This window comes from Sminthopsis crassicaudata, chromosome 5 (assembly GCF_048593235.1).
Source record: "Sminthopsis crassicaudata isolate SCR6 chromosome 5, ASM4859323v1, whole genome shotgun sequence".
In the NCBI taxonomy this organism is placed as follows: domain Eukaryota; kingdom Metazoa; phylum Chordata; class Mammalia; order Dasyuromorphia; family Dasyuridae; genus Sminthopsis; species Sminthopsis crassicaudata.
This window is the reverse complement of record NC_133621.1, coordinates 17,418,214-17,490,302: the sequence shown is the minus strand read 5'-3', so window position 1 is coordinate 17,490,302 and position 72,089 is coordinate 17,418,214. Positions and strand designations below refer to the sequence as shown.

The following is a 72,089-nucleotide window of genomic DNA, read 5'->3' as shown; positions in this document are numbered from 1 at the left end:
TATTGGTTCTCTTCGCCATTGTTACTGTTGTTTGTAGTAATGAGATTCAATCTGTAATGTTATTTATATCAATTACGTATTCCAAAATTGTCTGCCATGTAGTAGATGTTTATTGACTGACTTCTTTATATTCCCGCAACCATCACTTTAGTTTGGGCTCTCGTCACTTGTAGCCTGGATTATTGCAATAATAGTCTCATAATTTGTCTCCCTGCCTCCCTCTGCTCTCTTCTTCCCCTAATCAATCTTCCACTCAGCAGCCAAAGTGACTCTTCGAAAGTATCGATCCGACCAAGTCTATTCAGTACATAACAGTAGCTCCCTATTACCGTCTGGACATTCAGACCATCACAGCTGGGCCTCTGGCTTTCTTTCCATTCTTCTTACACCTTGTTTATTCTTCATGAATTCTTCCATTCTTCTTGGCGCTCCCCTCCACACCCTCCACCATCCCACCACGCTGTCTTGTGGGTCACTGGTTGGTCCTCATGCTCAGCTCGCTTGCCTCAGCTCCCTTCAAGCCTCAGCTGGTGTACCACTTTCTCTCAGCCTTTCTCAGTTCCCTGCTTTCCCTCCCCAATCGCCAGTGCCTTCCTTCTGAGATTCCTCTCCATTTATACCATATCATAAATAATAATAACAATTTAGGGGCAGCTAAATGGCACAGGAGCTAGAGCACTGGCCCCAGGGGTCAGGAGAGCCTGACTTCGAATCCAGCCTCAGACACCCTCCATTTATTAGTGACCCTAGACGGGTCACTTAACCCCAATTGCCCCTCACTAAAATAATGATTATAATTAGCATCTATAAAGCACTTTAAGGCTTGTAAAGCATTTTACAAATATCTTCTTATTTTCTCTTCCTAACAACCCTGTGAAGGGAGTGGCCGATGGAGTTTATGGGACTTACCTAGGGTCACACAGCTAGTAAATGTCTGAATTTGGATGTAACTCATTTTTCTGGTGGAACACTCTATCTACTTCCATCTTTCATCTGAATATGTTTGTATGTGCATAGTTTTTGCATATTGTCTGTCCCTTTAGAAAGTGGGTTTCTCTGGGACATTAATACATTGTTGGTGGAGTTGTGAAAGAATCCAGCCATTCTGGTGAGCAATCTGGAATTATGCCCAAAAAGTTATCAAAATGTGCATACCCTTTGATCCAGTAGTGCCGCTATTGGGCTTATATCCCAAAGAAATACTGAGGAGGGGAAAGCGACCTGTATGTGCCAAAATGTTTGTGGCAGCTCTTTTTGTTGTAGCTAGAAACTGGAAGATGAATGGATGTCCATCCATTGGAGAATGGTTGGGTAAATTATGGTATATGAAGGTTATGGAATATTATTGCTCTGTAAGAAATGACCAGCAGGAGGAATACAGAGAGGCTTGGAGAGACTTACATCAACTGATGCTGAGTGAAATGAGCAGAACCAGAAGATCACTGTACACTTCAACAACAATACTGTATGAGGATGTATTCTGATGGAAGTGGAAATCTTCAACATAAAGAAGATCCAACTCACTTCCAGTTGATCAATGATGGACAGAAACGACTACACTCAGAGAAGGAACACTGGGAAGCGAATGTAAACTGTTAGCACTACTGTCTCTCTACCCAGGTTACTTATACCTTCGGAATCTAATACTTAACGTGCAACAAGAAAATGGTATTTACACACATATATTGTATCTAGGTTATACTGTAACACATTTAACATGTATGGGATTGCCTGTCATCAAGGGGAGGGTGTAGAGGGAGGGAGGGGATAATTTAGAAAAATGAATACAAGGGATACTATTATAAAAAATTACTCATGCATATATACTGTGAAAAAAATTATAAATAAATAAAATTAAAAAAAAAGAAAGTGGGTTTCTTGATGGAAAAGATTGTTTTTGCTTTTTATGGTACCTCTAATGCTTAGCACAGTATCAAGACAAGTTTGTACATTTATTTTTAAATTTAAATGATATTTTATTTTTCCAATTATATGCAAAGATAGTTTTCAACCTTCATTTTTTGTGAGATTTCAAATTCCAAAATTTTTTTCCCTCCCTTTTGTACCTCCCCCTTCCCAAACAGCAAACAATCTGATATAGGTTTTACATGCACAATCCTTTTAAGCATATTTCTAGATTAGTCATTCCACATGCATTTCTTAAATACCTACTATGTGGCAGTTGCAATAGTAAGTACTGGGACCATTTTTGGCACACAGCAAACCTTCAATAAGTGCTTATTGACTTATGTTGTTTCAAATTTTAGGGAAAAACCACCTGGTTTTTTCTTCATGAATTCTGAATTTTTTTGCTGTACCTTTGATACATTGTTCTAGAGAATATCCATGCCCTGTGGGACATTTGCCCTGTCCTGCGGACAGTATTATGCTTTAGAGAGAAAAGGCCCTCTGGCCTTTGTCTCAAGTCTCCCGTCCCATGATGTCAGAACCTTTGTTGGAGGCTTCTAACACCATCATCCAGAAGGCCCAAGTCCCCTCCCCAGTTCCTCCTTTGCCTGTTCCTACCTCCAGTTGCAACTTTTGACCTGAATAAGTTTTCTGTCTTTCCCAAACCCTCCTAAACCCACTTGGGGGTGTTTGTAATTGGTGGATAAATAGTGGAATTATCATCACCCCATTTTTCAGATGAGGAACTAAGGTTAAGGAACTTGCTCCTGGTTCCACAGTTACTAAGCATTTAAAGTGGATTCATACATAAAGTCTCTCTTTTTTTAAAGTAATGTTTTATTTTTCTCTAGTTACCTATAAAGACCATTTTTAACATTCTTTTAAAAAAAAATTGAGCTCCAAATTTTCTTTCTCTTACCCTTATCCCCCCTCCCTGAGATGGTAAGAAATTTAATTTAGATTATACATATTCAATCATGCAAAATTTATCTCCATATTAGTCATGTTGTGAAAGAAGATGCAGACCAAAAGGGAAAAAAAAACCACCACACAAAAAAGTGCAAAATAGAACGGCTTTGCCCCGCGTTCAGACTCCATCGGTTCTTTCTCTGGAGATGGATGGCTTCTTTCATTAGGAGTCCTTTGGGATTGCCTTGGACCACTGCATTGCTGAGAAGAGCTGAGTCATTCGCAGCTGATCATTGTACCATGTTACTGTCACCGGGCACAATGTTCCCCCAGTCTGCTCGCTTCGCTTCGAACACAAGGCGTCCCCATGACTGTACCCCAGAATAGAATGATAGAACAGAAGCCTAATTGGGAATCTTTTCCCACTGGGCTAGTGAGGCAAGGAAGGGGAAATGTGCGGGTAAATCGAGGGGGTCTGGCTTCTTTGATCCTTTGCCTTATCTCTCAGAGGGGGATTCCTACTGCCAGACACTTTTACCCCAGTGGTACCCACATGACAGAGAGAGCTCATTGGCCGATTTTTGTTGGAGAAGAGAATGTGACGGACTCCTTTTGCTATTTCCATGGCTCCTTAAGTTCTCCGTCCAGTTTTCCCATTCGTCCTAAATGACAGCGATTTCTGCAGGCTGGGCACCGAGCCTTCCCTGGGAGCCAAAGTGGGGAAAGATTCTGGCTGTTGTTCCTGGTGTAGATCAAATGGCCCATATGTTTGCCCCTAAGGCGGAATTTTTACTTTGAATGCTTAAACTTCAGTTTTCCTCTTTTGATAACAGCTCCGCAGACTGAACAGTGAGGAAGTGAAAGAGACAGCTGGGGATTTTTCTTTAGCTCATCCTGACATTCTCTCTGTTCCATCAATTGTACATCTCTGCCTGCAGTCTTTCTCTTCCTCCTTTGTTCTATCCTGTCAGAGCTGCATGGAGCCATAATATTTAGAGCTAACAAGGGCCTCCAGTCTGGCCCTTCATTTTTACAAATGAGGAAACTGAGGCACAGAAATGACTTTCATTCCTTCAACAGCCATTTGATAATTGACTGCTATCCTGTTGAGGCCCCATTACCCAGTCATCCAGGTTTGCGAACCTGAAGTCCTCCTTGACTGTTCAACATACCTAATCAATTGGGGAAAATACTCTAAAATGTCTGCCTTAGTTTCTCTTATTCGCCCCATCACTTGCCCTTGACACCTTGCACTTTTCATGGCTCTTCTTTCCTTACCGATCCACCCTTAACTCAACTACCCAAGGAATATTCCTACTGTTCACAGTACTCTCTGAGCTTTTGCTATAGGGATGGGGACAGGGTCACCTAGCACTGTGGTTCCTGCTCCTAGGTGGCAGCTACAGCGGAGTATCTAGCTGCCTGAGCTTGAACCTGGTCCTCGGGCTGCCTCTTCAGCCTAATCTTTCTTTGCCAGGTTATGGGTTGAAGAGAAGTCCTGAAGTGGACGTGTCTAATTTTGGAGGAAACTTCATGAGTTTAAGAAGTTAGAAATCTTGGAAAATAAAATACTCTCAGAAAAAAAGTCCACTGGTCATAGCTGGCAGGAAGCAAAACCGGTTTCTGTATCAGAGAAGTTGAGCAAGGAACAAAAAGGCTGAGCTTAAGCTTTTATATTGTTTGGACAGTGCAGAGCAGAGGTGAAATGTAACAATGGCCGTTGATCAGTTCTTCTAGCTGCTTTATATTTCAGTATTTAAGTCTCAACTTCCCGACTGAGTATAATACAATCAGAATGGGTTGTTTCTTTCTTTCTTTCTTTCTTTCTTTCTTTCTTTCTTTCTTTCTTTCTTTCTTTCTTTCTTTGTTTCTTTGTTTCTTTGTTTCTTTCTTTCTTTGTTTCTTTGTTTCTTTCTTTCTTTCTTTCTTTCTTTCTTTGTTAGTTTTCTTTTTCTTTTTCTTTTTTTATTAATTTTATAATTATAAATTTTTTTGACAGTACATATGCATTGATAATTTTTTTATAACATTATCCCTTGTATTCATTTTTCCAAAATTTCCCCTCCCTCCTTCTACTCCCTCCCCTAGATGACAGGCAATCCCATACATTTTACATGTGCTACAGTATAACGAAGATATATGTGTATAAATCCAATTTTCTTGTTGCACATTAAGTATTGGATTCTGGAAGTATAAGTCACCTGGGTAGATAGACAGTACTGCTAACAGTTTACACTCATTTCCCAGTGTTTCTTCTCTGGGTGTAGTTGTTTCTGTCCATCATTGATCAGCTGGAAGTGAGTTGGATCTTCTTTATGTTGAAGATTTCCACTTCCATAAGAATACATCTTTATACAGCATTGTTGTTGAAGTGTATAGTGATCTTCTGGTTCTGCTCAGAATGGGTTGTTTCTTAGTTTTTTAGAACTGTCAGTGTACACTAAGAATAGCAACAATTATAAGTTATTGAACATATATAAGTAGATACACATATATACACGTGCACATATGCATATATGTCCCTAACTCTATTGGGATGACTGCAATTACTCAGGGAAGCTTCACGAATATACTGGAAAGGAAACCGGTCTGAAATCAGGGGGATCAGGATTCCAGTTTCAGCTCTGTCAAGCCAGACATGGACTCTTAGTGAAGGTCTTTGGCTTCTGGATCATTCTCTTCAAACATTAAATGGTTGGATCTCACAGCTCGGCTTCCCCAGTTCAAACATTCTGGTTTAAGGTTCTCAATCTCTGATCTTGGGGTTTAGGTTCAGCCTGGATTTCCCCCAACTGAATAAGCATTAAAACACATGTTACTCATCAACATGAAATCAAGGACTTCAGGGAATATTCTTTTGGAGGGGAAAAGTTCCACGCAGTCCATTGGATTTCCGGGATCACATTCCTCCTCCTCCTCTGACTTCAAGATGAGATGGGCTGAATTCCTGGAGAGAGAACCATGTTGTTGGAAGTTCTAGTAAATCAGAGGCAGGCGGACAAAGAACAATCAATTTATTTATTAAGTGCTTACTCTGTGCCAGGTTGTACCACACGTTGGTGGCACAAATCAAACCATAAAGAAAGTCAGTCCCTGCCCTCAAGGAGCTTACATTCTAATAAGAGAAGACAGTACACCGAAGGGAGCTGGAAAGGGGGAAATAAGAACTGAATGGATATGGCAGAAGGAGGAGGGAATGGGAGTCTCAACTGCAGAGGGGGGGATACTATTGAAATCCATAAAGTCAGCAGCACAGATGGAAAAAGAATCAAGGTTGGTCAGCCTAGAATGCACTAGAGGAACTCACTAAAAAGTAAAGGAGGCAGGGGCAGCTACTTTGTACAGTAGATGGAGCACCAACCCCGAAGTCAGGAGGACCTGAGTTCAAATGTGACCTCAGACACTTAACACTTCCTAGCTGTGTGACCCTGGGCAAGTCACTTAACCCCAATTGTTTCAGAAAAAAAAGAAAGAAAAGGAAAAATAGAGTGTTAGACTCCTGAGGACAGGTCTGTCTGTTTTGTTTGTTTATTTATGTTTAGCACAGTCCTTGGCAGAAGGTGAATGCTTAATAAATGCTTTTTCATTCATTAACCTTCCTTTTCTTTCTGCTGATTACAACCTAAGATTATTAGAAATAAGGAGAATCAGGTTTGAATGCTGACTGGGGACTTTTTTGTACCAACTACAATAAGTTTGAGCTCGCTCTCCACAAGGACTTTGTGTATTTGCAGCGGGAAGAGTGAGCCCCTTGAAGCAAGGAGATATATTTGTGTTTCTGTCCTTGCTATATCTTAGTAAATATACTTTATTGGAAGCTAATTGGTATCAATTGGTTAATTGAGATTAGATGAAAGTTTATGAGAGCTAGGAACCCCAGCTCCTCCAGATGGCTCTTCTCAGGGCAGCAGTAGTCAGTCACCTTTGGGAACCCAACACGCCAGTGTGAGTGTGAATTGGAAGAGTGTTTTATACCCCAATCACTTTGTGTCTTAAGGTATATTATCCAATTATGCCTTCCATATAACAGGGGCTAGTGGTGGAGCCTCTGTGACCTGGAAAACCCACCTTAAAGTTTTGGGTTCTCCCTTTGTACCAAGAAGTCTGAATTTTTTTCTCTCATGGGGAATTTACCCTATCTTATTGTAAAAATTGGGTTAAGTATTTGGTCATAGATTATGTTACATCATACTATACATGTACTTTATGTATTTCTGAGTTTCTAAACTTTTTCTGTGTCATCTGCCGGCCTTCCCCTGTCATCTGCAGTTTCCACAAAACTCTCCCAAAATTCCCATTGAATTTCTTATGTCAATTTTCAGTATAATGAAACTGCAATGGGAAAATCATGATATGGAAGAGATCACTGTAAATGGCAATTATTGGGCCTGATTCATTCCGTTGCTATGGTGTCATTTCCCTGGATTTCATTTTCTTCATGTGGAAAATAGAGCTCTGACCACCCCCTCCTTTCTTAGGTTTTTTGGTAAGGAAAGCACCTTCGAATCTCGGATAGCTATGGAAATGTTGGTTAAACTGGTAAAGCCGCCAATTCTGGGGAGGAAGGTGGTGGGCTGGGAGTGAAGTCTAAGCAGACACCAGCCTGAGGAACAGACACCCAAACTGAGGGATGCCTGCTGCTGCCAGTGAGGCTGCCAAGACAACAAAGCTTGGGAAGCTTGTCACTGAAGGAAGCTTGAGGGGGCAGTGGGGGACGGGCAGGAAAAAGGAAAGAATGAGAGAGACCAAGAGAAAGAAAGAAAGGAAAGAAGGGAGGGAGATAGGGAAGGAGGGAAAAAGAGAGAAAAGTAGAAAAAAAAAAGAAAAAAGAGAGAATGAGAGAGGCCAAAAGAAAGAAGGGAAAGAAGTAAGAAAGGAAGGGATGAAGGGAGGAAGAGAGGGAGAAAGAAAGAAATAGGAAGGAAAGAAAAAAAGAAAGGATTATAGAGAGAGAAAATGGGACAAAGAAAGACTAAATGAGAGAGGTTGTGCTCAGCTATCATTGGCAGAAGGAAGATCCCTGTTCCAATTGCAGATCAAGGCAGACCAGGGCTATCTGTCAGGGGTTTGAGCCCATTGTAGACTTGGGAAGCTGGGATCCAGCCAGGCTTAAAGCTCCATCAGGCTTATTACAAGGACTTTCATGGTTTTTGTGTCTAGTTCTACTCATCTGTCCTCCCTCCTTCCCCAGAACTGGGCCTTGAAATAAACAGCCAGTTTCCTTTGCTACATAGGAAGGATTATTCACAAATGGTGGCAAAGGAATAGAATGTGATCCCTAAAACCAGCATTCATCAGGTGCCGTTAGGGAAGTCCGCGTGGAGGCTGTGTGGTGGAGGTTCCTACCCCGGCCTGGACACTGATGAGCTGTGTGACGCCCTCAGCGTATGGAACGTGGGGACAATAATCCTAGCACCTACTCGTGGCTCAGCTTTGGTACTGAAAAGGGGGCTTCCAATGCTTAAAGTAATAAGCCCATTTTAATTCACAGAAAAGAAGGCTTAAGGCTCCCTGGCTGGTCACAGAAGCCAGCATGACTTTCCAGCATGTGTTGTGGAAGTTTCTGAATGTTTTCCCCAAAGCACTGGGGTCCGGAGCCGTGGTAGCCTGAAGCCGGAGTTTTGGGGTTCAAAATACCAGAGAGGCTTTTTGGACTTTCCCGAATTTATGTCTGGGAGCCTTAGAGCCGAAAAACCTAGAACTGTGAATTCTCAGCCACCCCCCTCCCGCCCACCCTATCATCTGGGCAATATTTCCTTCAGAGCCTCTGCTCCAGCTGCTTTTCTTTACGGGAAAGCTCTTTATTTTATGATTTCGTTTTCCCTCTTGGATACAAACCACATCAATGCTTGGCCAAAGGACAACGTTTAAGAGAAGTCAAATGAGAAAAGTCATTTCATTATTTGTCATTTCCTTTGCTCGGAAATCCCAGCATCCAGAGAGGCTCCCTCACCAAAAGTTGGAGAGGCCGTGTGTATGTGATGCAACTTGGACTTTCCAGGTTTGGGAAAGTGGCTTTATTACTCAGTCAGCTAGCATTTAGTAAGCACCTACTATGCGCCAAGCATTGTGCTAAATCCTCCAGTCACAGAGTTCTGTTCTCAAGAATATTGCAACTATTATTATTCTCATTACCACCTCACTTTACTTCTTCTTTTCAACTTTTCGTGACCTCATTTGGGGTTTTCTTGGTAGAGATGCTGGAGTGCCTTGCCATTTCTTTCTCCAGCTCATTTTACCAGATGAGGAAACTGAGGCAAAGAGGATTAAGTGACTTGCCCAGGATCACACAACTAGTATGTATCTGAGACTTGAACTCAGGTTTTTCGGAGTCCAGGCCCCGAGCTACCTACTGGATCACCCAGCTGTTGTTTGGAAAAGGCTAGAAGACTGCTTCTAACTTGGTGTTATTATCAGAACTGATATCAGAAACACTAACAATGATAACTGACCTTTCTATAGCAATTTGAGGTTTGCAAAGCACTCTATACCCATTATTTCATTTGAGCCTCATAATAGTACTTTGAGGTAGGTCCTACACATGTTATCATTAACCCCATTTTACAGATGAGGAGAAGAGGATCAGATCAGTCAAAATATATGCTCAAGATCACACAGCCTACAATTATTTGAGGCAGAACCCACATATTTCCGATTCCACGTCCCCACGCAAAACTGGAGAGTGGAATTTTTCTTTTAATGTGCAGTCACAAAAGGCAAACGAGACACTTAAAACCAAAGGTCTCTGACTTCATCTCAAAACATTTATGAACAATAAGTGAATCTTCAAGATCTTTTCCAGTTTTCACATGCAGATTTCCCAACCCCAGCCTCCCGTTGGGCGTGGCTTTCCTACATTAATTATTTCCAATTTATCCTGCACAGAGCTTGTTTGCACAAAGTTGTGCATCCCAGAGAGCTGGGGCTGTGTTTTTACTTTTCTTTGTCTCTGCAGTGTTTAATTAACACAGTGCCTGGCACATAGTAGGTGCTTAACAAATGCTTATTAACTGCTAGTATAATTAAAGAATCAGAATTAAGTTTCTCCTGGCTATTGAATCTCTCTTTTAAATTGAGGATTAATACTTTCTAGGATTTTGTTTTTAGAAAGATTTTTTTTTTAAATCCAACCAAATAGACCAGTTTCAGGAGATGAGAGTTTTCCATTACCAGAAATCGTCAAGCTAAGACTGGAGGAATTATTGTTAGGTAGGTGGTAGAGGGGATTCTTGTTCAGGTTTAGTTTGGGCCAGCTGGCCTTATAGGTAATAATAATAATAATAATAATAATAATAATAATAATAGCTAACATTTACATAACACCTATTATGGGCCATGAATTGTTAGCTCACTTGTTCCTCACAACAACCCAAGGAGGTAGCTGCTGTTGCTATCCCCATTTTACAGATGAGGAAACTGAGGCAAACAAAGATTGAGTAACTTGCCTAGTAAGTATCTAAGGCTAGATTGGATATCAATTTTCCTGACTCAAGATCCAGCATTTTATTCATTGGGCCACCTAATTGCCTTAATTCTATTCGGAACTGAAATTCTGTGATTCCAGTTGATTAGGTAATCTCATGAGGCAGAGACTCCCAAGATTCCCAGGAACCATCATAAAGCTCCCCAAAGATATCTGACTGATGGGTCCTAGAATGGGAAGCCTATTTTCAGCTTGTTTATCTTTTCATCTCTCCCAGGCTCTGGTACAGTGAACATTGTACACATTGAATTACTTCGTTGAGTGGTTGGATTTTAAAAAAAGTTCCATTTAACGGTGGAACCTGATCTTGAGTCAAGGATCACCAGGAAAAGCTCTGGAAAAATCAGTATAATAATAAAGTTATTTTTATAAAGAGGAACATGCAAGTTCTGTTTCTAAGTGTATAATCTTCATTTTTTTATACAGTTTTTATTTACTAGATATATGCATGGGTAATTTTACAGCATTGACAACTGCCAAACCTTTTGTTCTAATTTTTCCCTATTTGTTCCCACAAAGAAACTGTTGATCGATGAACTATTTAAATTCATCCTTATTTTTTTAATCAATAAAAATTCTATTTTCTCTCCTTCCCATCTCTTCATCTTAGAGGAAAAAGAGAAAAAGAAAAATAGGCCTCTTGTGACAAATATGAATACTTAATCTACGTCCAAAAAGTTACGTCTGATTTTGTATATCGAGGCCATCCATCATCACCTCTCGGTCAGGAGGGGAATACCATTTTTTATAATCAGTCCTTTGAAATCATGGCTGGTTACTAGGACAATGAGAGTTTTTAAGTCATTCAAAGCTGTTTACTTTATGATGTTATAGTATAAATCATCCTCCTGGTTCTGCTCACTTTACTTTGCATCAGTTTATATGTCTCCCCGAGTTTCTCTTAAACCATCTCCTTTACCACTTCTTACAACACAACAGTATTCCATTATATTTATACATCATCATTTGCCTGGCCAGTCCCCAATTGTTTCCATTTCCTTGCATTCCCCTAAAAGAGCTGTTACGTTTTGGGTACATATAAGTCCTTTTCTTCTTTATTTGTTCTCAATGGGCGCATAGGCTTAGTAATAGTATTGCTAGCTGAAAAGATTAACACAATTTAGTAACTTGCGGGAGCATAGTTCCAATTGCTTTCCAGAATGGTTGGATCAATTCACGGCTCTGTTGATTAATGAATTGATGAATAAATTGATGTCAATCTAAAGGGAGTCTCTTGCAGGAATTTTTCCAGGAGGAAGAGCTCTCTAGGAGAAGTCTCTTGCAGAGAGATTTTCAAAAAAAGTCTTTTTTAGAAAGGTTTCTTTGATTTTCCAAAAAGAAATCGTACCCTGTCCAAATGATATCAAACTCTTGCTACTTCTCCTCACTCAGTACAGGGGAACTCCTGGGTCCTTTGGCATCTCTATAGCAAAGCATCTTGATGACAAAGATGACGACGCTAGATTTTTAGAGGGAGGAAGGATGAAGTTTCATTTAATGATTGGTTACCTATCTCTGATGTCAGTGAGAGAGAGCCAGATTTTGGTCAGTGAGCCTCCTCCCCTACCCCCAATATGAGGGGAAGGGAATTCTCAGAAATGGAGGATTTTAGAGAAGGAATAACATGTTTAGAACAGAAGCTCCCTCTGGTAAGTGACCTCCAAGGAATTCAGAGATTCTGGATTACTACACACATGCTAACATATTTTTGTTTGTTTGTTTGCTGACAGATTTTTAGGGAAACCAAGCAGAAAGATGTTGCTCGAGGACACCCAGGTAAAAGCCAGACATTTCTCTAGGGCCTCTGACTGACTTTTCTCTTCTTCTGCGGTTGCTTCCATTCCTTACTTTCAAGGCTATTTTCAAGAAAAGTCATTCCTTTATTTGTGGTGCTCCTCGCCTCCTAAATCTTTCAGGATGATTTATAGAGGGAATAAAGGAGAAAAAGGTCACACTTTATCGTAGGGAAAGATGCAAAGAGCCCTTACTTCATTTTCCAACTTGCTATACATACCGTGTTATTATTAGAACCGAAGGCAGGACAGACTAGAGAATTTCAGTAGAAAACTGGGGTACATTGTTTTTAAGAAAGTTAAGAATATTAGGATAAGATGAAAGAGTAGAATAGGAATTTTTAAAGTATTTTCAATCTTTAGAGCCATGTTTGCTATAATTTGAAATTAATAAACATTATTAATTGAATAAAAGGATTTATTAAATAATTTCTAATAATTTATATATAGAGATATTGGCATATACATGTATACTATATATATAAGTATTACTCCACTCATGTGGCCCTCACCCTAGTTCTGACTTCTATCATCTCTCACCTGATCTACTCTAAGAGCCTCCTACTTGTGTCCCTGCCTCTGATATCTCCCTGTTCCCAGAGTCTGGTGCTAAAAGTCACCCCAAGACAAAGGACTATGTTATTCTCCCGCGGAAAAACTCTCAGAGGTTCCCTATTGTCTCTAGGGCACAAAGAAAACTCTGTAGCGTGGAATCCAAAGCCCTTCTCAATTTGGTCCAAACCAAAGCAGCTCTATGTCACCTTGTTGCATTTATGGAACATTGAAATCCCCTGACACGTGGTTATTCTTGAAAGGACATGTTTTATTCTGTCGGCGGCTTGCTTATCCAAAAATCACCCCTGTGCCCAGAGCATGGAATCCTTCCCTATCTTCCAAGGTTGACCTCAGGGGTCTCTGCAAAGTTTTACCTTAGAGAGATAGTGGAGAGAATAATGGAAAGAATGCTGGGCTGGGACTCAGGAGAAAATCATTTCACGTCTCTGAGCCCCAGCTTCCTCATACCACAAAATGGGGATAATTGTATCCACTTTAAGGAAAACAGGAGAAAATGTATGGAAAGTGCTGGGTAAAGCCTGAAACATCTTGCCAATGCGGTCGACCCCCCCAGCTGGCCGAGGTCTGTCTCTCCTCCCAGTTTCCCCGGGCACTTGTCTGTTTCTCTCTGTGTGCCCGTTATATCTTGCTTTACATTTTCTGGAGCGGTCTGCGTGGCACACTGTCCTCACCCCACCCTAGAGGCAGTGAGACAGTTGGCTACAGAGCAGATGGACCCTAGTTCAAACTTGGCTCAGCCATTCACTGCCTCTGTGATTGGGCAAGTCACTGAGCATCTCAGGGGCTGGGAAACGAGGCTGGATCATGCCTTTGAGGTCCTTCCCAGCTCCAGATCTGGGGTTTTAGGGTCCCCCCAATACCAGGAGAGTGTGAGCTCCCTGACAGCAGGAAATGGATTTTTCTTTTCTTCTTTTTATCTCTTCTTCCCTTTCACCTAGCAGAGCATTTGGCACATAAAAAATATTCAATAAACAATGTTTGAATGGAGGTGACTTTATATTAAGGAAGATCAAGGCTATTTGGAGGAGAGGATAGTAGGACTCAGCTAGATTCTGATTCAGGAGGATCTATATTTAAATCCTCCTTCTGTTCACTTGCTAGCAATATGACCAATCACCCTCTCTGCCTCAGTTTTTTCATCTGTAAAATGGGGATGATTATGGCAAGTACCTGCCACGATTGTTGAAGATCAAATGAGCTCCTGTTGATAACGTTTTGCAATCCTTACAGCACTTTTTTCCTACATAATTTCCTAAGATAGATTCTCCTTTTCATGAGCCTTTTAAGATGATTTTACAGACTGGAGATTAAAAATAAAAACAAAAACCCCAAACAAATCCAGAGAGGGGTAGGTGGGAGACAAGGCCCTGAAATGATGCTTAATGAAAAAGGCTTTTTCCCTCTTGGCCTCTTGGGGCACGAGGGAAAACAGATTGCTCAGCAGTAGCTCTGGGCACTTTTTTGAGCCCCTGGCCAAGCCAGTGATGGGAGCAGAAGAACAGGTAAGGTGTCAGAACACACTTAATGGGTGGGAGCTCTTTCCATGCAGGCTGCAGTGGCTTCTTGATCCCCAAGCAAACAGGGCTTATAGGGCTATTCCCTAAATGGACCACAGCATCGCAGTTTCCCAAGATCCCAGAGAAAGCTGTGGCCAGAGGTCATTTCACTTCAGCTGCTGTGGACATTAGACAATTGAAAGTAGTCACCTTGTGACTGGCTGAGGGAGGGGACTGGGGACAGCCAAGCTCTCTCTTTCCTCCCTGCTAGACTAGGACCAATTCAAACTCAACCCATTGTCTTGGGAGTCGGGGAGGGCTTGGTGACTTTTGGATGATGGCTCCAAGGCATCTTCCCCTTCCTGACTCCCTGGTCAGAGGCAAAGGCAAAGATTAAGATGGGACTTAATACTTCCTCAATCACATACCAGCTATGTGATGGGGCAAGCCTCCCTTTGCTGTTTACAAAATAGGGTTAGCAATCTCTGCAGTAGCTCCCTTGCAGGCTTGTGAGGACTCCATTTATCATTGCATGGTTCCATGACAGGTCATGTGAGTCAGAGATGGAAGCAGCCTTTTAGGATTATCTAGTCCAACTCCCTCATTATCTGTATGCATGTGTGAATGTCTCCACTGGGAGAAGGCTATCCCCTTGAAATCAATCATGGCTCATTTTTGTCTTTAGTGCTGTAGGGCCTGGAGCCATGAGGGGCTCATGGTAGGCGCTGAATAAATGTTGATTGATTTTACAATTGAGGAAACTGAACCTGTGAGGAAGATCACACAGTAAGCAGGTCTGGGGCTCAAACTCCAGTTCTTGGGTTCCAAAATCCAGGAGTCTTTTCACTGGATCACATTACCTCTCCAAGATCTGCACATTTCTGGAGCATTTACTTGAGGAGCTGATAAAAGGATGATTCATATATAATATAATATAATATAATATAATATAATATAATATAATATAATATAATATAATATAATATAATATAATATAATATAATATAATATAATATAATATAATATAATATAATATAATATAATATAATATAATATAATATAATATAATATAATATAATATAATATAATATAATATAATATAATATAATATAATATAATAAAATATAATATAATATAATATAATATAATATAATATAATAAAATAAATATGATATGATATGATATAATAGAATAGAATAGAATAGAATAGAATAGAATAGAATACAATATAATATAATATAATATAACATTATATGATGATGATATGATATAATATATAATATAGTATAATATAATGTAATATAATATAATATAATATAAAACAATACAATATAATATAACATAATATAACATTATATGATGATGATATGATATAATATATAATATAGTATAATATAATGTAATATAATATCACAAAACATGAAATAATAGAGTCCTATTATAAGAACAGGTGATATGATCAGATGGCCATGGTTCTGTCCTGCCTGACCTGTGTTCATCTGCCATGTGGCAGGTGTCCCTCTTACCGCAGCGTGGGTCAGGAGGCAAGGACCGAAGAGCCCACCTGGAGTCCCTTGGTGGTCAGCGGTCTTTCCTCCTTCTTCAGATCATCTTGTATAGATTTCTCTGTCCACATGCTGCATCCTACTCCGTTCCAGTAGAGGGTGAGCTTCCAGGGCAGGGGCCACTGACCATTTCTGCCTTTGTATGCCCAGCGCCTAACACAGAGCCTTGTATGTACAAAGGGTTTGGCAAATGCTGTTGGATTCCATTAGATCAGAAGGAATCTAGATTGGAGGGAAACTCTAGGCTAACTCCTAACCTCTGCTCCCCCCCCACCTTGATGCCTTCCTCAGAGAATTAAATCAATTGGAACAGATGGCCCAAGGTCTTTCTCACTAATTGTAGGGAGGGAAGCCCACAGCCGCCATCTCTATTGCCATCCTCTCTAGAACACACTCTACAACTGGCCATTCAGACTCTGCTTGAAGATTTCTACTAGGGAAGAATCCAGTGCTTCCTGGGGCAACCCAGGCCGTCCCCGGAAGCCTTTCCCTCACAGAAGGCCAGATTTGTGTCTCTGAGACCCCTCCCCTTTGTTCCCAGTTTTTCCCTCTGGGGTCAAGCAGAACATGTGGAATCCCTTCCACACATACATGATCTTCAAATGCTGTAAGAGAGTTATCTGAGTTTTTCCTTCATCAGGAGAAGCGTCCCAGCTCCTTCACCCGACTGATGCTCTGGCATAAACTCAGGGCCTGTCAACATGTGAGTTAGCTTCCACTGGACATCCTTCCATTTAGCAATGCCCTTCATAAAATATAATGTCCCAACTGGCCACAAGATGCTAATCCTCCTTGCCTCAGGACAAGTGCAAAGACTTCTAGTAAGCCCAGGATCATGCAGTTAAGCAAACTTTACTGACCCCTGCAAAAAGGTAAAGCCCCTAGAAACAAATACTCGAAGCGTTACTTTTATGATGGCCAAAAAATGAAAACAGAATGGGTGCCAGTGACAAAGTAGAGAAGGACCAATGTGGTCTGACCCAGCCCATCACCTCCTTATTCCTAGTGCCCCTCCTGGTGCAGCCCAAGATCACCTTTGGCCAAGTCGCCTTTGATTCGAGCTGAGTTTATAGTCAAAACCCTAAAGTTATTTCAGAAAACTTTGCCAGCCTCCCTCCCATTGGTGCTTGTGAAGGTGATTTCTTAAACCCCGGCGTAAGGCTTTACATTTTCGCCTAATAAAATTCCTCTTACAGCTTCAGCTCTGGGCCTGTCAAGATCCTTGTGGATCTGCCAGCCAGAATTTAGCTCTCCCTCCCAGCTTTGTACCGTCTCCTAATTAAGCAAATTGGAGCAAAATTAATTCATGGAGGGTAGTGGCGAGGCCTCTCAGGCATTCACTGAATTTTTAAACCCTCTAATGGACTGATTTCAGCATTAAAGAGGGAGAAAGCTGCCAGCAGCTGCAGCAGAGTGATTCTGACATCATGTCAAGGCTGGACAAGCATTGTTTGTGTAAGAACAATAGGGGAGCTCTGGGAAGAGGGCAGGGGCAGCGCCTGGAACAATGCCCTCCAGTGTCTGGCGGGGCTTCAGCCTAGCTGGGTGTCTGGAAGCTCCTGTTGCTAGCACTTTTCCTGATAATAGAAGGCACATTCAGGATTTCTTTATTGTGAGCCAACAGCTCGGACAGTGTTAACTCCATCCCAGGGATCGGATAGAAAACTAGCTGCAGAATGATTGAGCATCACCAGCCAGGGGCAATGGGCTGGGGAGAGCACCGGACAGGTCTTAGTTCTGGAGCCATGTGACCACTTTCCTGTAGGATCCCAGTTTCCTGTAAAATGAGGGACCTGAATTCAGTGTCTCCTAAGGTCCCCACAACTGTGTTCCTGTAATATGATTAGATGGCAGCTCCACAGTATTGGAGATGTAGAAGCATGTGTACTGACCACAAATATTCCCTCCACATATATCCCTCCACGTATGTCCCTCCACATATGTCCTTCCATGTATGTCCTTCCATGTATGTCCCTCCACGTATGTCCCTCCACATTATGTCCCTCCACATATGTCCTTCCATGTATGTCCTTCCATGTATGTCCCTCCACGTATGTCCCTCCACATTATGTCCCTCCACGTATGTCCTTCCATGTATGTCTCTCCATGTATGTCCTTCCGTGTATGTCCCTCCACATATGTCCCTCTGTGTATATCCCTCCATGTATGTCCTTCCATGTATGTCCCCCCACATATGTCCCTCTATGCATGTCCCTCTATGCATGTCCCTCCATGTATGTCCTTCCATGTATGTCCCTCCACGTATGTCCCTCCACATTATGTCCCTCCACGTATGTCCTTCCATGTATGTCTCTCCATGTATGTCCTTCCGTGTATGTCCCTCCACATATGTCCCTCTGTGTATATCCCTCCATGTATGTCCTTCCATGTATGTCCCCCCACATATGTCCCTCTATGCATGTCCCTCTATGCATGTCCCTCCATGTATGTCCTTCCATGTATGTCCCTCCACATATGTCCCTCCACGTATATCCTTCCACATATGTCCCTCTATGCATGTCCCTCTATGCATGTCCCTCCATGTATGTCCTTCCATGTATGTCCCTCCACATATGTCCCTCCACGTATATCCTTCCACATATGTCCCTCTGTGTATGTCCCTCCACATATGTCCCTCTGTGTATATCCCTCCATGTATGTCCTTCCATGTATGTCCCTCCACATATGTCCCTCTATGCATGTCCCTCCATGTATGTCCTTCCATGTATGTCCCTCCACATATGTCCCTCCACGTATATCCTTCCACATATGTCCCTCTGTGTATGTCCCTCCACATATGTCCCTCTGTGTATATCCCTCCATGTATGTCCTTCCATGTATGTCCCTCCACATATGTCCCTCTATGCATGTCCCTCTATGCATGTCCCTCCATGTATGTCCTTCCATGTATGTCCCTCCACGTATGTCCCTCCACATTATGTCCCTCCACATATGTCCTTCCATGTATGTCCTTCCATGTATGTCCCTCCACGTATGTCCCTCCACATTATGTCCCTCCACGTATGTCCTTCCATGTATGTCTCTCCATGTATGTCCTTCCGTGTATGTCCCTCCACATATGTCCCTCTGTGTATATCCCTCCATGTATGTCCTTCCATGTATGTCCCCCCACATATGTCCCTCTATGCATGTCCCTCTATGCATGTCCCTCCATGTATGTCCTTCCATGTATGTCCCTCCACATATGTCCCTCCACGTATATCCTTCCACATATGTCCCTCTGTGTATGTCCCTCCACATATGTCCCTCTGTGTATATCCCTCCATGTATGTCCTTCCATGTATGTCCCTCCACATATGTCCCTCTATGCATGTCCCTCCATGTATGTCCTTCCATGTATGTCCCTCCACGTATGTCCCTCCACATTATGTCCCTCCACATATGTCCTTCCATGTATGTCCTTCCATGTATGTCCCTCCACGTATGTCCCTCCACATTATGTCCCTCCACGTATGTCCTTCCATGTATGTCTCTCCATGTATGTCCCTCTGTGTATGTCCCTCCACATATGTCCCTCTGTGTATATCCCTCCATGTATGTCCTTCCATGTATGTCCCTCCACATATGTCCCTCTATGCATGTCCCTCCATGTATGTCCTTCCATGTATGTCCCTCCACATATGTCCCTCCACGTATATCCTTCCACATATGTCCCTCTGTGTATGTCCCTCCACATATGTCCCTCTGTGTATATCCCTCCATGTATGTCCTTCCATGTATGTCCCTCCACATATGTCCCTCTATGCATGTCCCTCTATGCATGTCCCTCCATGTATGTCCTTCCATGTATGTCCCTCCACATATGTCCCTCCACGTATATCCTTCCACATATGTCCCTCTGTGTATGTCCCTCCACATATGTCCCTCTGTGTATATCCCTCCATGTATGTCCTTCCATGTATGTCCCTCCACATATGTCCCTCCATGTATGTTTCAGAGATACAGATGTATCTGTGGTATATGTCTCATGTTTATGGAGTGACGCCCATCGTCCACCTCCCATTTTCCACTCCACTGGGTCTTTATCGCCCCTTTAGTGTGAAATAATTTACCCCCTCCTTCTGCAGCCAGCATACTCCTCTTTCTCATCCCCTAATTTTTTAATGTCATTGCCTAAAATTCAGCTTATACTTGTACTCTCTATGTATATTCCTTCTAGTCGTACTATTAGTGATATATTTTTTAAGAATTATAAGTATCTACTCTGAATAACTTAAGGTAAAAAATGCTATTTATACCCAGAGAAAGAACTGATTGTGTCTGAATACAGATTGAAGCTGATCTTTTTTAAATTTTGTTTTTCTTGAGGTGGGTTTTTTGGGGGGAGGGGGAAGACTTTTTTTCTCCTTTCAACATGACTTTTTTCCCCCCTGAGGCAATAGGGGTTAAGTGACTTGCCCAGTGTCACACAACTAGGAAGTGTTAAGTGTCCACAGCCAGATTTGAACTCAGGTCCTCCTGTCTTCAGGGCTGATACTTCATTTATTCACTGTATCGTCTAGCTGCCCCCGTAACATGACTTTAATGGAAATGTTTTACATAGCTTTACATGTGTCTTCTCTGTGGGGAGGTGGAGGAAAGGAAGGAGGAAAGAAGAGAATTTGGAACTCAAAGTTTTAAAAACAAATGTTAAAAATTGTTTTCTATTTAACTGGAGAAAATTAAAATATCAAATAAATAGGAAAAAAAAGAATTACAAGTATTATCTATCTATCTATCGATCTATCTATCTATCTATCAAACAAGTATATTCTGTGTATGGATGTAAACAGTTTAGCTCTATTGAATCTCATGTTTTCCCTTTTTCCTTGTTTATGCTTCTTTTGGGTCTTGTTATTGAAGATTGATTTTTTGGTTTAATTCTGTTTTTTTCCTCATACACACCTGACCTCCCCTGAAAGCAGTTTTTAGTTGTAGCACCACCCTGAGCTTCCCTCCTCCTCCATTAAGGGCCTGATTATTTGACCTCTGCCTAATGACCAATCCCTTACCTCAGGATTACTTCCTTGTACGTCTGCCTAAAGATTTCTTTGGGGGCTAATTAAGTTCCATTTCTTCTTTTTGTAGTCACTTTAAATAAGAAAGCTCTATGGTTGGTAACTTTCTCATAAAAATTCTGTCTTTATTTGAAGATAAAAATTAAATCACCTTTTGATCATTTCTTTTTCCGATTCTCCCCTGAAATTACCTTGTATTTATTTTAAATTTTGTTTCTATTTTTCCCCTGTTAGAAGGCGATCTCCTTGAAGGCAAGAACCATTTCTTTTCTTTTCTTTTTTTTTTTTTCTTTTTTTCTTTTTCTTTTTTCTTTTCTTTTTCTTTTTTTTTTTTCTTTTTTTTTTTTTTTTTTTTTGTATCCCTGGTGTTTTATACAGTGTCTACACATAGTGTACACTTAATTCCAGTTGACTATTGATAAGCTCATCCTAGGGAAAGATCTGCCCTCCCTCAAATCAGTTAGAGAAGGGCAGAAGATAAAGGCTAAGCAATGAGTTCCTTCTTCCATCCTTCACCGATCTGGGTCTTCCCAGCTTCCTCTCCGCACTGTCTAGTATTCGCTGAGTGTCAAGTGAAAGGAAAGACCAGGGCCTTTTTTCTCACTCAATATCAATAATAATAAATGGAGACCATTGTCTTTTCCAGCAGCTACTAGGCTTGAGTTTCCAATATGGAGGTTTTTCCTCAGTTCCCTTCGGCTACAGTGACAGGCACCCCGGATTGCGGGATCCTAAGCTGCAGCAGCCCCTCCCCAGGGCTGCGGGCTCCTCTGCAGAAGCCCCCTCCCCTCCACCCCAGCTCCTCTGAGGGCAGGGTTTGAAAAGCTTCCTTTCTGGATCTGTGAAGCAAACTCTAGGGAAACTGACACCCGGGGATGGATCCGAGATGGGTGCCGGCCAGCTCCACAAGGTTTTTTCCCTTTACTTTTCAAGAAGACACGGGTCCTCAGAGGGCTGGCTATTTTCTAGTAGTGGGGCCGGTTTTGTGTCCAACAATATGAGTCTCCACACTTACTCACCCACTTGTCCCTTTTATGGGGCTGATGATCTCAGCAATGGAATTGGTACAAGAGTCGGCCATGATCAGAAGAGAAAACAGAGAGCTGGTGACTGCTTTTGACCAATAAGAATAATGGAATTCGGAGCTTAGGTCCAGAACTGGAGGGGGGGGGAGGACTGATGCCATCTGGTCCATTTTACAGATGAGGAAACCATTTCATTCATAAGGCTGGGCTTGTCACACCCACAGGAAGTGGGACAGCCAGTTGTCTGTCCTTGGACTCCAGGGCCATGCTGATACCGCTAGCCCACACTTCCTCACACGGCTGCCTCGGGTCTCTGAGGGTCACTTCCCCATGCTATCCCACTGCTGGACCACACCTCCTCACACAGCTCCCCTGGGTCTCTGAGGGTCACTCACTGGACTATCCCACTTGCTCCTCCCCACAATCCCACAGAGTATAGATGGATCACAGGCATTATCACCCCCATTTTTACAGATGAAGAAACAGGCTCAGAGAGGGAAGGGTGACTGGGAGGGGGGGAGAGATGGGTGCTGGGACTTCATATCCAGTTGGAGCCATGGCAGGACCAAACTCAGGTTTCCCCTGACTCCACATCCTCCCTTTCTGCTACACTCTGCTGTGGGTCTCGAGCTGTTTCATCTTAATTGTAATATTTTCCATCCTTCAGGCTTAGAGACCAAAGGACTGGGTTGAAGGCTAGCCTCTGACCCTGGGGGTGTGACCCTGGATAGCCCACGGCTCAGTGTTCTAAAAGAGAAAGTTACAGGCAAGGGCGGGAGGATAGAGGTTGCTCATCAGGGGGCTCCCTCTATCAGTGACATCACAGTCTAATCCCTATCCCCAATATCTGGCACATAGTAGGTACTTTATGAATACTTCTAGAATTGAATGGTTCCCTTCCACTAAGAGCTATAATTAAGGTAGAACAGCTGGTGCTGTTTCCCTCCAGCCCAACAGCCATATGCTACTTACTCAACAATGAACTCGTTGGATCATCCATTTAGAACTTCGAGGGAACAAGCCCATCTAGCTTGGTATTTGTCTCCCCTCCCTGAGAAGGGGCAGTAGCCCATGCCCTCTCCTGCCACAAGACTTTATGTCTTAAGGACTGGCAACTCCCCCCAGCCCCTTCCTCATCATGCCTCCAGTCTGCCAGCTTCGCAGCTACAACAAACCGGACCCTACCTCTCACCTACTCAGTTATTCCCCCTCAGACTTGGGAAGAGAGATGGCAGAGAGGGTCCTGTGATGGGGGAACGCCAGATGGGCCCTTCCGAGCAGCTCTCCCAGGGATCGGGGGGTAAAGTTCAAATGGACATGTGGCCACAGAAGTTATTTCTCCAGCTCCCTGAAGAGATGGGCAGGACAGCAGGGGTGGAATCCTCCACAATGTAGCCCCCAAAGGGTCTATGGATGCTCTGCCTGGGATCTCCACCTCCTGTGCCTCATCAGCTCCTGCCTGACTCATGTCAGAACCACAGTCAGGGAGAAAGGAGGAGGAGGTATCGTGTTGGTAGGTCCATGGCTCCCGGCCTTTGGCAACATGTGCTTGCCTTTGTGTCTGATTATATACAGACATGGCTTAAATGAAGGTAAGGTTTTAATTCTGAGATTCGAGCAAGATCTTACATGATCAAGTGTAGGAAAGCAAGTTCAGGCTGGCTGGGGAAAAGCTTGATGGAATTGGAGCACAGATTGAAGTGTGCTATTTTCACTTTCTTGTATGTGTGTGTGTTTTCCCCCCTTTTGGTCTGTTTCTTCTTTTACAGCGTGACTAATATGGAAATAGGTTTTACATGATTGCCCATATGTAACCTATATCAAATTGCTTACCATTTTAGAAGGGGGGAGGGAAAGGAGGGAAGGAGAAAGATTTGGAACTCAAAAAAGTTTTTTAATGGATGTTAAAAATTGTCTTTAAAAAAAGAAAATACATTTTAAAGGGAAAAAAAAAAAAAAAAAAAAAGGAAGTCCAGGATCCCTTTCAGGAAAGCACAGAGCACCAAGAAATAGACATTTTTACCAGCCTTGGAAGAAAAGTTCTCCAAGGTTGCCTCACTTTTTATCTCTGTATCCCTAGCACCTAGCACACTGTGTGGCACAAAATACGAGCTTAATAAATGCTTATTGATGGCTACAAATTAAAACTTCACCTAGTGAAAAAGAATAGTTTTTCACATCATAACTTTTGAGCAATGAAATACACAGTCTATGGATGAGATATTTGAGATAATATGTAATATTTGGCTTGTTTGATCCTTAGATTTGGGCTGAGACTAAAATGTAAATCTAGGTCAATTAGTCCAATCACCTAATTTTACAGAGAAAGAAACTGAGGCACAGAGAGGGGACATAATTTTTCTAGCTTATATATGCAGAGTCTAGGATTTGAAGTCAGCATCTTTGACTCTGTCTAGTGACCTTTCCATTATTTCTTATGGCTCAGTATGTCTAGCTCCTCTCCTTGATTTTTTTATGGATTAAGAAATGGTCTGGAATCCCTTGCCAGAGACCACCCAAAGGTCACGTCATAAACAGGAGAAGTAAAGCAAGCTCAGTGAGAACGACATGACCTTCTCATTTTATTTTTTTTTTTTGTACAGATGAGAAAACTGAGGTCACAAGGGCTTAATTCTGGAGATTTAGGTGCCAATGGGAGACCTGAATAGATGTGAACTCTAGAGGTGGGAACACAAGTCCAGAGTCGAAGAAAAGACCTTGAGCTCAGACACTTGGTATTCTGGTCCTGGGAAGCGCTAGAGAGCCAAGAGAATGAATAACGTCACAAAGGGAGAAAGTACACACACAACACACACACACACACACACACACCAGGACCAAGGACAGACATTCTTACTGTCTACCAAGGGAATGGGGGATGAGGAGGGGAGAAAAAAAGGAAGGCTGGGATCTGAGATTCTCTTGATTTCCCTGGCTCTCCCCTCACTTTCCAGTCCTTACCCACCACCCACAATGCAGCTGGGAGTACCCTCAAACCTCATGTGATCCTGCATCCTCAGGATATCTGGGGAGATGAGGGATAAATACTCTAAGCATTCTAAGAAGGAAGATGAGGAAAAGATTCCCCGATTCCATTTGTAACTTAATGTCTGTGAAATGGGAGCTCCCATTCACTCACCCTTATCATGGATCAGAGAAAGAGTCCGGCAATTTCAAGCAGGCAGATGATGAAATTCAGACACACACACACACACACACACACATGCTCAAGCATCTTTGGGGTCTCTTTCCTTGACAGACTGACCTTCTCACATCGTACCACAAATTTTCTTCTCCCTTGCAAGGAGTGAGGGATCCAGGTCTGATCTAGAAGATGGCCTAGAGGTCTGCTTGTGTGGGGAAGAGCGGCAAGTTTGGGATCAAACGCTTGCTGGGATTGATCCGTTTCTTTCTTTTTCCCTTTTTGGACTAGTCCTCGGCCTTTGTCGGTTTGGGCCGTTCTTTGTAAAGAACCCCCCTCTCTCAGAGCAGGTTGACCTCAGCACTGGAATTTACGGCCAGAGTTTTGTCTTGGGGCCTTGGGAGGCTGGGGGATTTGTCTGGGAGCACCCACAGTAGCCCCCCAGCCACTTTCTTACCTCATCTTCTCCAGGATTCACCCTTCCATTGTCATGGATTTTCGTTCCACTGCCAAAGATGGCAGCCCCTGCACACATTGACAAATGGTGGCTTCCTAGTCAAATCCTCCTTCTCCTGGAGAGGAGTCTCTCCTAGCCTGGTCAGGGCGATCCTCAGACCAGAGATGTATTGTCAATCTCTTGCCACATTTCTCATTTGCAATCCCTTGGACTTTGAGAAACTCCAGTGATCTCCATACTATGATGAACCATGGGAGAAAGGTTGTAGGGCTAAGAGAATCTCCACAGTGACTTTATGTGAACTCACAGAATTTCGGGTTGGACGGACCCTTTAGAGACCACATATCTAGGGTTGTGAGAAAGCTCAGAGGCCATTTAAGCCTTCATTTAATAAGACCAGGAAACGGAGATCCGGGTTACACAGCTCATGTTTGGGACAGGATTCGGACAGGTCTTCCTGATTCCAAATTTAACTCTGATACCGTCTGAACCAAGGTCTTCCTGCTCCCTCTCATTCTGCTTCAAGTAAAGAGAAATCACATTTTGGAGGAGACCAATTCATGGTGGTAATAATAATAATAATAATAATAATAATAGTTGTTGTTGTTGTTGAGCCATGTCCAATTCTGTGTGATTCCACATGAGGTTTTGGCAAAAATCCTGGTGTGGGTTACTCTTTCCTTCTCCGTGGGCTTAAGGTAAACCAGAGTCACCCACCTAGTGAGGGTCTAAGTGCAGATTTGAACTCAACTCTCCCTGATTGCAGCCCAGCACTCTACCACCTCTTAGCTACCTCCAATAAGATGATAATGATAATAATAGCTATCCAAGGTCTTAAGGTCTGCAAAGCATGTTAAAAACATTATGATACTTTTAATAAACCCATGTTTAGTCAAAGCTCTTTTTACCCATGAGGAAACAGGCTCAGAGGAGTTGGATGAGTTACACACAGTCACACAGCCAAGCAAGGATCTGCTGCAGCACATTTTCCACTATATCATCTTGGAGGAGAGGCAATGGCAATCCTGAAGAACCAATGGCAATGAGAGCAACTGAAGTGTGGAGCATCCATTCTCATGGTCCAGAGAGGAGGCTGTCCGGCAGAGCTGGGGTTCCAGCAATTTCTTTGGCCCTTCCCATGTCTCTTACTATAAGAAAAATATTGTCTGCAAATTTGGAAGTGAAAGTCAGGTTAAGATTTGGGAGCAGCTGCTGTGGCTCCCCAGCCTTGGATGAATGATCCAACAGCTGGTGAGTAATCCCCCCTGGGGCAGAAAGGCTGATCCAGCAGCCCCCTGAGAAGTGCTGAGCTAAGAGGTGGGAACCACACAGGGCCCAGTCACCCGGAGTAATTGATCCAAGCCTTAGAGAGCCAGGTGAGGCTCTTGGATAAGGTGCTCATTGTGTTAGCAGCCACTCATCTCAATAAACCTGTTAGCCCAGTTCCTCCAATAGCTTCCCAAGCTCCCCGGAGAGGTCAGGCAGGTCTGAAAAATACCTATCATTTATCTTCTAGGCTGGCCCGGCTGGTCCAAAGTGATTTGACTCCAGGCAAAGGGGAGAGAGGGATGGTGAGAAGTTGTCCCTGCCTGTTTTTATTACCCAGCCATAAGGAATCCACGCATGGCCAGTCATAGACAGTCTGGACTTTCTTCAGATGGAGCTCTTCCGGGGGAGCCCTGGGCCATTGCTGCCAGATGCTTATCGAAAAGAACCCAAGTTTTCATTTAAACCTACACACCCACACCCAGCCCCACTTCTACACACCTATGGGGACCCTACGGTCTTACAGTCACACAAACATAAATTGCTACCCTCCCAACCTCTTGAAATGACCTATATGTCATGTTCACTCAGTCTTTCTGTGAGACTTCAGCCATTTAAAAATTGTTATTTACCTGGTCCAGGCTTTATTTTACAGATAAGTAAAAATGGGGCCCAGACAGGTGAGATTACTTATTGGCTACAACCTGGATCTGAGCTTAGCCTGAGCTGCTTAACTTGGTGTTGTGGAAAGGGCCCTAAATTCTGAATCACAGTTCAGTTCTGCTATTTAACTTTTCCCCCCAAGTCAGTTTTTCAGTTTTTTCATCTTTAAATCAAGTATTACTCCTCCTCCTCCCCCTCTCTCTCCCTCTCTCTGTCTCTGTCTGTCTCTCTCTTTCTTTTTTTTTTCTCTCTCTCTCCTGGACTAGAGGAGAAACTTCTCTGTCTCTCAACCTCTCTCATACATTATTTCCTTCTTGATAAGAATAATAAATTCAACAAAGTTGAGAAGCTCCTGTCAGTTAATTCCCCCTATATTCATTTCCTTGCCTTCTCAATATATCCACAGCAGTATACTTTGCTGTCTATACCTTGGAACAACTAGGAACTATTTCTACCTCACTTCGGCATTCTTTCCATGATGCTACATCCCCTCTAAAACTTGGAGGCTTCCTGGGAACTTGCAACGTAAGTTGTTCTGAGATACCACTACACACTTCTCAGATTGGCTAGGATAATAGGAAAAGATAATGCTGAATGTTGGAAGGAATGTGGGAAAACTGGGACACTGATACATTGTTGGTGGAATTGTAAATACATCCAGCCATTCTGGAGAGCAATTTGGGACTATGCCCAAAAAGTTATCAAAATGTGCATATCCTTTGATCCAGCAGTGCTACTACTGGGCTTATATCCCAAAGAGATCTTAAAGAAGGGAAAGGGACCTGTATGTGCCAAAATGTTTGTGGCAGAAACTGGAAACTGAGTGGATGTCCATTAATTGGAGAATAGTTGAATAAATTGTGGTATATGAATGTTATGGAATATTATTTTTCTGTAAGAAATGACCAACAGGATGATTTCAGAAAGTCCTGGAGAGACTGACATGAACTGATGCTGAGTGAAATGAGCAGGACCAGGAGATCGTTGTATATTTCAACAACAATACTATGTGATGATCAGTTCTGATGGATGAGGCCATCTTCAACAATGAGATGAACCAAATCAGTTCTAACAGAGAGTAACAAACCAGCTACATGCAGAGAAAGAACTCTGGGAGATGATTATAAACCACTACATAGAATTCCCATTCCCTCTATTTTTGTCCACCTGCATTTTTGATTTCTTTCACAGGCTAATTGTACACTATTTCAAAGTCTAATTCTTCTTGTGCAACAAAACAACTGTTTGGACATGTATACATCTATTGTATTTAACATATACTTTAACATATTTAACATGTATTGGTCCAGCTGTCATCTAGGGGAGGGAGTGGAGAGAAGGAGGGGAAAAGTTGGAACAGGAGGTTTTATCAATGCTGAAAAATTACTCATGCATATATCTTGTAAATAAAAGCTATAATAATAAAAACAAAAACAAAAACAAAAATGAGTTGTTCCAAGTAGAGATTAAAGAATTTCCACTTTTAAAAAATGTCTTAATTATGGAATATGAAGAGTTAGGTCAAGTTCACTCAGCTACTTCCAACCTTGGGCACTGTTTCTGCCTTCATAAAGTGAATGGGTCACACTTCTTAGACGACCTCAAAAATCTAAATCTTATGGTTTTCACCTGAAAATTTGTGGACATTCTAGCAGGATTCTCTTAAAATTCAGACCAGGTCTCTTCCCAGAGGGCTCCTAAGCACATTTGTTGAGTTTGTGAAGGTTCCAGAACTCTTAAAGAACAATATCCAAGTTGAGGAGAAGAGCCTGGGAGAATTAATTTTCCCATGCCCTTGGAGATCCCCAAAGTAGTCTTGAAGTTTGGAATCTCATAAAAGTACAGGGTAAAAAGATAAATAAAGGGCGTAGTCCTATTTTAATACTAGGTGCTTAATAAATGATTACTCACCTTAATACCTTGGATTTTATAAAAATGCACACAAGTACATATTTATTTGCTAAATAAATAAGTCACATAGTATGGCTTGTACTATTCCAACTTATTTTTTTTATATTTAAAGAATGCTTTGTTTTCTTTTTTTAAGACTCTGTAATTCATATTTCTTTTAAAGGTTTGATGTGATTTCATTCACATGGAAAAGGGTCATCTCCAATAGTGACCCAGTAAGAATCTTGTTTATATCCTCCCAGAAATTAATTCAATAGTTTACATTGGTCTTTTAAGAATATTATGACTTAAATTTTGGAGGTCATGGGGAATTAATTTAAAGCAGTGATATTATTAGCTATACAAAAAGTCAGTTTTTAGGGAGAAGAAAGCTGGGGAGGGTCTCTTGGGGGTTGGGGTTAGGATTATTTTCACCCCAACTCATTATTCTTGCTAACTAGGTGCTAAGCTCAAGTTTTTCCACCTGTTGGAGTACCAGAACACTGCCAATGCCCTCTACCTTTTGGCACCAAAAGCAAAGTTACTTGTATCTTTTGTTATTGTTCGGTCCAACTCTCCACGAATCCATTTGGAGTTTATTGGCAAGGGTACTGGAATGGTTTGCTATTTCTTCAGCTCATTTAAAGATATTAAAGACATATACTGTAACTGAGACAAAAATGGTAAAATAGCTTGCCTCTCATGCAGGGTAAAGTGACTTGCCTTTCATGTCCCTGTGCAATTGATTTTTTGGTCCCAAGTATCAAACTTTACATTTATTTTCCTTGCAACTCAGATTAGACTTTATTAATATTATTTTACATATTTATATACTATTATTTGGCACCAATGATCACACTGGCACCAGATATTGGCAGTGAAAAAAGAAGAGACTAAATCTTCACCTGGTGCACGTGCTCCCATTTGTAGGTTTCCTGACAAGAGGTGGGGAGTCTGCAGCCTTCAGATACGCATCAGGAATGGCAGCTCTCCTTTAGATTAGTGCTTTCTAACTGTCTACTGAGCATTCGTCCCTGAAGGGAGTCACAAAGTGGAGGCTGGGGCCGAGAAGGGAGAGGAGGAATTGTAGCTGATGGTCTTTAAGGAGAAAAGCAAAGTGAACAGTATTTGGATATTCAATCCCAGAATCCTTTGTGTAGAGCTGAAATGAAACTCAGAGACTATGCAGGCTGATCCTTGCATTTCACAGATGACGAGACTGAGGTTCAGGGAGGTTAAGTCTAAGACTGTAGTCGTTAATTATCAAGAGATCCCCAGGTCTAGCTCAACTTCCTGACCCTGACATTCCTCCCCAGCCTCTATTCCATCTATTATCAGGATTCCACTTCTGGGATGCTATTGGGCAAGCCTTTGATGAAGCCTTGGGAAAAACAGGAACCACGTAGGTCTGGGGAACCTGAAAGGGGGCTGCAAGTCACCTGCAGGGCGTGTGGCCATTCCTTATGTTAGGCTGCCCTCTAGAGGCCACTAGTGAAAAATCACTGAAGAACCAGCTGTGAACGCCTTACAATCTGTGGGGAAAGCTTTGGGCCACCAAGGTCCAAGAAACTTTCTCTGCTAGAGTCACAATAAAAAGAGCAGCGGATGGAGGGCCAAGGCCTGAATTCGAATCCTGGCACGTAGGATGCTGGACAAGTTTCCTTCCTTCCTCAGTCTTAATCTCCCTCTTCCAGCTCCCGCTTGAGGATTCTGGGATTGGTTTCCCAAATACCGTTTGCTTTGCTTTTCTGAACAATCTGTTTTATTTATTCTTTTTTGAGGGGAAAGAAATAATAATGATGGGTAGTTCAACATGTGCTCCCCAGGGAGGACAGCTTGGTATAGTAGGGAAAGACACTGGTTCTGGGGTAAGAGGGCCTAGGTTCAGATTCTGACTTAATTTATAGACTATAAATGACCTTTGATGTATAATTTCTAGAATATAAAAGTACTTTGTAGCTTGAGCACCAAATAAAGCATGTAGGTGCCCCTACTTTGACCTGAAAGGACCTTACGATGTTAAAGAGACCATGAGATCAAAGATTTGGAGTTAGGAGGGAGCTTACAAATCATAGAGTCCACCTTCCTTATTTCACAGATGAAAAAACAGACTCAGAGAGGTTGTGAATTGCCCAGAGACACACAGTTAACAAATGGCAAAGGTAGGATTCGAGCCTAGGGCTTCACGACCCCAAGACCAGCGCTCTATCCCTATGCTGGATTTTAACTGGTACAAAGGCAGACACGCTAAGAAACTGAAGCCTGTAGTTAAATCCCTAAGCAAAAAAAAGAATAGGTTTTCCAATTTTATTACATCTTTCTTTCATTCGATATTTCTAGCTTGATGGCTAGGGGACCCTGCATAAGACTCAGTTTCCTCATCTATTAAGAGGGGGTGATTACATTTTCAGGTCCCTTCCAGCTCTGAATGTCCCTTCCTTTGAGATGAGGGGGCCTTTTACTTATTTCTTTACTTATTTCTGAGGGAGTGGGGAATGGAGGGAAGATTTGCTTAGACTTAAGAGAAAACCTGAGTCATCTTGCCTTGATCCTGCTTGTCATGCTTTCTCAGGAACTTCTCTTGCCCAATCAAACTCTAACAGCTCCCATTTCCAAAGATAAGGAAGAATTTTCCAACCAAACCCCAAAGTCGGGGAAGTAAAATGTGGGAACTTCCACTATCACTCTCTATCCCTGGACAAAAGGAGCTGTTTTCTGTCCTGATTGCCCATTCCTCCATAAAGCTCTGGGCACATAATTCAGGGAGCTCTTACACTAGCCAAAAAAGAACCAAGAAATCAGATTGTCTTGTTGCTAATAGCTTATTCATAATAAAGGCACAAATGGAGATAAAGGGCACTTAGTTCTCATCCATTACCTACCTTCACTTATGCACCATCTTGAGAACAAAGCTTAGCCTCCCTATAGCTCTCATGGACATGTGTGCGCGCGTGCATGTGTATGTGTTAGTGGGAATAGTAGCCGCCTCACCCCCAAAATGTGTTTTTGTGACTCAGGATCGTGATTGGGGATACTTGTTTTTGTTATTTAGTCATTCTTAATCACATTTCTTTGTGACCCTATCTGGGGTTTTCTTGGCAGAGATCCTGAAGTGCTTTGCCATTTTCCTTCTCCAGTTCATTTTACAGGGGAAGAAACTGAGGCACACAGGATTAAGGGACTTGCCCAAGGTCACACAGCTAGAAAGTGTCTGAGCCTGGATTTGAACTCAGAAAAGATGCCCCCTTGACTTCAAGCCGAGCACGCAATCCACTGCACCACATCGCTGCCCTCAGGGATACTTAATAAGAGTTAAGAGGAATTCTTTAACCCTAAATCAGATGACAGGCTGGGCCTGTGGACTTCAAATTGGTACCCGATATTGTCAGTGAAAAAGAAGAGACTAAATCTTAACTGGTGCATTGTGCTCACATTTGTAGGTTTCCTGACTAGGGTGGGGAGTCTGCAGCCTTCAGGTATGCATCAGGAGCGGCAGCTTTCCCTGTACAGGAGAGACTTTTAGCCAGTGCATCCCAGCAGGATCAAATATTTATGATATCTATCTATCTATCTATCTATCTATCTATCTATCTATCTATATGTATATATACACACTCCAACCCCACTTGTTTTATTTATAGATGAGGAAACTGCTCTCATAAAAAGTTTAAGTGACATGGCCCCAATCACTCAGATATTAAGTGGCAGAGCTGGGATTTGAGCCTAAATGCCCTGATGTCAAATCCGGGGTTCTCTCCTACCTCCTTGTAGCAGAATGATCCATCTGTCTAGAACAGCATTTAGCCCTGAAGAGGTTAGATGGATAAAGCCCAGTTTGTAGTAAACCCGGACTCGGCCACCACAAGTTCCTTGGAATAACAACCCAGCAAACACAATGTGTCGGTATAGGATGTGCAACAAACAGAATGATGTCACCGAGAGGGGAAATCAGCAGTTACATCCAGGCTACAAGTTAGCTTGAAGTGATACAAAGAGTCTCTTAAGAACTTTAGAACTGATTGTGTGACATGGGAGTCCCTGGCACAGGATCTCCAGCATCAGAGAAAATGCTGCGCTCTATGAGCAAAACAATTAGCTCAGAAAAAACATGAGACGAGCAGTTAGAGAAGCCCCCCAAACCTTCACAGGGACTATTGGTGGTAGAGCATTCTGAACCCATGTCAGTGTTCAGCCACGGTCGGACCCGCTCACGGTCAGACCTGCTGTAACTCGACTGTAACATGATGGTGTTATTTTGGTCTCTTCCAGAACAGAAGACACCAACAGGTGCTCGTCTGTCCCCTAGGAGCACCCTGCCTGACAAAATGAGTATGTGTCCCAGTCATACAGATTCCTGGCACGTGGCCCTCCCAACCCTCACCCTGATAACCCATATGTACACAGAGAAACCTGGCCACTTTCACTGGCTATGCTGTGAAGCCATGTTTTTTTTTTGCTTTTTTAAACTAATGAATCCTTTGACTACTGGTAAAAGGAAACACACGGCTGGGGGCTCATGAGCTAGGATTTTGAATGGGTGCTGCCTTCAAGGGCTTCAAAGCTGTGGTGACTTTTCTGGGAAAACCGGGATGTTATTTTTTTAAAGCCATTTTCCCATAAGAGGTAGCACATGCTAAGCTATTGGGAAGACTCCTTTTATGTACAAGTTGGACCTCATGGCCTCTGGGGTCCCATTCTGTGATGGTTCCACTTCCAAAAGGGCCTCACGTGAGGATGTGTCCAGATTCAGAAACACTTCTGGAACCACTTGTAGAGGCCCTGCTGATTTTGGCACCATCTTTGTAGATAAAAGTAGAAAACTGTATCAACACTGTTGTTTATAAAGTCCTTTAAGGCTTAAATTCAGGTTTTAAATTCATCCTATTTAATTCTCCAAACCACACAGCGGGGAAAGTCCCTTCAGGTCACATGGGTCGCCTTTTATAGCTTCCCTTGGTCATAATCTATGAAGCTACTTTGATTTGGAGAAAAAAACCAATATCATTAGTCAAAGTTTGAACCATAATTTCCAAATTCAAAGCTCTGCTTTAGTGTGAATCAGAGACTTAGTTCTCAGTTAATTGGCAAAATTACAACAACGTGAAGGAAAAGTAACACAGGGAAAGGGCATCTAGGCCCTATCATCCTGCATTTCCTGAATCTATGAAATGGGTAAAAGCAAAAAAGGGTCATTGGACCATGTTAAGGGAACCCTTAGCCCCTGAGTGCCAAGGTTAGCATTTGAAAAAAAAAAACCTTATTAGTGCCCAGGGAGAGGATATGTTGAGGCTGTTGTTCCATGATAATCCTTCTTAGTGGTAAAACAACTTTGGTATCCCACAAGCACCAAGTGCTAGGGAGGGGAATGAAAAATCCACTAGTCAGCAAAGTTCTGTAGACTCTAATAGAACTCTCTGGGGTCAGTGGTGACAGGGCTGGACATAATCCTCATGTTTGCAGTGGGGGAGTGGAGACTGGGGAGCAGGAAATCTCTGGACTGGGGCCCAGAGACAGAGGACAGTTGTTAATGCCTCTAACAAAGGGCGATGCTCTGGGCAAAAGCATTTTAAAGCTCCATAAAGACAGCAAGAGACAGATTCCTGAAAGGACAAATAAAAAAAGAAAAAAAAAGGCAGAGAAAACAAATGTAGCATATGGGAAACGCGGTCTTGCCTGAGGAAAAAGTGCCTTTGTCACGTCTGTTTCTCTCTGGGCTGGTAAATGCTGCATCCATAAATTCAGGTTGGCTAGCAAAGCCTTCTAGATTTTCTCTAGAATTTAAGACTGTTTTTTCTTCTTCTCCAGAAGGATGAAAGCAGAAAAGCTGCTTAAGAGCTTTTACCCACCTTGCTAACAGAATATCTCGGCAGAAATGGAAATATAGAAACACTTGGGGGGGAAAAAAATCAAAACACGCTGTTGTTTTTAAGAATAGACCGTCGGCCCTCCATCCTGTCTGCACACTCAAAAGCCCTTCTGAAGTGAGTGAACACTACTCCTGGGACACTGGCAGCCTCCTCTCTGCTGGAAGCATTTCACGGGTGATTTCGAGCATAGGAACAGCCTCAGAACCAAAATTAAAACAGAGGTGGAGGCGGCTTGCCATATTATTTAATAATCAGCCACAATAATAAAAACAGATACTCTTCCTTGGACCAAGGTGACTTGGGTCTCTGGCCAGAGATCCACACTAATGGGAAGACTCTGAGACATTTAACTTTCTAGCCAATGGAGTCAAACTAATAAAAATGGATCCCACTTGCCATAGATTGATTTAGTTATCTCTAAGCTATTGCACTGGATTGTATCTATATTTTATTTTTCGTACTGTGTGTTGTATTGTGTCTATTGTTGTATTTTAAGGTTAAATATTTCTCAAATTCATTTTAATCTCAGCAGTTTTGCCCTAAGAGGGGCAACTCACTCTGAGTTTCCATATGGCAGAGTTATATTGGTTGAGATCCTTACACCAATGAAATATGCCAGTCCCTCTCCTTATCCCTTTATCTTAGACGTGGCCTTGATGATGGATGGCACATTTCAGAATAATTCCAGGTAAAAAGTAAATGACCTTTAACCTCCGTGGCACATCCAGTATCAAAACTGGCTTCTCCCAAGGATTCGCTTGCTTTCTGTTGCTTTTGGTTTAAGATTTCAGGCATTTAAGAATAGATCACCAACAAACCCCCTCCCCTGGAAGTCAACACTTTCCCAAAGACATCTTTTTAACTGGACCAGCTGAGAGGTGTCTGTGGGCCAAGAGCATGCCCTCTACCTCCAGCGTCCTCCCACAAGTCAAAAGGGATGCACCTGGTCTCTTCTATACACGGATAGGACTAAATGACATTTGGCTGCCCTTAGATTGATGCTACAGCTAACTAAGAGTTAGGGAATCTAAGAGATCCCCTGTTACACAATAGCATTTTTTCAAGAAAGAGATCTCCACCAGATTCTCAGAAAAAATAAAAGCTCATTCTGTGGCTGGGGGATGGAGGGATTTTCACGCACTCTCTACAGGAGAGGGCCATTGCAGCCTCTTTGGTGGAAATTGGGATCCAATCAAGCCGGCATCTCTTTTACAGAGGGACCGTTTCTGGATTCTAATACACAGCAAGTTCAAACCTAAATACGCTTCCAGTTCTTTGGCCTTCCCACCCCATACTTATGCATTTTCCTATTATCCAAAGAATATTTCCCAATTCCTCTTCCTCACACCTGCTAAAAGCAACATTAAATCCCATTACCAGGAGCCTCCGCTACGTAGGTAAATTTGGGCACACTAAGTAAGGAATGGGAAAATTCTTCAATCTTATAATACATGGGGGAAGTCCTTGAGAAGCCCATCCTCTAAGCAGATGACAGCCCACCTAAAAGAGAGGAGGCTAAGTGACACGTCCCATTGTACACTTTTATGGGGCTGGGTTGGAATAGTTGCCCAGGTTTCCCCGACTCCAGCCTGGGCCCTCCCTGTATTCCAGACTGTCTTGAATATGACCTCCCCCTTTCTCCTTTTCCTTCCTCCAACCTCCAGCTGGGCTCTACTGATTGGGGAGAATTCAGCCTGACTATCTAAAGCCAGCCCTGGCCATACCGTAGCCCCGGCATGGAATTTCCTGTACAAAACCAACACCGCACCATCCCACCCACCCCGCCCCAAATACACACAGCTTTGCACCTCTTATCTGAGAACACTAATTCAAACTACACCCCATTCCTGGACAGGACAGGTCAACGGATTACCCCAACTCCACTCCCCATCCCTGGGGCTTCCCAAACCAAAACAGCCCCCTCTGTTCTCCATGTGGGCTTTCCTTGTTGGACTATTAACTCTGCAAAGGGGGGACTAGCCCATTTTTCTGAATTTGTATCCCTAGGCTTAGTAGAGGGCTTGCTGCATGGTGCTTCATAAATGCCCATTTCACAGATGGACCCCAAAACTAGGGTTAGAACTAACATTTTAGGGCTTGCGAATCACTTTCCTGGTACTGTCTCATTTGACTTTCACAACGACCCTGTGAGATGGGTCCCATTATCCCCATTTTACAGGAGAGACTTGCCCTGGTTCACACACCTAATGGCAGAATTTGAATTCAGATCTTCCTTACTCCAATGTAGCTCAGAGCCTAAAAATCCTGGGAAGCCCCAGAAATGAGCAAGGAAACAGTCAGTCGGTTGCTGTTCAGTTGTTTCAACTCTATCCAACTCTGACCCCATCTGAGGATTTCTTGGCAATGATACTTGAAGGGGTTTGCCATTTCCTTCTCCAGCTCTTTTTTAGATGAACAGAGACAAACAGTAAATGACTAGTCCAGGGTCACACAGCTAGTATCTGAGGACTTTCTGATCCCCTGCCTAGCATTCAGCTAACTTGGTCAGTTAACGTGGCAGATACAAAAATATATTTCAACCCATTGCATATATACGTGTGTGTGTATGTGTATATATATATATATGTATATATATATATATATATATACATACACACCTACCATACATATATACACATGTATACACATATAAATGCATTTATAATATACACATCTTTGTGTCTACATAAATGTATATACATATGGAAGGGGAAGAGTACAGTAGATAAGACACCGAGCCAGGAGTCACTAAGACCCGAGTTCAGATCTGGCAGTGTGATCTTCAGCAAGTCAGTTAACCCTTGGTTTGCCTCAATTTCAAGTTATTATGGGTTCAAACGAGGCAATATATGTGAAGTGCTTAGCACAGTGCCTGGCACAGAGTAGGGAGTCTATAAATGTTGGCTATTAATCATATAAAACATACACACCAGCATTTGAGAACAGGGATCCTGTGCTTTGTGGCTTCATTAGTGTATGGAACTCCCAGGTGAGGAAGCTTCCTCTTCCAGTGAGTACCAATGTTAAAGTTGGTCCCTCAGCCTTGGAAAGTTGCCTCAAGAACCAAAAGGCTAAGTGACTTGCCCAGCCAGTGTGTCTACATGCAGGAGCCAACTCAGTTCTTGACTCCAAGTCAAGCTGTGATCCATTGCATTAACCACCCCCTCACATTCTCTCTCCTTTCTCTTCCCCTTTCCTTCTTCCTCTCCCCTCCCTTCTCTCCATCTCCTCCCTCTCTCCTTTCTCCCCCTTTTTCTCTCCTTCCTTCCCCTCTCTCTCTTTCTTTTATCTTTCACCCCCTCCTTTCTTTCTCTGCATGTGCAGCACGCACGCGCGCGCACACACACACACACACACACACACACACACACACACACACACACACAAGTGATCTCATTGGGCTTCTTTCATAGACACAAATAGCATGTGACTTTGGCTGTGGCCAAAAATACTCCCTACCTTCTGGCCACAAATCCTTCAGTAGCCGGGAGCTTGGACAACAGACGCTTGGTCCCTTCCAAGGCCCGTGCTTGAAACTGTTCCAGGGCTTGTGATCTGCTGGCGTGGCTTCCAAAAAGCTAGGCCCCCCCTCATGCCATGAGGGGGCATCAAAGGGAGAATAAAATAACAGAAAGGTAGGAAAAAATACCAAAGTACTTTTCTTGACTTCGTTTCTTGATTCTAATGGGACAGCTAGGTGGTACGGCACTGGGCTGAGAACCAGGAAGAGTCATTCTCCTGAGTTCAAATCTGGTCTTAGAAACTTACTGATCTGTGATCCTGGATAAGTCATTTCACCCTGTTTGTCCCAGTTTTCTTATCTGTAAAATGAGCCAGAAGAGTAAATGGCAAACCACTCCACCTCTCCTAGAAAACCCAAAATAAGGTCATGAAGAATCAGACATGACTGAATTTAATCAGACATGACTTTAATTCTCCATCCCAGGTACAGTAATAAACAATTCTAGATTACAACCCTTCTGTCTGCCACGTAGGCAATTATGATACCTATCGTCAGTGCAGCACCTGGGAAGATGGAGCCAATCGCTTTTATCAGGTACATGAGAACCTTGCTGGATCTTGTACGGACAGGACAAAATTCAGCATAAGGCAGGGGTCTCATGAACCAAGGGTTGGAGCAGTTACTGACTCATCGGTACCACGAGATCCCATGTCCAGCCCCAAGGATAACAGCAAGGTCAAGCTCCAGTGTCCTTCCATCATTCTCTTGGAGTCGAGCCTGATCCTTGTATGCACACAGTCCATAAGACAATAAATATATTTTGAATGTTTACTGGAGGCTCAATGACTTTTCCTGCCATCATTTTAACAGTCTCAAAGAAAACTCCAAAAAGCCCTCCAAGATCAAGTCCAGTTTTTAGTCTACATGGGGGCACCTATAATCCAAGAAGTAAAAGTTTGGGGAGATCATCTTGATTATCAAGACAAATTACCTTGAATATATATATTAATTTTGTATATCCTTACATATATACATGCTGTCTCCCGTAAGAATATAATCTCCTCGAAGGCAAGGGAAGTTCATTTTTTGTCTTTACATCCTCAGTATCTAACACAGGTGCCCAATACATAACAGGCAATGATAAATGTCTGCTAATTGACCAAATGACTAATATTTTTTGGGGGTAATATCACATTATATAACATGAAACAGTTTTAATCCATATCCCCGAAACAAGACACATAAAATGGAATCTTGAGCAGTAGGCTAGAGAGTTGTTTCTCCCCATTCATTTTATAAACAGAAAATATTAACATAGACAGAAATGTATTTGGTCAAAGTCTATCCCATTTTTTTGGATAAAATCCATTCTATATTAATATCCATTTTATTTTAATCCACAAGTAAATTTATAGTTTAATCCCATACAGATAAAATTCCAGTTAAGATATTTTGCAATGGCGTGAGCAATGACAGGTTACCATGTTTTGAGTGAGGTCCAAAACCTCCATGGAAGGAGCTCATTCTCATGGCCTACGTATGTAAATGAATCATGGCAGGATGAGACTCATATCTACATACTTTACAGCACCGTGTGGCTTTTTTAACCATATACCCATGCTCCTCAGCTCATCTTTGGAGGAAATAATTAGGGCAGCATATGTCATGACTCCACTGGATGTTAGTGGAATATATTAAGTTGTTTCTTTAAATAAGTAATTGGAAAGAAAAATTTGCTTTTCTTAGGAGTATAATCTATTTTTTAATAGAGAGAAAAGAAAAATTTAGGTGCCAAAGTAGGGATGGAAATCACAAAAACTGCATTTGATTTGGAAAAATAACATACCGTGACTCTTGTAAAGAGTTATATGATGAATAGCCAATGATTTCCTATCAATACATTTTCCTACGCTCCCAACCCCCAAAAGTTGGAGCTATCAGGTTTATGCCCACATCCTAAAAAGATTACACAAAACCCAATAAGCTTATATATTGAAACTTATATTTATGTATATATATACACACACACATATAGATGTGTGTGTATATGTACATGTATATATATATGTATTTTTTTTTAAATTCAAGATTTTGGCCATAAGGCAAACATACTTTGGAGGCCTTCAGAATACAAACTGTGGGGCGGTATTGACCCCCCAACCCATGCATATTCAAGCATCCTCCCACCTCTGAAACTGACTGCTGAGTCCCATACTGAGCTAAGGAAGTTATATGATGGGATCCTTTCCTCCTCTTTGTTTTAGACTACAAGGCAGAGAGGGAAAGTGGCAAAAGATTCCATTCCATAGTTTCGTTTAGTTTCTATAATTCTGACCACAATTGAATTGAGTTCCCTAATATGGGAATTCCCTTATGGCTTCAAGGTTGACATGGCACTTGAATTCTGAATGACATCTGGATATTAAGCTGTCAACTCACCAGAAAAGCGTGAAGTTGCAAGTTTCATCTCTCACGCGATATTTTATATACTTTTACAAAGTCACCCAATGGTGCACATTGATTTTTTTTTTTTCTTCTCTCAATGGTTACAAAGTAGTTTTGGACTAGAGAGGCAGCGTGGAAGACATCACCAAGTACTAGACCTGGAGGCAGCCTGGTGCAGTAGGAAGAACAAGGGATTTGGAGACAGAGGGCTTGTGTTCCAATTTCAATTCTGTTACTTACCACCTGTATGACCTTGGGCAAGTCACACTGCTGCTTCTAGCCTCAGTTTCCTCATTTGTAAAATGAGGCAGTTAGACTGAGGTTCCTTTTAGAAATATGACCCTTGAATCGAAGAGACCCAGATTCAGATCTGGCCTCTAATAGTTACTATCTGGGCTGGTCATTGCAAACAACTCTCTGAGACATTTTCTGGATAGTGACATGATTTTTGACATATTGTCATTTAGACTTGGGAAGTTTTCAAAGCCATTTAATATTCCTGTAATAAGTGAGCTCCCTGAGGGCAGGGATAGCATCATTTAAAAATATTTGGATAATATACTCACATACAGTAGGCGCTTAATAAATGTTGAAGTAAGATTTTTGTTTTAAAAAAACCTTTATCAGAGGTTTGTATTTATCTCCTATTCCTCCTGAAACGATCTGAGGAATTTGCATCCCATGTTTAAAAATCTGCTCTTTTGCATTTAAACTACATCGAGATATCTACATCAAGATATCAAAACACCTGCTTTAGAAGCAAGATCTCTCACTAGTAGTTAAAAGATCATAAAATCAATGAGAAAAAAAAATGTGCATGACTTCTCCCTCCCACACAGCTCTCCCTCGGCCAGATCCAGACCTGATATGTTCTTCAAACTGGCCGGTCAAGTCTGCAGATGGGAATCGTCTACCGCGAACAAAAAAGAAAATGAAGCTGGCTACAAAAATGGATTCTAAATTCAAAATAGCACAAGGCAACCAAGAGGAGGCCCAACTGCCTCCTGGGAGCAGAAGGGGCAGGGGCTGGGGGGGATCAGGCTACCCCGTAGCAAAGCCGATCACAGATATTTCATGGTGGTTAAAATGCTATTTCATTTTAATTTGGATGCTGGGAGTCAGACCTCCTGTGGTGATGAGCCAATGCAAAATGCAAACACAGGAGCCCAAGACCCCACCTGGCACCAAGAAGTTAACACGTGTCCTCCTCACAACCCTCCAAAGTTTACTGCTGACTGACGCCCATCTGTTGGTGGTCGGCTTCGGGTTCATCCTCTTCCACGTCCGCGCTGTACTCCTCAAATGCGTCATCGTCTATATCCGGGAGTCCCAGCAACTGTTTGCAAAGGGCAGAAGAAGCTTCGGTGAGTGGGACGCCCCGGACATGAGGAAGGGAGCCTGGGAAAAGGTAACTGCTTCCAATCAAACAATGGGACCCAAGAGTCATTTAAGTGGCCCTTGATAAAGCCCCTGTGTTTTTCCATTGGCGTTTCTATGTCCTGGGGGCCCAATAGTGGCCAATCCACAGGACTCCTCCGACCCTCAGTGGGGCACTTTTGTATTTGACCTCAGGTCCCTTTTTGTTCCTCCCTCCCTTCCTCCCCTAGGCAGCAAATAATCCAATATATGTTAATCTTGTGAAATTCTTCTATGTTTATATATAATATAATGCAATATGATATAATGTAATATATATAATATATAATTTGTTATATATTATAATATATAGTATAACATAAATATTATATATTTATTATGCAATATATATGTATATATATATACATATATACATTTTCACATTTATCATGCTTCACAAGAAAAATCATATCAAAAAGGAAAAAACTGAGAATGAAAAATAAAAAATAAAAGCAGGTAACATGATGTTCCCATTTTCTAATATATTTGGTATCTTGGTCTTTCTAGGGGATGGCTAGCCAGATTCTGAGGCCTACAGATTATCTAGTTTTGAAATGATAAAAAAAAAAAAAAAAAAAGATGTAGCATCACAGACAAAGCAAAAGATCAAAACGTTTAAGTGATTCCATGCAAAGTCTAAGTAATGATGGATGGCTGTTCCTAACAAGAAGGGGGCGTACTGCCTACAGTTTCACTGGAAGCGTGTTATGTAACTTCCCTGTATCTGTGCTCAATTAGCGGTAGCATCCTGACCACGTCTGCATTCAGGGTAGGTGGCCTAAACCTGCAGTTGACCAGCACGGGATAGAGGGAGGGAACTGAGAGGGAAGACAACACTGCCGTGCTTAGGGTAACCTGGGACACCAGCAGGAAGTCACTGTTCAAAAGCTGAGGGAGGGAGAGGGGAAAGAAATAAAAGAGGGATTCTATCTGCCATCTGGCAATTTCCTATTTTTAATATAATATTTTATTTTTTCCAATTACATGTAAAAAAATTTTCAACTTTTTTTTTTTAATTCTGAATTTCAAATTCTCTTCCTCTTTCCTCTACATCACTTCTCTCTGAGATGGTAAGCAATTTGATATAGGTTATACATGTATAATCATGCAAAACTTATTTCCCTATTAGTCATTTTGTGAAGTAACTCCTTTTTTAATTTATTATGCCTGCTAAGTGCTTTGCTCTATTGTTTCTAGTTACTAAAAGACTGCAAGTATCGTCAATACCCTCTAAATTTGGCACCCTGGGGAAAAGCCTCATTTACCCCACCCTAGTTACAGCTAGTTCTGACTTGTGCCTAGCACAGTGCCCAGCTTGCAGCAGAGACTTAATATTTACTGAATTGTATTAGTAAACATGGCTGCCTTCAAGGCTAGATTTGTTGTTGCTATTATTCTTCTTCTTGAACCAAAAGGAAGGCTAGTGAAATGGCAATGGAACAAAATGGAACACCCTAGGGTGTGGCTGACTCAGGTTTCTAAGTGACAAATAACCAGCAGCAAGCAGGACTTCTGAGGCTGGAGCCAGGCCACAGCCAGGCAGCTCTTCAGAGAGTCAGATTGGGCAATGACACTTTCTCAAGGCATTCTGGGGGAAATGGCGCTGTTTGTCCCTCCTCCTACAGAGGAGCCCATATGATTCCATGCCTTGTCTCAGTAGCCCCTGGGTTAATGCCGGGACAGCCCCTTCCCTAGACATCAGTGGTGTCCTGGGCATCGAGACTGACAAGGCCACAGGAGCAGTGGCAACTCTGGATGACTCCTTCAGGATTAATGGGATACAGCTATTGTCACCAAAGGGGGAAAATGTCTGTCCCTGTAACGGCTGGGAGAGGGAGGAGGAACCCACAGGATGCTAACTGATAACACTGAGGTAAACCTCTTGGGGGGACCCCCACACAAGGTCTATGAGCATCCCTATATCCTATGGTAGGATTGGAAATTCCCTCCATAGACAGCTAGGAATTAGGGGTGCTGCAGGAGGGGGCAGGTTCTCCCTTTAAGTAAAGGAAGAGGAATAAATAACAAACCTCTCATCTTTGGGTCACTCTCTGATGTGCCGGGCTCCCCAACACAGCTGAGGCAAGTCTACTGATCAGAAGGAAGCAGCTTGTGAAATAAAAGGCCTGACCCTCCCACCAAAACAAAGCCCCCCAAACGCCCTGAGATGAGGGGGATTAACTCCTGTGAGCAACATGAGCTGTCCCTGACAAAACTCAGCACAGCGGTTGTGTGCGACTGTCCCCCCCCCCCCCAAGATGAGGGGAGGCTCTGCCTTCTCTTCCTTGTGAGCTAATATTTGCCAAGTATAAGTGACAACGGATGGGTCGGCATGAATGGCTGCCACCTGCAGCACTGCTCATGTCAGGGAGATTGCAGATCACCTGGGGATTAAAGTTTACAGACTTCCAAAGGACTGGAAAGCAGCAGGTCCTGTCACTGTGACTTTAAGTGTCTTCCTTTCCTTCCAAAAACATCCCTCCTGATTCTTCTCTCCCTGACCGCCTGTCACTAATCAGCAGCCACAGTCTTGTCAATTTAGTCTCCACCACTTCTTCCACAGCCATTTCCTTTTTCCCACTTCCAAAGGGGCCTCCCTGGTTCAGACCCTCAGCGTGACTCATCTGCACCAGCTTCCCTGTGTCTCCCCTCTCTGAGCCCCCTTAGGTTCCAACCCGTCTTCACAGGCTGATCACGTGTATGCTCCGTTCCAGCCAACAGTCACCTTGCCATGTTCCATGGGATCATTCTGTCTCTCACGCCATCCTCCCTTCTTTCTTCCATCCCTCATTCTATTACCCAGCCCAACCCTGATTCTCTCTCCCAGCCCAAATCCTCTATTTTTTCTCTCATCTCCTTTCCTCCCTTCTTTCTTCCATCCCTCATTCTATCTCCCAGCCCAATATTAAAAGAGTCAGGTGTTACTGGGCTGCACTGAAGTCAGTCTCTAGCCCTGGGGCCATTCCCTCAAGGCCAGAGGCCCCTTGGGAAGCAGTGGCAGCTCACAGGCACCTGTCTAAGTCTGGCTCTGAGCCTGATCATGGGAACTTCAGCCCCTTCCCACTTCAGAGCTCAGTTTCCTCATCCCTCAATTGGTAGAATAACAACTAAACAAATCTACTTCGTACAATTCTATGAGATAAATTTCCTCAGCTGTAAAAGCAGGAGGTTTGTCCACGTTGAGGAAAGGAGGACTCTAGGAGGACAGGGATGCTCTAGAACCCTGAGGATCTTATAAGCGACTGTGACTATAAAGAACACAAAGAAATACTGCAAGGTTCACACAGAGCAAGGAAAACAGCCACAAAACAAGTTACACCCTGACTATGAGCATAATAACAATAACTCACATTTATATACTGCTGACTAGGTGCCAAGCACTCTGCTCAGTGCTACAATTTTAACGTCATTTGGTTCCCTGCAACCCTGAGAGGTAGTTGCTATTATTACGCCCATTTTACAGATGAGAAAACTAAGGCAGGTTGAGGTAAAGTGACTTGTCCAGAACCACACAAGTGTCTGAGCTTGGATATGAACTCAGGCCTTTCTGACTCTTAGTGCTCTATTCACCGTGCCCATAGCAGGACACAGATGATGTTAAGAAAATAACCAGAGGCCCAGGTACCCACATACAGGGCATGGGTCAAAATGAATAACAACAATGGCAATAGCTAGCATTTATATGACACTTTAATATAATTTTAGAACGGTGTTCTGGGTCATATTTCTAAAGTCATTATTTGTTAATTTTTAAGTTTTTAGTTTCTTTGATAAATAAAACTAACCATTCCGTAAATGGAGGCCTTTTTAGGTTTGTTTGTTTTTTTGGCTGAGACAATTGGGGTTAAGTGACTTGCCCAGGGTCACATGGCTAGGAAGGGTTAAGTGTCTGAGACCAGATTTGAACTCGGGTCCTTCTGACTTAAGGGCCGGTGTTCTAATAGACGCCTTTTTTAAAAGGTCCACATAAATGAAAGGTCCTGCACTCCCGTTTATACAGAAGTCAAGAAGTGCAGTGGAAACAACGAGGCTACTTTGTATCTACCACCTGTATATTGTATCCATGCTGCTTTCCCTCACAGAATACAAGCTCTCTGGCAGGAACTGTTCTATTGGCAGGAACTGTTCCATTTGGAGGTCTGGGTGTAAAATAGCAAGAATAGTAGCAGTAGCAGTAGTAGCAGTGGTAGTAGTAGTAGTGGTAGCAGTAATAGTAGTAATAGCAGTAGTAGCAGTAGCAATAGTAGTAGTAGTAGTAGTAGTAGTAGGCAGCAGCAGTTAGTAGTAGTAGCTGGGCACTATGTTGCTGCTTAATGATTGTTTCCCACGTTGAGCTGTGTGTTCCTGGACAAGTCATTTGTTTCTCCAGCCCCAGTTTCTGTCTTGACTAAGCATTTTCTCTACAACATTGGCCGTCAAATCATCCTGGAGCCTCTGCTTGCAGACCCCGGCCTGGGCAGCCCCTCCCCCCATCTCAGGGCTTGGTCTCAGAGCCAGAACCTAAACTTGCCCCTATCTCCCTTGCATCTCTCTCCAAGACCCAGCAGAATAACCTGATTCTCTTCCACAGGAGGAAGGTCACCAGGCTCTGCTCCCCTCCTCCCCCCCCCCCCCCTTGCTTTATCCTTTTTCTAGGCTAAATCTCTCCAGCTCCTTCAAGGCCTCTCTAGGGCTCTATTTGCCCTCCTCTCTGGCTGGGCATCAATCTACCAATGTCCTTCCAAAATGGAGGACCTTGAACTGGACCAACCCTGTAGAGAGGGAGGAAGTCCCTCTCCCCTGTTCTGGCCTCTCATGGTCTAGCCTAAGATCATTGTAGCATTTCTTAACTGAGTCACATCGAGAGTTTGTGTTCCACTAACACCTCCAGGTCTTTTTCTGTACAACTCTTTTCCAGTCACACCTGCTCTATCTTGCACTTAAACCCTTCATATTTTTTCTAACGCAATAGAAGTCGGCACATCTAATACGCTTTTTTTCTACCTTATTTAATTGAGTTCATTGTTCTAGGCTGTTGAGATCTTCTTGGATCCTTCTCTCCTAAGGGAGATCCCCTCTCTGTTTTTAAATTTTAGGATGGTAGAATCAGAGATCCGGAGCTGGAACCAAATCACCCTACGGAGCCGGTCTGACAAAGTTCCTCTGCAATACAAATGCCCAGGAGGAACCTCACCAAAGGGGCAGCCCGGGAGGGCCTGCAGACTCTGACCTGGCTTTGTACGGCAGCTCAGGGACCGACCCAGGGACAAGAAGCCTCAAAAACAGCCCTCCTGAGGGCGGCCACAGAGGACGGTGATAACGAAAAGGCTGAACAGGGAGAGGGGCTTATGGGGCATCTGAGGACTGCCTGAGGATGAAAGCTCCCGGAGAGCCCAGCTCTCAAACAGGGCCCGGCAGAGGGTGGGGGCGTCAGTCCCTGCTTGTATGCAGCTTTAAGCAGATTTCCTATACACTGTACCTATTTCAGGTCCCCTAAGTCACTCAAAAGGCCCGACTCATGTGAATGACATTTTGCAAACTGGCTTCCTGCCTCTTCCAGGATCTCCAGGCAAAAATCGAGACAAAGATATTCCTGCCCCTCATCAATCTTACTTCTCCGTCCCCTTCTCTTCCTCCACTCTCCACTTACAAGGTGCTAAGTGAACACAAAACACCCCATATCGTCAATCCTACAAAGTTCTCTCTCTCCTGTCTCTGTTTTCTATCTCTTTTTTTCTCTCTCTCTGTGTCTCTGTCTCTCTCTCTGAGTCTGTCTCTCTTTCCTGTCTCTCTTGTCTCTGTCTCTCTGTCTTTCTCTCTGTCTCTTTCCGTCTCTACTTCTCTCTGTATGTCTCTGCTTCTCTCTCTGTCTCTCTCTGTCTCTGTCTTTGTCTCTCTCTCTCTCTCTCTCACACACACACACACACACACACACACACACACACACACACACACACACGTATGTCTCTCTCCCGGAGGGTATGTGTACCCACTGAATTTGCTTTGTACAACCCTAAGGTAGTAAACCCCAGACAGGCGGCCTTTAAAGGCCTCCCCAAATGACGGTCCACACAGGGGAGAAGGCAAAGTGCCCTCCACACCGGAGAGAAGTCTCTGACTGCTTTAGGGCATGCTTCCCCCCTGCCTGGCCCCACTCCTATGGCAGCAGAGTCCGGGCCTTATGCCAGGGCTGACTTCCTTCCCCTTGGGCAGCTTCCTCATGGGATCACAGTGTGCCTTCCACTCCCACCCGGCCATGAGCAGTCAGTCACCCCAGGTGAGCCCATCACCCCCTTCCCGTCCTGTCTGCACTTCTCCAGGCTGCTCGTGTCTCGGAGGTAAAAAGAACTAGAAGAAGCCCTAGGAGGAAACAAGGAGAGCAGGAAGTGAAGTTCCTTCCCCTCCGTCAGAGCCCAGGCAGCTGGCGCTGCCCTCCGGGGCACTCCCCAGCATCAGTCTTTCCTATTTGGCTACAGCAGAGGAAGCAGGAGAGAGAGGGAGGGAGAGAAGAACTTGGGGTTTGAAAGCTTCTCTCTTCACACACACACACACACACACACACACACACACACACACACACACACACACTCATACTCACACACACAACACACCTGATGGATGAACCTCAAGTCCAGCTCAAGCATTCCTTTGAGTGCAATACACGTTTCTTTTCAGGACAGAAATGCGCAAATCCCCCAAAACTCCCAGGAGGGAACGCCCAGGGACGTGGGGCGGCAGGACAGTCACTTCCAAGTCAACGCTGATCACGGTTCTGGGATCACAAAGTCACTTTCCCTTCAGGCTCCCCTCCACCCAAAGCAGCTGTGTGAACTGACTGACTGTCCCAGAACTTGAAGGCAAAGGATATCAATGGTTTCCTGTCCTGGCATCTTGGGGGGGGGTTGCCCATGTCTCTGCTAAGTATGCATTACCACTCGATGAACGGAGTCGCATCCATTATTTAGGCCAAAAGCTCCCTGGGATCCAGGGTTGGTTCGTGCTTTCTTTCTTTCCCCCCAGGCCTTGAACAGAGGGCATGGGCCTTAAGACATGGGCCCAAAGGACCTTGAATAGAGTAAGCAGAATCGGGACAAGAGCTCCATGGCTACAACAAGAGAAAAGTCAAAGGACAGCCAAAGAAGGGCAACCATGGGAATACTGGAAGAAGTCCCCTTGGTGCCAGAGGAGAGAGGGCGTGATGTGCTTTCCTCCTATTAGCAGAGGGCTGGTGGGCTGCGGAGACAGAATGCTGCACACACTGTCAGACACAGCTATCAGTTGTTTTTGACTCACATGTTCCAATTCTGATACGTCGGGGGAGAGGGGAGAGGGCGGTACAGACGGTATTGATAGATATTGTTTAAATGAGAACACATCTAGCTGTCTATCATTTTGCTACAGCAAAAACATCTCAGAGAAAAGGAAGGAAGGAGAAGGGGGAAAGCAGGAAAGGAGGGGAGGGAGTGAGGAAAGGAATGAGAAAGGAAGAAGAGGCAGAGAAGCAGGAAAAAAATGAAGGCTAGAAAGAGCATACTTTGTAAGGACAACATTTCAGATGTTCAGCCTGAAAGCTTTACCCACTTCCATCTCTATCCATGTTTATAACACTCCTAATCCTCCAATCTGGGTCTTGTTCTTACTCTCAGAAGCTCTGAGCCCTTTAAACACATCTTCGGTGCTAACCATTTGGACATGAGGCGGGAGGGGGTTAGGAGCCAGAGAAGGGGCTCAGGGGAGCTCATCTGAGAACGTTCAGACTGCGGAACTCAAGCCCTACAGTGGGAGGCAACGCGCCAGACAAAGGACAAGTCCAAGAAGCAAGGAATCAGAGGCATTAATATGGCCACATCACAGATGGATCAGTGGAAGCTGAGGAAGATACATTAAATCTGTGTGTCTGTGCAAAGTGTCTCAGCAAAAATGGTGGCAGCGGTGGAAGGGAGAGGGAGATCGGCTCTCAGTCTGTGTGTCTGTGACATAAAACACCTCAGCAAAAATGGTGGCAGTGGTGGAAGGGAGAGGGAGATCGGCTTTCAGTCTCTGTCTGTGACATAAAACACCTCAGCAAAAATGGTGGCAATGGTGGAAGGGAGAGGGAGATCGGCTTTCAGTCTGTGTGTCTGTGACATAAAACACCTCAGCAAAAATGGTGGCAGCGGTGGAAGGGAGAGGGAGATCGGCTTTTAGTCTGTGTGTCTGTGACATAAAACACCTCAGCAAAAATGGTGGCAGTGGTGGAAGGGAGAGGGAGATCGGCTTTCAGTCTGTGTGTCTGTGACATAAAACACCTCAGCAAAAATGGTGGCAGCGGTGGAAGGGAGAGGGAGATCGGCTTTCAGTCTGTGTGTCTGTGACATAAAACACCTCAGCAAAAATGGTGGCAGCGGTGGAAGGGAGAGGGAGATCGGCTTTCAGTCTGTGTGTCTGTGGCATAAAACACCTCAGCAAAAATGGTGGCAGTGGTGGAAGGGAGAGGGAGATCGGCTTTCAGTCTCTGTCTGTGACATAAAACACCTCAGCAAAAATGGTGGCAGTGGTGGAAGGGAGAGGGAGATCGGCTTTTAGTCTGTGTGTCTGTGACATAAAACACCTCAGCAAAAATGGTGGCAGTGGTGGAAGGGAGAGGGAGATCGGCTCTCAGTCTGTGTGTCTGTGACATAAAACACCTCAGCAAAAATGGTGGCAATGGTGGAAGGGAGAGGGAGATCGGCTTTTAAAATCTTGCTGGGAAACACCTAGATTGAAAAAAAGGACGGTGTAGGGAACCAATCCTAGACCAATATTCGGGATCTTAGATCTACTGGATCCCCCAAGTATTTGGCTGGTGTGTGCTAAATCAGCCACCAAAGGATCCATTCTCCTTCCCTGTAACGGGGATTCCTGACAGCCTCATTGCTGTTTCAGAAGAGCTCTTTTTCACCCCCAATAAACTCACAGTCTCCCCCAACACCCAGAGCTCTCTTTAAGGCAGAGTCCTCCCCATCCCCTCCCCGGCTTCCAAACATGTTTATCCAAGACCCCGACTGAGCACCTACAGGTCTGAAAGACTTGAAGACTTTTTCCAACACTTCATGGAGGGTCTTCTTGCCACACGAGGAGATGTAATCCTGCGCCAGCTGCAAGAAAGGCAAGCAGTCTTCACTCTCACTCCAGACGTGCTGAGCCCCCACCGGAGGAAGGAAGGAGAAACAAACAAACAGGGACACATCGTTAGAGCCTCTGGAACCCAGCAAAAGTCAGAGTAGGCTACAGTAAGCACGGGGACGGCTATGGAAAAAAGCAAGCATTTTGCCGAGGCGATTACCCACAGATAATCCTCAAACCAATTTGAGCCAATAACTCCTGCTCTTTTCCTCCCCCAGATCTGTTGGACCAGATCTGCTACCAGGGTTTTAAGCACCTGTCTTCAGTTCCATTACACCGCCCAATCTTGTGGTCCTGGTGTCGGGAGGGATGGGCAGAGAAGTCAGGAATCTAAATGAATCAGTTCCTGGATAAGTGACCTAACTTGGCCTGTCCCCCTTCCCGTAACAGTTCTATGGAGGGAAAGGGGAAAGCGGGAAAGACTGACTTAAGTAAAAATGATTTTTATCCTCTTACTGAGTGGCAGCTTCCCAACAAAGACCTTCTCAATTTTCAATTTGCATCTTGAGCATTTTGGCACAGTTTTTGGCACAGAGTAAGCACTGAATAAATGCTTTTCCATTCCTAAGCAAAGACATTTGCCCTGGTTGGGCTTTACTTTAAAAAATGCTTGCAAGTTAGAAGAGAAGCGGGCAGGAAGAGATGTCACTTTTCCCGGCTCACACCCCAGTGCCATGCAAAGAATTCTGGGAGCCCCAATTCCCCCTAAGCCTCCACCTTACCTCGGGCTAGCCACTTGAGCTCTTTGGGCTCAGTTTCCTCATTTGAGAAGTGAGGGGTAGCATTAGATGGCCTCCACGGTCCCCTCCCAACTCTAGTTTATGCCCTATCAGGCCCTCTTTAGTGTGGAGTCCACCATTGTCTGAAAGAATAACCAGCATCACAATCCCAGAGAGGCAGCCCTGAGAGGTCACCTCTTCCAGATGTCCTCATTTGACAGAACAGGAAACTGAGGCCCAGGGAGCTACAGTGACTAGTCTAAATGAACATACAAAAGATAAAATTAGAGAAGGGATATTAATCTGGAATTAACAACAGTCTCCTCCTCCTCCTCTTCCTCCTCCACAATCTTGGAGCTTTTAAAGTTTTACAAAGAGCTCATCTCATAACCCCCCTGGGATGCTGATAGTGAAATTCTCGTCCCCATCCCCCAGCGAGGCTCAGGAGGTCAGTGGGTTTAAGCCGGCTGGCCACGGACACATGTGTCTGAGGCAAGCTCTGAAACTTGGAATTCTCCCGCCCCCGCCCCCACCCCTGCTTCCCCACCCAGAGCCTCCAGATTTCTGCTTCAGAGTCTTTCCCTCCAGTGCCGAGGAGCGAACATGTGCTAAGGCTATCAGGATTAGCGGATTCCTCAAGAACAGCCAAGTTTGTTCCATATGAAGCTCTCCCCTTCAGCACACTGGTTTTTAAGGCTGAGGCGAGCCTCCCCCTCGGTGCTCAGGCATCTAGAGGCTGCCCCCGGACCTTTCTAGATTCAGAAACCCCACTCTACTCATCTGCCCCAGGGAGGAGCACCGGCCCGTGAGACAGAGAGAGACAGAGAGAGAGAGAGAGAGAGAGAGAGAGAGAGAGAGAGAGAGAGAGAGAGAGAGAGAGAGAGAGAGAGAGAGAGGAGAGAGAGAAGAGAGAGAAGAGGGGGAAAGAAAGAAAGAGAGGGGAGACAGAGAGAAGAGAGAGAGACAGAGACAGAGAGATAGAGACAGAGAGAAGGGAGAGGGGAGGGAAAGAGGAAGAGGGAGGGAGTCTGGGCCTGGTGGAGACAAGCAGAGATCAAAAAGAAGGAAAGGGGAATGGTACCTGGGGAAAACCAGCTTCCCAAGTACTGAGGACTCTTTCCTTCTAGGAAAGAAGTGGGCTGAGCATCATGAGCCCATCATGAGTGTGCTCGGCAAGGGTTCTGGGCTTGGAGTTGGAACGGCACAGAACTTCAGAACCCCAGAGGTACAAAGAATGTCGGGAGCCATCTTCCCCAAGTGACCCACCCCCCAGAGCCACCCCAGCCCCGTCCAAGTGACCAATCATCTTTGCTGGGATATCCCCTTTGAGGGGAAACCAATCCACCATAAGGAAGTGCCCACAACATTCTGGGAAGGCTCCCATGGACAGAAAGCCTCAGTTGGCTTCCTGGCAGCCTCTGCCCCTGGACATGACAGTCCCACATTTTCTCTTTTCCAGACCAGGAAAGACTCCAGTTGAAACATTGGGGGTCCTTGGTGCCTCCCAAGGGGAGAGGTCAAGATTTTTCTTCTCATTTATAAAGGGTGCTTAGGAACTCTATACTGGGTTGGAAAGAAAACTGGGCTGGGACTCAAATGTTGGATGTACAGTCAGAAAGTCCTGGATTCAGATGCTACCCTAGCATCATTTGGATGCCTTTGGGCAAGTGATCCATCTTAGAGTCTTGTTTTCTCCATCTGCAAAATGGGGAGGATAATTCTCACTTACTCCCCCAAGCAAGGGTATGAGAAGGAAAGGGATTTCGAAACCATAACGCCTTTAGCAATGTGTCTGTGATCACAGGCCCTTATAACCCTCAGGTCATTTTCTCCTTGATGTTCACTGAAGGGCTTCTCTGGGCTGGAGCTGCTCCCTGCCACAGCCGGGCAAAGAGAGCCCAAGGCCGGGGCATTGACAAGCATTTCAGTGAATGCTGGGGAAGGAATGATGAAGGGCCTGCTGGCTGCCACTTGAATGGAGACAGAAAACGCTACAGCTGCTCAAGCATCTAAAAGACTCTGGATGACCCAGCAAAGGCGGCTATTATATATTTTTTTATTTTTTAAAAAGGCTTTTATTTTCAAAACATATGCACAGATAGCTTTCAACATTCATCCTTGTAAAACTTTGGGTTCCAAATTTTTTTCTCCCTCCCTTCCCCCACTTCCCTCCCCTGGACAACCAAGTAATCCAGTATAGGTTAAACATGTACAATTCTTCTATACGTATTTCCACAAATATCATGCTACACAAGAAAAATCAGATCAAAAGAGAAAACATGAGAAAGAAAACAAAAAGCAAGCAAACAACCACAAACAGGCTGAAAATACTATGTGGCGATCCACCCTCAGTTTCCACAGTCCTCTCTCTGGGTACATATAGTTCTCTCTACCCAAAACCACTGGGATTGCCCTGAATCACCGCACTATTGAAAAGAGCAGCGTCCATCAGAATTGCTGTAACTGTGTACAATGATGTCCTGGTTCGGCTCACTTCCCTCAGCATCAGTTCCTGTCAGTCTCTCCAGGCCTCTCTGTAATCATCCTGCTGGTTGTTTCTTACAGAATAACATTCCATAAGATTCATATAGCACAATTTACTTAGATTTTCTCCAGCTGATGGGCATCCATTCAGTTTCCAGTTCCTTCCCTCTACAAAAAGGGCTGCCACAAACATTTTGGCATATGTGGGTCCCTTTCCCTCCTTTAAGATCTCTTTGGGATATAGAGCTAGGAATGGTCCTGCTGGATCAAAAGGTATGCACAGTTTGATAACACTTTGAGCATAGTTCCAAATTGCTCTCCAGAATGGTTGGATCCGTTCACAGCTCCACCAACAATGTATGAGTGTCCCAGTTTTCCCATATCCCCTCCAACATTCATCATTATCTTTTCTTGTCATCTTAGCCAATATGAGAGGTGTGTAGGGGTAGCTCAGTTGTCTTATTTTGTATTTCTCTGATCGATAGTGACTTGGAGCACCTTCTCATATAACTAAAAATGGTTTCAATTTCATCTGAAAATTATCTCTTCATATTCTTTGACCACTTAACTGGAGAATAACTTGTATTCTTATAAATTTGAGTCAATTCTTTCTATATTTTAGAAATGAGGCCTTTATCAGAACCCTTGGATATAAATTTTTTCCCCAGTTTACTGCTTCAAAGATGGCTATTATAGCAAATACTATGTGTAATTTTGAGGCATCAAAAAGCAAAGGATTTTGGGAGATTTAAAGCAGATGCCCTGAACCTGACCCCAGAGATGTCAGGGATCTCTCTTCTTAACACTGTTTTTTTCAAAAGTTTCCCTTTATTGAAGTTGACAAACATGAAGAATTAAGCCTTCTCCCACTGGTGAGTGCCTTACAGGATAGTCTCCATTTTATGGGTTGATCCAGACCACCATGTACCAAACTTCTAATTCTCTCCATCCTTTACTCCCATGCCCTCTCCCCCTTTATGTGTCGCCTCGCCCCATTAGACTAGAAGCTGCATGAGGACAGGGAATGATTGTCTTTTTACTTGTATTTGCACTCCTAGCACTTTTAGCACAGTGCCTGGCAAACATAAGGAGCTTAAAATATGCTAGTTGTTGTTGCCTGCCTTTCATTTCCCTATATAAGGAGAAAAAGAAGACTTTGTATGAAACCATATATTTCCATAACATATGGCTTTTAAAAGTATATTTAAATTTTAACATGCCAGTTCCAAACCAGCCTGCCTCTTTTTCTTCTGTGTAGTTAAATAAAAATAATTGATTGAAGATCTTTTCTTTCTTTCCTTCATTTTTGTTCAGTATTATTATAGCTATCTCCAGGAACCGCTCTTCCCACCCCCATCTCCAAGGCCTTTCTTTCTAATAAATAAGTATAGTTGTGAAAAATAAAATCCCTGCATTGCCGGAAATATATGTCCAATTCCATTTTTTCTAGTCCAACTATTATACACAAAAGAGCAGCTAGGTATTATGGTGAATAGTATGTGGGATCTAGAGTCAGGAAGCCTTTTTTTCCCGAGTTTAAATCTGACCTCAGACATTTCCTAGCTATGTGACTCTGGGCAAGTCACCTAACCCTATTTGCCTCAGTTTCCTTATCTGTCAAAAGGGCTGAAGAAGGAAATGCAAACCACTCCAGTATCTTTGCCAGGAAAACTCCATGGAGTCACACAGAGCAGGAGACAGCTGAAAAAAAATGAACAACAATAACACAATAATGGCTAGAGAAGGGAGGACCTGGCTTTCCATCTAAGGGAAAATCCCACAATCTCACTGAGTCTTAATTTCCCCATCTAAAAATCCCACAACCTCACTGAGTCTTAATTTCCCCATCTAAAAATCCCACAACCTCACTGAGTCTTAATTTCCCCATCTAAAAATCCCACAACCTCACTGAGTCTTAATTTCCCCATCTACGAGATGGGGCTAAAAGCATTTCCCTCGCAGGGATACTGTGAAGATCAAATGAGAAAAGATATGTGCTTTGCAAACCTTTAAAATGTGCTATTAGTGTATTTTTATTAGCATCATTACTACTACCACTACTACTACTACTACTACTACTACTACTACTACTACTACTACTATCACTACCATTATTACTACCACTATCACTACTATTACTACCACTACTACCACTACTACTACTATTACTACTACCACTATCACTACTATATCATCATCAACTACTACTACTATTACCACTACCACCACTACTACTACTATTACTACTACCACTATCACTACTATATCATCATCAACAATTACTACTACTACTATTACTACTACTACCACCACTACTACTACTACTACTACCACTATCACTACTACATCAACAACAACAATTACTACTACTATTACTACCACCACCACCACTATTACTACTACTACTACTACCACTATCACTACTACATCATCATCAACAACTACTACTACTACTACTATTACTACCACCATTATTATTACCACTACTACTACTACCACTACTATCACTATTATTACTACCACCACCACCACTATTACTACTACTACTAACTACCACCACCACTACTACTACTATTACTACACCATTATTATTATTACTACTACTACCACTACTATTACTATTATTACTACATCATCATCAACAACTACTACTATTACTACCACTACTACTATTACTACCACCACTATCACTATTACTACTACCACCACCACTACTACTGCTACTACCACTATCACTACTACATCAACAACAATAAGAACTACTACTATTACTACCACACTATTACTATTGCCATTATTATTACTACATCATCAACAACAAGAACAAAACAATTACTACTACTACTATTACTACCACCACCACACTTCATCAATGAATCGACAAGCATAAATTAAGAACTCATTGTACATCAGGCTCTGTGTTAGGTGCTGGGGATAAAAAAACAAAAAACAAACAAAAAACAAAAAACAAAAAGAATTCTTGCTCTCAAGGAGCTAAAGTTCCGCCAGGAGAGGCAGCATGAATATATAAGTGTACGCAAAATGAACACTAGGGAGACAGAAGAGGGAGTTAGCAGTCGGGGATGTCTGAAAAGTTACATGTAGAGGAGCTGAAGGATCAAGGAAACAAAGTATTCTAATTGATCAAGTGAGGAGAGAGGGCGTTCCAGTCAGAAGGCCCAGAGAATATGCCTAGAGAGTTTTGTATTCACCCAGTAAAAAGAGCCAGGTGGATCCCAGAATGGAGGGAGGAAAGCCACCCAGCACAAGGCTGGAAAGGTAAGCTGAGGCAGGATGTGAAGGGCTTGACAGACCTGTTGCTGTCATTGGATCAATTTTCAGGCCTAGATCCGGGCCAATTTTCCTGGCTCATTCTGACTTTTTGCTTCACTTCTGAATCTTTAAGATTCTTAGTTGAAGAATAGCTGTTAATTTGTACCTGCAGAAGGCATTCTTCACTGGGACTTTCTTACATGGATGAACCCAGAGCTCCGGTTTTAAAAACATCTTTCTCTTTCCTTTGGGCCACTATTTTCTGCTGGCCCAAAACAGTAGTTCACTTATAGTTAAACGTTCTAATTAAAGATAACATCATATTTTTCAAAATTGGGAGTAGGGCAAGTATTCTATCTTGGGAAATCATTGCTTTTCAAGGCAAAAGAGATCTTCCTCTTTTTTTATTTTCTGAGGCAATTGGAGTTAAGTGACTTGCCCAGGGTCACACAACCAATTAGTATTAAGTGTCTGAGGCCAGATTTAAACACACGTCCTCCTGACTTCAGAGCTGGGGCTCTATCCACTGAGCCAAGAGATCTTCCTCTTTTTAAGGAATAAGGATGCTATGAGCTACAGGTGAAATGACTTAGCCAACATCACACAGATAGGAGGCTGACTGATAGCAATCCCAATTCTTTTTTATCTTCATTATTTTAATTTTAAAAACATTTAGTAGTATTTTACTTTTTTCCAAATACACATAAAGATAGTTTTCATTTTTCTAAGGCTTTGTGTTTCAAGTTTTTCTTAGTCCCCCCTCCCCAAGTGATCTGATATAGAAAAATCTTTTAAGCATATTTCCATATTGGACATGTTGTATAAGAAAAACCAGACCAAAACAGAAAAAAAATGAGAAAGAAAAAAAAGTGCAAATAATATGCTTTGATCCATATTCAGTTTCCATAGTTTTCTTTCTGGATGGGCAAATTCTAAGTTCTAAGCTCCCAAGAGAAGCTAAGAATAACCCCTTTATTTCAAAGATAAGGAAACTGAGGTCAGGAGGGAAGGGTCTTGCCTCAGCTCACACAAGGAAGGGGCTGGAACCTAAACCTTACATGAATCCCCTTTTCACTGATGAGGAAACCAGGAAGTGACTAATCCAAGGTCACACAAATAGGGAGTGGGAAGAGCTTCTTGATTCCTAACTCAGGTTTCTTCTCACTGAATCATCCCTCTCCAGCACTGTTTCATTTGGCACAGTGGATAAGAGTACTGGACTTGGAATCAGGAAAACTTCTACATGAGTCAAATCTGGCCTCAGACACTTCCTGGCTGTGTGACCCTGGCCAAGTCACTTAATCCTGTTGGACTCAGTTTCCTCATCTGTCAAATGAGCTAGAGAAGAAAATGGCAAACTACCCCAGTATTTTTGCCAAGAAAACCCCAAACGGGGTCATGAAGAGCCAGACATGACTAAAATAACTGAGCAACAACAAGAAATGGCCTCAGTGTGGCCCATTTTGAACTCTATTCCAATGAGCCCACCCTGCCCAAGTGCGTAGCAGCTGGCGATCTCCTGACGCCCCAGTCTTGTCCAATGAGACACTGCTAAGGATGAAACTCTTGTTCTTGGGATGGGGGTGGACACACGACTTCCCCTGGAGCTCATGAAATGATCAGCTGATGTCACAGAACCCACTCCCATCTGGAGAACTCCCTCCCACCGGGACAAACATGGGAATCGCACGGGGCAGAAACCCCGGGAAAACAACAGTATCCACCACACAGTTTGGGCAGTGTGGGTAGGCCGCCACATGGATTTCTGGGTGCCATGGGGAATTCCATTGTTTTCTCTCCCCCCATAGGCCCAGTCAAGGGATCCTAGGCTCATCAAGCAATCAACCAACATTTATTAAGCACCTACTGTGTGCCAGGCACTGTGCCAGGTGATGGGGATTCAAAGACAAAAATGAGAGAGCTAACTTTGGAGCCGACTGGTCTGATCTCCTCATAGGAGGAAGGGGAACGGGAGGAAAATAACATGTTCATGATAAAAGGTAAGTGACGGAGCTGAGATTCTGGCCCCAAGCCCTCAGACTCTCAATCTAGGGTTCCTCCACTGATATGGGCACTTTCCTTAACTGAGAGCTGAAAGGGACTTTAGAGATACTTTCTACGCCATGCCAAACCCAGAAGCATTTATTAAGCACCTTCTTTTGCATCCATATAATATGCCCTTTCCTTAGCTTAGAGCTGAAAGAGACTCTGAGATACTTTCTATGCCACACCAAGCCCAGAAACATTTATTAAGCACCTTCTGTTGTATTCATTTACCATGCCCTTTCCTTTCCTTGACTTAGAGCTGAAAGTGACTTTAGAGATGCCTTCTATGCCATATCAACACAGAAGCATTTATTAAGCTCCTTCTAGTGCAAAAGATAGAGAACTGTTAGGTGGCAGAATGCACAGAAGCACTGGGCTTACAAGCTGGAAGACCCATCTGCCTGAATTCAAATGTGGCCTCAGACACTCCCTAGCTGTGTCGGCAAGTGCTTTCAGCCTGTTTGCCTCAGTTTCCTCATTTGTAAAATGAGAAAGAAATGGCAAAGCCCTCCAATATCTCTGCCAAGAAAGCCCCAAATGGGGTCTCAGAGAGCAAAAGAGCAAGAAAAAGTTGCATGGAACACAGTGGGGATTAATAAGCATTTGTTATATGCCAACTAGATGCCACATATTCCACAAGGTAAGGAAACAGGCCAAGAAGTAAAATGATGTAGGAAATGAATGTAGAGCTTTTGACTCTCCATTCAAATGTTCTTTCAGTGGCTCCTGTGGCCACACAGTCTGCCTAAGCATCCTGAAATGCCAGATCCCAAATTTGTTTGTTTATTTTTATTCAAGTTACTTTTCGGTTCCCAATCCCCACCTCCAGGATCACTTTCTAGAGCTGGAAAGGCCCCACCTGCCCTCACTTGGCTGATACTTAGAGAGGTTCAGATACTAGCCTGAAGGACATACAGGTGTAGTGAGAGGGAGGCAGGATTTGAACCCAGCTCCTTGGACAGTGACCATTTCCTCCTCTGGTTGCCAGGGATTCTTAACCTTTCTGTTATGGATGTCTCTGCCAGGCTGGTGAGACACGGGGGCCCTTATGTGTATCAAATGAAATCCAGGTATCCTGACATGTAGCCATCAAAATAAAACAAGCATTTTTGGAGTTGTAACAGGATTGGAACAAATTTAGTAGAACAAGATTTATAGGTCTAACATTCTCTGTAATAATATAATATTACCCCATAAATTATTACCCCCAAATCAATAAATCTCTCCCTCTCCTCTCTCCCTTCCCCCTCTTTCCCCTCTCTTAACTGCTCCGTGTCTCTCATCTTTACACTCTGTTTCTCTCTTTTGGTCTCTCTGTGTCTCTCTGTTTCTGTCTCTGCCTTTTTTTCTCTGTCTCTGTCTCTACACAACACACACACACACACACACACACACACACACACACACACACACACACACACACACTTTCAGTCATTGAAGCCCCCTCTTCCCTCCCCTCATTCATCATCTCATGATGTCTGCAGAGTCAAGGCTAGCGGCACTAGGTGATTATGGAAGTTCAGTGTTAGTGGGATTGGGGCCAGGCCCTTCCCGTCCCTTGCCCGCCTCTGTGAGTCATGCTCTCTATTTACTGGGCCCTCCTACCTTTCCCATGGTGCAGAGGGAAGGGTTACTGGGTCTTTTCCACCCTTGGGGTAGAATTTTTGGTGCAGGCTAATAACTATGGATGTAAGGGGCAGAGGTTCTGTGTTCTGGGATCAGATCCAACTTGTGAGGAGGGTGAAGGAGAAATCATCACTTCCACCCTGTAAGGGACTGACCACAGAGACCCCAAAACTGAGAGATGGAACCCAGATTGTATCTGCTCCTCTCCCACTAATAACCCACCTAATTAGCCACAAAGCGTAAGGGCTTCTTGCCACAGATTTGTCTCGAGATCACAGAAGAGGGCCGGCACATAAGAAGTGCTTAATAGATAGATAACCGCTGCAGTTAGAAGGGTCTTTAGAGGTCCCACCTGCTCATCTAACCCATGAATAAACGATGGCCCCTGTGCCAGTTAATGCAACAATTCTGTATGCCCGATTGAAGACTGGATAGTTTAATTCAAGTCTGGGGAATAGGAAACTTTGAGGTCCCCCCTCCAGAGGCTGAATTCAAGGTACAGCACCATCATTTGCCATCAACCCACATCACTGAGGGCATCCCAGAACTGTGGCAAAGCTGGGCTTGAGGACATCCTGGGAGAGGTGTCCCGGGCCTGCTCCGCTCACAGAGACTGAGACAAGTGTTTCGGCAATCATCAATCTAGGTGCATTTTTGCCCTTCCCCACATAACTCCTGATGTGCCCTCGGGGATAAATAAAACATATTTACTAATTTTTTTTCCTTTTCCTAACTTATTAGCAATAGGACATATAGCCAGATCCTCAAGGTTACACTTTATTCGAGCAGGTTACCTGTACTCTCCACCACTGACCTAAAGAGGAGCCAATTGCCATGGATCACATTCAAATGATCTCATCAATTCAAGGGTATTTCCTCTGCCCCTCGCTCCTGCCATGTGACCAGCCAGCCTCTCTCTGACTCTGGGAATATCCTAACAGCCTCGGCTCCCTCTGTTCCCAGCACTTTCCCTTAACATCCCTCCATTTTTCCTTAAATAGAATGTGAATGGTCTGTAGCACTCTCCTCCGTATCTCAGTGTTCCTTAAGGGGGAAGTGTAACAACATGGCAGTTCTTACACGTTCTGGGATGGCTGTGGAGGAAGGGTCCTGTGGGTGAGCAAGACATAGCCGAACCCCTCTCCTTCTGGGCTGTGAAAGCCCCAGGCCAGAGCTTGAGGCTCGAGGGAAGTCAAATGGTGCTCTGAGGTTCAAGGAGTCACTTCTACTGGTGACTCACACACACACACAGTTGCCCACCCCCTTTTCTTCCATACTATTAAAGTCCCAGTAGTGCTCTGAACTTAAAAGAATCATTTCTACTGCTCTCTGTCTCTCTCTCTCCCTCTCTCTGTCTCTCACACACGTTCTCTCTTCTCTCTCTCTGTCTCTCACACACGTTCTCTCTTCTCTCTCTCTCTCTGTCTCTCACACACACACGCTCTCTCTTCTCTCTCCCTCTGTCTCTGTCTCTCACACACACGCTCTCTCCTCTCTCTCTCTCTCTCACACTCTCTCTCTCTCTCTCTCTCTCTCTCTCTCTCTCTCTCTCTCTCTCTCTCTCTCTCTCTCTCTCTCTCTCTCTCATACACACACACACACAGCTGCCCATCTTGTATGTAGGGTATTGCCAACAACATACTCCTGGAGCCTAACAAAACCTCAGGAGCTGAGACTTGGCAGAAAAGGGAAACTGGCTGGCACATCAGTGCCTACTAGCCATTCTCCTGCTGGTTCTGATAGTACTCCCCTTCCAGAACCAGTATGACGTCTCCAGAGGGGAAGATGGGCCGGCACTGTCACGGACCTCTGCCCTGACTAGGTGGCCAGAGCTGAAGGCCTGAAGAGTCCCCACACTAGTGGGGACACATGATGAGAAGAAGCCAGGAGGACCTGTGTTCATTCTCTCATTCAGTGTCAAGGGCTCTGAGAGGACCATTTTCATACATGAATGAGAATCCCTCCCACAGGCCCCTTTACAAGCCGGTCTCCATCCAGATCACGCCTTCCACTTCCACCCAGGCAGTCCATTCCATTGAATCGATCTTTTAGAGATGACATTGGTATCACTCACCTCCTACAGAGCAAAGTCCTTTCCTAAAACGTGTCCAGAATTGAACCCGGTACTCCAGGTGTTGGCCGGACCAGGGCAAGATAGAGTAGATCCCTCACCTGCCCAGAGATCCTCACCTTCCCAAACTCAAACCTGGCCTTGGGCACTTCCTAGCTGTGTGACCCTGAGCAAATCTCTTAACCTTGTGGGCCCCAGTTTCTTCATCTATAAAATGAGCTAGAGGAGGAAATGGCCAAGCACTCACTCCCTTATCTTTGCCAAGAATATCCCAAATGGAGAAGCCAGAGAATTGGGCATGATGGAAAAATGCCTGCAAAACAACAAATGGATGGGCAGATAGAAAGAGCATTTATTAAGTGCTTACTGTATGCAGGACAGGCCACAGCAAAGAGCAGAGAAGATAAACACAAAACAGACTAGTCCCTGCCTTCAACGAGCTTCCATTTCACTGTCCCATCAATTCTAGATATTCCAAGAGAGGGTTAAATTAATTTCATTTTTCTGCTGTTAATTAACAGATATCATTGAAACAAGATGGATAGAGCAGTGGATACAGCACTAGCCCTGAAGTCAGGAGCACCTGAGTTCAAATTTGACCTCAGACACTTAATACTTCCTGGAGTCGCTTAACTCCAATTGCCTCAAACAAGGAAGGAAGGAAAGAAAGAAGGAAAGGAAAGAAGGGAAGGGGAAAGGGGAAGGAGGAAGAGAAGGGAAGGGAAAGAAAGAAAAACTTTATCTTCATCTTTTCAATGTAACATCTTAGCACTTTGTAACAGAAGAGTTACAAGTTAGTAAGTTGCAAGAAAATCCAATAAAGAAAAGAGTGATTTTTTTTTTTTTTTGGTTGACTGCAACTGGCAGAAGCAACTTAGAGAACATACCTAGCAAATAACCTTTCCCACTTTCATTACTTGAGTCATTTAATTGTCGGGACATTAAAAAAAAAGTTTTCCAGTTTAATATATGAAGTGACTTGCAAACTTGCCAAATGTTTATAAATTCTGGTAATTTAGTCTGTTCATTAAAAGATGCCTATTAGAAAGAAAACTTGCTGAGTGCTTCAACATGCAGCAATATACCATATTCACAGTAGTAACAATTACATAGAACTTTAAGGTTGCTGGAGTGCTTTACAAATATCCAATTTTATTCTCAAAACAACACTGAGAGGCAGCTTTCATGACTATCCTCATGTTATAGATGAGGAAACTGAGGCAGAGATGAAGTGATTTGCCCAGGGTCGCACAGCCAGTAAATGTCCGAGGCTGGCTTTGAACTCAGTCTTAGGCAATAGGAAGAGAAGGCAACAGCACAAAGTGGGTGTAAGGCTGCAGTTCCCTCAGTGGGGACCCCTTTTAGAGGTTTTCTCGGCAGAGATATTTGGTCGGCCATTTTCTTCTCGGGCTCAGTTTACAGACAAGGAAACTGAGGCAGACGAGGCTGAGTGACTTGCCCAGGTTCACACAGCTAGTGATGTCTGAAGTCATATTTGAATCGGGAAGATGAGTCTTCCTGACTCCAGGCACAGCTGCCCTAGGTTTAAGGTACCGTGATAGGAAACCCAAGAGCAATCCCTGCTCATTAAGGCTTACTCTAATGGGACTGGGAATGGAATCCGGAGACACTTTGGTGATACAAGGAAAGGCCTAGTAAGTGCATCGGGAACGTTCAGGAAAAGTATGGGGAGAAATAAATGTTAGCAGGAGTCAAGGAAGGCTTCCTGGAGGAGGTGTTGTCTGAGGTGGGTCTGGGGAAAGGGAAAGGGCGAGAGAAGTTCAGTCTGGGTGAACTTGGGGGTGTCTGAGGTCAGAGGTGGGGATGGGGAGAGGGAACTAGAGGGTCTGAATCGCAGATTAACGAGGGAGGCCAAGGCTGGGCTGAACCTAAACTTGGGCTCCTCTGCCCCTGCAGCCTTCCCTCGGAAGGGAGGAGCACTGCTCGCCCCGAGTCCTGTCGAGCTAAGCTTCCATGGCCACACAGTGGCCCAGCAGCTTCCATTTTATGTGGGGGTGGGGTGGGGAGGAGAGAGGGATTAGGCTCTCTGTGCTCAGGAGTCATGGAGTGATTGGGCTCCTCTCATAGTCCCCACTGGGCTAGCTCAGGCACCCTGGGGCAGACCCCCCCCCCGTAGACCCCCTCCAAACTGATCCTCCCACCCCTTCCCCCCCCATCCCGAGTGGAGGGAGGGAAGAAGGGCTTCCTTCTTCCGAGTGGGGGACTCCTGCAGCTCCAAGCCCCGTCCATCTGAACTCGGGGGAGGGAGGGCAAGATCTCCCCGGACTCCTCCCCAGTAAGGGAGGGGCAAAGGAGTGGGTTCCGGGCCCCGGTGACTGGAGCCTGCCCAAGGGTTCCGCGGCTCGAGAGCACGTTTCCAATTCCCCTCTCCGCCCCCCAACGACTGTGGCCGAAAAGCTGCGGACCCCACCCTCCTGGGCAGTTAGCCGTGCACACACCCGCTCGGCGCGCACGCACTCACCCCAACACACCCGATCCGCTAGCAGCTCATAGCAACGCGGAAGCTGGGCGGGTGCTCTAGTCCGGGCGCGCCCAAGCCTCCTGCGCGCTGGTGCGGGGGGCGAGCGGGTGTGAGCGCGATTTTTAGGGTCTGGGCGCAGATTCCGCAGAAGGTCCGGGAGCCCTGGCGCGGCCCCGGGAGCCTCGGCTTCGTGCCCATTTCCAGGAGCAGGGAATCACCATGGCGGGGTTGGGGGGTATCCGGGTTTGGGAAAGCCAAGGAGTTGTGCAGTGCGCGACAGGGAGGGGACGGAAGGGGAGCCTCCGGCCAGCCGGAGCGCCATCCACACAGGGGGCGGGGAGTGCCGGAGGCTGCAAGCCCCGGACCCGGCACCCGCCCCGCGGGGCCTCGGGACAGAGCCGGCCCCGCGGGAGAGCCCCGGCTGGCTCTCCGGGGTCCCTGCGCAACTCCCCGGAATCGGGGCAGGGCGGCGCGGGATCCTCCCAAGTGCGCTCAGGCCGCGGGGTCCGCCCCCGGGAAGTCCGCAGCCCACCCCGCGGGAGGCCTCCCCCAGCGGCCAAGCCCAGAAAGGCCAGCCCGGCCCCGACCCTCCCCCCGAGCCCGTCCGGGCGGCCGAGACGCGGGGAAAGGGGAAGTCCCCTTCACCAGCCCGCTCCACACACACACCTCCTGTCAGCCCGGCGAACCCCTCCCCCTGCAGCCGGGGGGGCCGCCCTCCCCGGACACTTACAAAATTGTCCCCGCAGCCGTTGTCCGGACACAGCACGTAGAAGGAGACCCCCGGGTCGGCGTAGAAGTCCATCCTCCTCTCCGTCTCCTCCGTGGCGATGAGGTCGAAGGGCGTGTTGGAGCACCATTTGTCCGCAACGTCAGCCAGCTGCTGGAAATCCATCCCGTCGGGGGCCCCCGCCTCGCCGCCCTCTCCACCGCCCTCCGGCTCGCGCCTCCTCTGTCCGGGGCTCCGGGCTCTAGCTCTCCGGCCCTCCCGGCGCTGCTCTCGGCCTCTCCCCTCCCCGAGCGCCGCGCTCGGCTCGGCTCCGCTCAGCCCGGGCTTCCTCGGCTCTCCGCGCTCCCAGGACGTCGGCGCTCGCGCCCGGGGCTCCGCGCGGCCAGGGGCTCTCGCGGACTTGCTCTGACGCCCGGCGCTCCCGCTCCGGCTCCCAGGAGAACTCTTGCGGGGACTGTTTACATGTTGTGGGTCCAAAGCAGGCGGCGGGCGGGCGGCGGCGGGCTCTGCCCCTCCTCCTCCTCCTCCTCCTCCCTCTCCTCCTCCTTTTCCTCCCTCCCGCTCCACGGACAGTTGGGCTCGGCGGGCAGCGTGGCCAGCGGCTGGCTGGAGTCGGGGGGCGGGGGCGGACGCTGCACTAGCTTCTGCGAGAGGACGGGACGCAATCGCCTCCCTCGGCTCCTCCTAGTCACCGAACAAAACCTTCCTGCCGCGCCTCCCCAGAGCGGAGCCTGCTCGGCCCGTGACGTCACAATGCCGCCGAGCCAATCGGCGAGGCTTGGAACGTTCGCCAAAGCCCACCTGGGGCCGGAGCCTCGAACCCCGCCAGGTCACAATGCGAGCCCCTCGGGGGGGAGCCCGCGCCACAGCCGGGGGCCTGTCCGGGAGCCGAGCGCTTCTTTCCCCCAAACCTTAGGGAAAGGGCCGGGATGCACGTCGGGCGGCCGATCGGTGGCGCCGCTCGCTCGTTCCCCGGCGCGGCCCCCTCGTCGGGAGTCCGGGCGGGGATTTCTGCACGGAGCGGGGGGAGCAGCGCCGGCTCTCACCTGCGCTCTTCCCCTACTCCGAAAAACTCTCCAGCAGTTACTAAGCACGCACCAAGTGCGCAGCCCCGGGGCAGCGGCTTTCCCACGCCGGATCCCAGCCAGGGGCCGGGGGCCGCCGCCCGCATTTTACAGAAGAAGCAACTGAGGCCCGGAGAAACTCTGGCTTACGCCAGGCTCCCCGGGGGAGCAGAGCTGAGACAGGCCCTCCGCCCTCCAACCCAGTATTTGCCCACCGTACTGCGTTACTTCTTTCTTCTCTGCCTCCGCTCTCTCCTTCCTTTCTCTCTCTCTTCCTTTTTTCCTTTTTTCTTTCTTTCTTCCTTTCTTTCCTTTCTTTCTTTCTTTTCTTTCTTTCTTTCTTTCTTTCTTTCTTTCTTTCTTTCTTTCTTTCTTTCTTTCTTTCTTTCTTTCTTTCTTTCTTTCTTTCTTTCTTTCTTTCTTTCTTTCTTTCTTTCTTTCTTTCTTTCTTTCTTTTCCCTCCCTTCCTTCCTCTTTTCCTCTCTCCTTCTCTTCCTCCTTCCTTCCTTCCTCCCTCTCTTCCCTTCATTCTTTCCTTCCTTCCTTTCCCTTCTCAATTCTTCCTCCCTTTTCTTTTTTTTTTTTAAATAATAAAGTTCTGTCTTCAAAAAGGGGAATATTAGATAACCTTAAAATAATTCTCATATGCCAGTTGTGGTATAGTGAGTGGGCAAAGTCCAGAAGAGGAGCCAGCATCCCTGAGGCAGTACAGTCTCACCTTCATCTCTAACTGTGTAAAGTTGAACAAAGCTCCGCCCTGTCTCCGCGTTTGCTTCTCCATGAGGATGCGGTTAGACAGTTGCTAAGGTCTCCTTCAGCTCTGAAGTTCCAGGAAGTTCCTGGAAGAAGATGGAAGTGCTATAGAATAAATATTTCACTTGGAGAAAATAAAAGCGAATCCTTTTTAGAACAGTAGATGCCTCCTATTGCCCAGGTGCAACAGAGCAATAATTGGTCTTGAGTGATTACCTTATAGCGCTCTAAACCATAGAATACAATTGAAAATTAGAATGAAGTTCCAAGGGACCTATTTGTTGAAAGCCCATTCAGAACATGCATTGCCTTGTACACATTTGCAGAAAATGAAAGAAAGTTGTTGCCTTTAAGAAATCCATCTGCTGTGCTTACCCGTTCACCTGACATTCTCTTAAGCTCTCAGACAGAACTCGTCTTTTCCTTCCAGCCTTTCCTATCTTTTCCTACTTGTGTTGAGAGCATCATGGTCCTTCTGGTCAACCAGGTTTGTCACCTTGGTGTTCTGCTGGACTCCTCCCTTTCCCTCATGTCTTCTACCAGTTGCCAAGCCAACTCCATTCAGTCTCCATCAGTCACGTGCTCTCCACCCCCACAGCTTAAAGCTCTCATCTCTCTCAGCACCATTTCCACAACCTCCTCATTGACGTTTCTGCTTCATGTCTTCCTTCCCTCTCATCTCTTCTCCATAGGGTCATCGAAGTGACTTTCCCAAAGCACAATTCTGACTATGTAACTTCTCTGTTCTCCCCTCCAGATTAAAGTAGCTCACTTTGGCATCAGAACTTAAAACCATTTGGCTCCTGCCCATCTTTTCCCATTTATTGCAAATTATGCCTTCTCATTGTAGTCTTCTGACTCCCAGCCAAATTGGTCCATTTTGCTGCCTTTTCAGTGCAGAATTCTAGCTCCAACAAGCTAGCTAGCTAGCTCCCCTTTCCTAGGTGGTAGGCGGATAGAGTAATGAGCTTGCCATTAGAAAGACCTGAATTCAAATCTTGCCTTATTGGCTATGTCATTCTATGCTAGTTACACTCTACTTCAGTTGTTGGGTTTTTTGTTTGTTTGTTTGTTTGTTTTTTTAACCTGTAACATGGTCCCTAAATTCCCTTTACAGCTCTGAATTTATGATCTTATAAAATTATGAGTTCCCAACTTTCTCTTCTTTCCACATTACCCACCTCAACTTCATTGATCTCCACTACTCTTATTGTCTCTGGAAGTATATTTTATTTTGATCTGGAAAATTGTTGTAATTGCCTAGTAGAATGGCAAACTCCCTGAGAAAAGACACTGGAGTTTTTGTTGTTGTTGTTGTTGTTTGTTTGTTTGTTTTGTTTGTTTGTTTTTTGGTACCCCCAGTTGGTGTTTAATAAATGCTCTTTGAAGGGAAAGGGACCTGTATGTGCCAAAATGTTTATGGCAGCCCTTTTTGTAGTGGCCAGAAACTGGAAAATGAACGGATGCCCGTCAATTGGAGAATGGTTGGGTAATTTGTGGTATATGAATGTTATGGAATATTATTGCTCTGTAAGAAATGACCAGCAGGATGAATTCAGAAAGGCTTGGACAGACTTACAGGAACTGAGGCTGAGTGAAATGAGCAGAACCAGAAGATCGCTGTACACTTCAACAATGATACTGTATGAGGATGTATTCTGATGGAAGTGGATTTTTTCAACATAGAGAAGATCTAATCCAATTCCAATTGATCAGAATCAGCTACACCCAGAGAAGGGACACTGGGAAATGAGTGTAAACTGCGAGCATTTTTTGTTTTTCTCCCCAGGTTATTTTTACCTTCTGAATCCAATTCCTTTGCAACAACAACAACAACAAAATTCAATTCTGCACATATATATTGTACCTAGGATATACTATAAGATATTTAATATGTATGGGAATGCCTGCCATCTAGGGGAGGGGGTGGAGGGAAGGAGGGGAAAATTCAGAACAGAAGGGAGTACAAGGGATAATGTTGTAAAAAATTACCTATGCATATGTACTGTCAAAAATGTTATAATTATAAAATTAATAAATAAAAAAACAAATGCTCTTTGAATTAAACTGAATTAACAGATCAATTATCGTAAAGATGGAAATCTTTTAAGCATCTCTTACTTTTTAAAATAGATGGGGTGCAGCAAAGTTGACTCCAAAGCAAATATTTAGTAAAGTAAATTAAAATGTTCTGTTGACATTCAAGCTGAATCCCAAATGGGGAAAATCCTGAGCTGGGAGTTTTTGCTGAGGAAGGGGCTGGGCTTGGGGCCAGTCCTGGTACTTGCTGACATGCACTGGAGCACATCAGGACATTCTTTCTGCCTGGGGCTATAGAGCCCATTTCAGCTTTTTCTGTACCACACTCTCCCATTTAACCACTGGTCAGCTCTTTCTGCCATTGCTCCCCCAGGCTCCCCTGGATTCAGGCATTACCTCTGACACACATACGGGTTATGTGACTGTGGACAAGTGATTTTTCTTGCAGAGTGATTGCAGCATGTGGATTCCCGTTGGTAGAAAGGAGTTTTCCTATCCTAATGAAATCATAGGTCTGGACCAAAAAATTTGATTTCATTAACAAAAATTGTGTGTCCGTGATACCTCCCAGAGATATTAAGGGAAGGCTGGAATCATCAAGGGCAATACTAGTGGCATTTAAATAGTACTTTAAAGTCTACAAAGCTCTTTAAACTATTATCTCATTTCAGTTAATTAGCAAGCCTTTATTAAATGCCAGACATTGGGTTATTTGGAACAAAAAGACAAAAGTGAAACAAAAGCTACTCTCAAAGGGCTTACATTCTCTTGAAGGTGGTGTGTGTGTGTGTGTGTGTGTGTGTGTGTGTGTGTACATACACAATAGGGCTACAGGATGCTGCTGGGGGAGGGCATCAGGAAAACTTCCCTGAAGAAGATGGAGCTTAAGGAAACCAGGGATTCTAAGAAACAAAGGAAGGGCAAGAATATTCTAGGTAAAAAGGTGCAGAGCAATGAGATTAATCTCAAAAAAACTGATGGACCCCAGCCTGTCAGCGAGTTAGGGCGATGTCTGCCCCAAACCGGTAAAGACTTTCTCAACAAAATGGGCAGAGGAGAGCAGTTTGTTCCAAAGGCCGTGAAGGTGACCGAAGCAGGGACTGTGGAGACCTTAGAGCTTGGTCAGACATCAAAGCCGCCAATGTCACGCATTGCACCTTGGGTCATTGCCAGTCATCTTGGCTTTGGTCCTGCCACTGACTTCCGTCACTCAGAAGACAGAGTAAAGCTGGCAACTTTGCAAAACTCTGCCTCACTTAAATCCAATTCGCTGGTAAGTCAAGCTATCACCAAGGTAAT

General features: G+C 44.3%; 1 protein-coding gene across 1 annotated transcript; it reads right to left on the bottom strand.

Annotated features, from left to right (window-relative positions):
- Positions 1-39,783: 39,783 nt before the first annotated feature.
- On the bottom strand, positions 39,784-67,579 carry MTURN (maturin, neural progenitor differentiation regulator homolog). Its single transcript, XM_074266730.1, has 3 exons — positions 66,937-67,579; positions 51,397-51,519; positions 39,784-42,302 (listed from the first exon to the last, which is right to left on the bottom strand). Exons 1-3 carry the CDS (start codon positions 67,096-67,098, stop codon positions 42,192-42,194), a joined length of 396 nt encoding a protein of 131 aa, XP_074122831.1. The 5' UTR covers positions 67,099-67,579; the 3' UTR covers positions 39,784-42,191.
- Positions 67,580-72,089: the final 4,510 nt, after the last annotated feature.

What these genes read in the sequence shown, in the direction of transcription:
- MTURN (XM_074266730.1), bottom strand. Translation starts at nt 67,098, where the DNA reads ATGGATTTCCAGCAGCTGGCTGACGTTGCGGACAAATGGTGCTCCAAC. An exon ending in ACGGCTGCGGGGACAATTTT is followed by an intron (nt 51,520 to 66,936) that starts GTAAGTGTCCGG and finishes GTGGGGGCTCAG; the next exon opens with CACGTCTGGAGTGAGAGTGA. An exon ending in TCTTCAAGTCTTTCAGACCT is followed by an intron (nt 42,303 to 51,396) that starts GTAGGTGCTCAG and finishes CTTTGCAAACAG; the next exon opens with TTGCTGGGACTCCCGGATAT.